The sequence below is a fragment of the Ruditapes philippinarum genome, unplaced genomic scaffold, assembly GCF_026571515.1.
Source record: "Ruditapes philippinarum isolate M1 unplaced genomic scaffold, ASM2657151v2 ctg97_1_1_1_1, whole genome shotgun sequence".
In the NCBI taxonomy this organism is placed as follows: Eukaryota; Metazoa; Mollusca; class Bivalvia; order Venerida; family Veneridae; genus Ruditapes; species Ruditapes philippinarum.
The window spans coordinates 1-59153 of NW_026859231.1; the positions used below are offsets into that span (position 1 = coordinate 1).

Consider the following 59153-nt stretch of genomic DNA (forward strand, 5'->3'; position numbering starts at 1 on the left):
TACGGTGTGATACAGTATTAACACTTGTTACTTACATTTCTCTACGACTGATTTGTTCTGGCCGGAGGATTCAACGAAAGTGCTGCGAAAGAATTCCTGCACTATTTCATCCCGTAGTGTTTCCCTTGCAGCACAAATTGTGGTCAGCAAAATAAAACACACAATTACCGCCCTCGTCATTCTGTTTTATTTTAATCCCGACGTACTTCAGTATTTCATGAGTGATACAACCGTAATGTTTGAAGTCTGCCTGTAATTTAACTATAACTTTACACAACGGATGCTAATCTTTAAAATACTTAACCAATACTAAATAACTAATCACGTGACTATTCGAGCATGAAAAAAATGCTTATCGATATTGAAAAATCCAACCTTTCCACTTAAATATTTAACTTCCTCTCATTCTAGAATATTTATATTTTAATATTGTTTTGCGAAATGAACGCTTCAATAAAAAGTGTGTGTGAGTAATTTATAAAAATAGTCTTATTTGTTTTATCAGAGAATTAACTTCCTTACTTCCGTATTCACTTTTCATATCAAATTAAAGTGTAAAACATTTATTAACATCGTCCTTTTCCCATTCAAATCTGGGCGGTAACTTAGTGATTAAAGCTGCATGCCTCCAGATGATCCAAAATGTTCAGAGAATATCAACCTTGAGAAAAATGTACAAAGAGTTAAAGAAACAAAAATACCAATCATGAAATGATATGCATGTTATGTGCAATTCAAGATCCTGTAACTCATTTTTTATGGTTTTATATCATAAGTATAGTGTTCAAATAAAGATTTATCAATATTGTAAGTTGCAAAAAGCATTATTTGTAGAGATATTCCCGAATTTACATTTTCATGTTAATAAAGGGAGGTTATTAGAAATTTATTTTCTATAAAGTCAGGGTCAAAAATATTCAATAAGGAATGAATGCATATATTTTAATGATTACATAATATCATGTGCACAAATATTTGCAGTACATATTTTACATATTCTTCGATATTTGAAAATTGTTTTAAAAGTATAATTATATACATATATAAAATTTCACTTAAGTGTGGTTACATCCTTAATTACAACATACAGGATTTTGCAGTACATGTTTTATCACCATATTTCGATCGCGTGACTAACGCAGTAAGGGATGTATTTGCATATTCTGACCTTGGTTTTTGGTAATTTTCATAGATTTTAAGTGTCATATGCAATGAGTAAATTACTTTCTTTGTACACATCACAATATTCAACTTTTAAGTAAATCTTAATTTTTTATTTATGAAAGTTAGCTTGAATCTGGAGGCAAGCTGCTTTAAGGTGTCAGCCTCTCATCACGTGGGTTCGACCCTCGACTGGAGATAAAGTAAATGAAAGTAAAACTATCGCCCCAATCTGTGTAATATATAGACATGTTTCACCATTATTTTACATTTCTTTGAGAACTGATGCGTAAAGAAATTATGTTGAATAATTTTGTAGTATGTGCGTACATAACCGAAATCGTCACGCGCTGAACCATGATGAGATTCTCGTTGATGTGCCAGGGCTGTCAAAAAATAGAAAAAATAAAAACAATAATAAAAATAGATAAATAAATATACTATTCCAATTCCAGTGCATTTTTACCAACATGTTAATTTGCAAGTAAGTTCCGTATACTCTACTGCAGTAGGGGAAAACAAAATATTTCTTGATACACAACTTTATAATGTTAAAATTTCAGTTAATAAACATTAGTATAAACGTAGTGTTCAGCTTAATGGAAAAGTGACAATATGTGCCTGTCTATACGATTAAGAAGATTTTGTGTTATTAGAGCGGTTACATTGGTTGAACACTAAATATTTTATGCCGTACTGTACTTATGCCAATTTTGATGTTTCTATCTTTTTTAACATGGATGAAGCCTGGCGGGGGACTCTATACATATAATGACGTCGTAATTTATATTCATCGTAATTTAATAATGATGTTAATATAGAATCATCTTTCTTATATATCATAATTTAAATTGAAAGGATTTTAAAATATTTCTGAAACATAATGAAATTTTGAAGAAAATGTTGATTTGTAGATATAATGCACAATATTGAATACTAGCGCGTCACATTAGTCCAGTTGGTGGCAATTGATACATGTCCATTAAGGGGAGCGGTGACCAAGTGGTTAAGGTGTCTCTCTCTCTCTCTCTCAACGCAGCGATCATTGGTTCGAGAACTAGTCGGGTCACGATCATGTTGTTTCTTCATATGACACCAGTACTGGTTGGTTCCAGGAAGCGGACTCGAAAGTGATTAACATAAGTTGCAAAAACTTGTTCACAATCGAGCTTGAATGAATATGTTCAAACCAATCGAGTAAACTGCCATTTTGATTATCAAAGGGAGATAAGTCAAAGATATTACATTGTTTTTTTGAATATTTGTTCCTTCCCTTCCAGTCAAAAAAATTAAATAAATGTCCATTAAAATAAAATTTGGCCTCGCATCGGTTTTGCGTCCATAATTCAAGAAAATTTTAATTTTAATGTTTTTCACCTGGTACCTGGTATTGTTTTGATTGTATTGATGAATATGGAAGCCTATGTCTTATTTATATTAAACTGCACATTATGCTTAATATAAGCTTGTGTCAATATACAAGGGAAATAAATCTACAGAGCATATCAAGAATTTATATTTGAGTTAAACGACAGATTTGGTACTTTTTCAGTATTTTAATATTGATAAAGACAATAGAAATGTATCATTTGGATATTCTAATGAAATATATATGTAAGACAAAATGTTGATAGAGCTTTAAAGTAATTTTATATTTTAGTATGAACATTTATATGAATAATAATAATATTTTGTTCTAGAACACTATATTATCTGCTCTATATTGATATGTCTAACTCTTGCCAACAACGTCCATATAGAATTCTTTCGTGATTTATTTTCACGTATCATACTTAATATCATCATAATTATTTTTTGCAATACAGATCTTCCATTATAGACCAATTCACTTTAATATCTAAAACCTACATTTTCATTCAGAAATAATATTATTACGTCAGTGTTGTAATTATTAAAATCTATAATCGAAATAATAAACACCTTATATTAGAGGCAATATTTTTATATAGACTAAAGGACTATCTTCATTCTATTTTCTGTCCGAAACCAGGTTGTATTATTAGGCTGATTGAACAATAATCGACTTACATACATTTTAAGTATCATACAGTGAATTAATGATCACCTTTTGGCAGATTATAACCTTTAAGGACATGAATGGTGACATGTTTGGGGTCCGTACTCTCAGTGCTTGAAAGGGCGGATGAAGCCTTATTTAGCCCAAAACACGTATGCACGCACTGACGTACGTACGTACATACATACATCAGTTTTAGACACAAAGAGTGGTCAAGATAATAAAGTCTATTCCAGCAAATACTGGGTTACTAAAATTAAACTCTGATAGTATGAACACTTTTGGACAAATAACTGGTACCTAATTAAGGAACCATTTTAAATAAAAAGTTGCCACATTTAAATACCTCAAATATGCGTTTACTAAAATGAAAACTAATTCTATATACATGCAATTTTTCTTTTATTTGCATTTTTAATTGTCGTGAATTATTCTTACACGACACACAAATATATAAATATCAAGGATCATAGACAAACAAGGTTATAAATAAATCACTGATTTGTAATATCATATCTTGTAATAATAAATTACAAACTATAGCCGTTATTCCATTTATCAAGATGATATAATAGTTACTTATATGTTATGATATGTTATTTATAACAGATCGAATGTTTCATATGCATCGTAGATAGAGAATGTCAAACTGTCTTTGAACAATAATCATAATCTTTTTCTTTTCGCCGACAGTCCTATATAAAATTCAATGTCCATTTCTTAGCGTGACGCAGAATAAATTACTTCCGCGAAATAGACAAAAAATGCGTGTGTTTTGTTTGTTAGAAAAGTAGTTAACGTTCTTTTTTACTGATTTTAACAATTTATCCTGCGAGATAGACATAATACTTATATCCCACTTTCGTCTTCGTTCTACAAATATTTCTAACCGATTACCGCTGAGGTACATACTTGAACCGAATATCTAAATCAGCTCGATTTATATCACACTAATGTTTCTAAATGATACACCGCCGAGTCATCACTGTGCATTGAACTAAGGCCAGTATCCGAGTTAGAATCATTGTCTTCCACTTTCACAGTTAGGTATGGTTTATCCGCAACACCTGTCTTAAAATGAGAATAGTCAGATGTCCTAGAAACATAATCAAAAAGGTCTTTCGAGTCCGAGCAATCTGATTGGTCAATACTGATTCCTTCTGAAAGACTAGACTCCTCCCAACTGTACTTGTCAACTAAGCAATCTGTTTTAAATCTAACTTTAGTTTCACCACTATGTGTTTGTTTATACGGTAAATTAAAACCATTTCTATTATCAGAGGTACTTGTTTTTAAAATTGGTTTTCTTTCAGGAACATGTTCCCTTGTCTGGTTAGTTTCTTTTGATTGTTGATTATTTAAATGAGGTGGGTAGTTTCGATTTTCTAGTTCCGATTTCGGTCGAGTTCTTTCTGGAATTGGAGGCGGAAGTGAGTTATTAGATTGGTTTTGAACACGGTTTGTTCGTTCAGGTAGTGGTAAAGGGTTATTCGAAAGGATACCGTTCGATCCTGCACTATCAGAACTATTAACACTAGCAGCACTATCTAAAGACTCATTTGATTTCAAATGACTATCTTCTAGTTCAGAAAGTTCAGACTGGAGACGTTTATAAATCTCTTCCCTGTCTGTAAGCTTTTCGTCGTAAAACTGAAGTTCTCTTTGTAAATCCTGAAATTTGTATTGTTGCATTATTGCACACGAAACAGCACGGTTTAAATCCACTTGAACTTTTGTAATATCTTCCTGATTATTTTCCGCTGCAGGTTCAGACGTATTGTTTTCGTTTGCACAAGTTTGAATTTGATAAGCTAAGTCCTCGATCTTTGAGTGCTCATTTTTGATTTGATCTTCCATTTCGAGTATCTTATCACAATAACTAACGTAGGTTTCTAACTCGTCTATATTAGCGTTCGAAAAGAATTCGTCCATAGTATCCTCATACTGACCGTCTAAATAAACATCTTTTACATATTCATCACCATTTTGTTTTAATCTTTTTGAATGTAGTCTTGACTCATACCTGTCAATCAGTTTGTCAGTATCGTCCTCATGTTCAATCATATCTTTCAATTTACGTTCTTGTGAAATGACTAGTTTTACAAGCGTCTCCATAGATCTGAGTCTGTCAGACGCATTTTGACAATAATGATGATGATGACGATGTTCACGTGGACGTCGTTCTCTCTCGCGTTCACGGTCTCGGTCACGTTCTCGTTCACGTAATTTATGACGAGATCTCTTTTTACGACGTGTTAAAGAAAATTCACCACTGTATTCTAGTTCGTCCATTCTGCGCATAGATAAATGTACATTACTTTGCTCAGCGCCCCAAGTTCGCCACACTTTCACTATTTTAGTTCGTCCTTGCAATGGACGTTCGACTTCCCGCCATTTTTCAAATATGGCGTACGCCGACGTATTAACATGTTCATGTAGCCCCTCTTGGTACATGAGAGCGTAAATGACGTCATCGCACGTGGTTCGCTTTGTGAGGCCTGTCACCCATTTTTGCGTTCCTTTCACCCAAATGGGAATTTCAATCTCAGCTACTGGATTTTCTGACGCCATCTGAAAATATAAAATTAAATAAAATGAAGACGAAATATATTAAAGTCCATGAAATCAACATGAAACACTTAAGACGCAATGTTCATGTCCAACAATTCATAACTTACTTCTTACTAAGTCCCAACCTTTACTAACTTACTGCTTACTAAGACGCAATTTTCATGTCCAACCTATACCAACTTACTGCTTACTAAAACTGTCTTACTAAACTTGTGTCGTATTTTCAGTTGTGCTAAGTTCCAAAAATTAAAATACGAAACTGTTTAATCAAGTATATGTTAACTATCAAGGAATATATACAAACGCTATCTTTGAAGATTTTAAACCAAGGGCCATTCACCTGACAATTAGGTTAGATAAATCTTGTAGTTGAGTATCTCAAAGTCCTATTTTTCATGTATAATTTGACGTAAATATGATAATAAAAATTGTAATGACTACTTCAAATTATGATAAACTGCAATGCTAACGAAGGTCGCAATATTTCCCTAATACACGAAAATAAAATCCAGTACTGGTAAAATTCCTTCATGTTTCACCTTTTAGCAAAAATCCAAAGTTGAAAGTTAAGAAAGAACGCACTCTCAGAGGCAATATTTTCTCTGTAACATAATTATGATAAAGATAGATAGAGGGCCTAATTCTCTCCGATAGGCAATCATCAATGAAGATAAACAATTCCAATAAAACGCCGATAATAATCGGTGTGTGGTGGGGAGTGGGGAGAGAGAGAGTTTTTTCTTCTTGATAAGCGATTTGCTTTTACGTAAGTGGTGCGTACATCAGAAATATCAATCTCTGTGAGAGATAAAAATTTTTCCTTCAACACGTAAGCATTAAAATGATATTCACTTCAGATATTCAAAGCAATCTATTTATTTTCCTCCTCCGAACACACATACAAAAAACCCCGCCAGATGTTTACTTAAATAACTAAAATCCAACTTTATCGAGGAATCTTCACTATCTAGCTAAAACTTGTTTGATTCCAAGTGATAAAAGCTTCAACTTAAGTTCTATATGAATTTAACTGTTATGTAGCGAAAAGAAAATATTCGCTTTTGGGTGAAAAATAAATATATTCATACTTTTTAGGTAACATACTTTTTAGGTAACATATACTATATCCTTTAAATAAAATCATCAATATGTTTGATGTTAAAATTTTAATTGTATACTGGGTTTAAACTAATGAACTTTATTATAAATTATAATTATAAATGAATGTATTGTTTATATTCTCAGTTATACATGTCGATACATGTAATGACCATTGCGATAGATCGGTTAGTCAGATTTTCCTTACAGGAGGACAATCAAAGACCTATATTAAAGCAAACCATTGTCAATAAACATAAATTCCATTAACCATCTATTGTACGCTACAATTGACATTTTATCACAGACCTCACATGGCCTTTATTGTTAATATAACAACCTTTGGTCGTATTTTTATAAAGCCGCTATCGTATTTCGCCATTCTTTCAATCCGAAGACATGCTGTTTCCGGTTTTATGAATTGTGGGAAGCAAAATGGACTCGTAAATGGGAAAAAGATAATTCATACAAGCACGCTAAAGAATTAGATACGTTCCAGCGTGAAAATATCATAAAATACAGGCACAAAGTGACAAAAACAACCTAACAACAACTTCTACAGATTAGAAACGATTTCATTACTGATTATAATCGTTAAATATCTGAATTTCATACTGGGTTACAGAACACTGAAACATGCTCTTAGTATCTTTTACATCATAGACATTTTGTCATATCTTTAAGACAAGAAATTTTATTGAAAACATGGTACGTACAAAGTGAAAAACTTGTTCAATGATGTTTTGACATTTAGGAGATTAAAACAAAACTTTGAAATTCCAACTGACATAAATCCTTAGACACACTCTAGCATGCAAATATTTTAATCTTTTCAAGTTGACCATTTATTTATTTAGTCATACAGCCCTTCTATGATGTATAAATCAAATGTCAAGCGAAGATTTTACAGTGACCAAAGATCAAAATTTTTTCCCTTTTTATTTTACTTTCTTCTTCCTCGTTTGATGTTCCGTAGGCTTGTATTATTTCCATAACGAACAATGTCCATAAGCAATGAATTTCTTTGCACCTACTTTTAATTTGTTTAATGTATTGTGCCCGTTTTAATTGATTATTAAATGCATGTACCGGAAATAATTGGATACATAAAGACATGAAAATCATTCTGGCAGACGCAAACATTTGAATATTTTATGAAAGCTCAAAGCAAAAGTGTGCATATGCATGAAAAATGTACACTTTGGGACGCCATTATGAATTCCCGTAATGCGCGGTAAGGCAACAATAGGAATAACTAATTGCAACAAATTCTTACGCGAAATAGTTCGCGCGCTTTGGAAATACTGACCTTTAAAGAAGCTTTGAATTAATGCAAAGAGACAATTAAATAAAGCAAAGCATTATATTTGTATGCACAATTTATTCAGGTCTCCACACAAGGAGACAATTTAGAGCTTGTTTTGCTATTGTAACGAATGTTGTATTCTCACGCGATCACCGGTATAATATAGACAGCTCTAATCAGATCATTGATTATCTCCGTTGATAATAATAGATAAATTATCTCATAAATTATCTCATTTGTCTTAATATTAATTAGGGTAATTTAAGATTGAATGATAATTGGTTTATTTAAGAGTTCATTCCACGTTTGTTCTATTTTGACCTCAAATTATTACTACTTTAGGTGTATTTTCGTCACAGTGCATTCAACTACTTGTAGTAATAGCGTTATTTTATATACATGTACATTTTTTTCCAAATTAATCAAACTTTCATATCAAAACAACATGATCATAAAAAATTACACATTAACATCAAAATGTACATCGTCTTACATATCAATTATTGAAGAAATAAAGAATATTGTTCTTATGATGTTAGAAAACGTAAATATATATTCTGAGAGCATTTGAAACGTTATGTATACATTCTTTTCTTTTTAATATAAATGTAAATAGATATGTGTCTAGAAAAAAAAACATGCTATTTTTATGATGTTATTCACATTCATTTTTTCCAGTTTTGAAGTATTTCTGTTGTTGTTGTTGTTACGTCAACACTATCAACATTAGACACACCAGTGATGCAAGCAGCACTAATATAAAGTTCCAGATGATATATTACACAGATGAAGTTTACCTGGTGATTAACTTAAAATGCCTGGAAAGTCATCTTCGCCGTATGTTTTAAACATTTTTTTCATAGAAAAGCGATTTCTCAATTGCCTACCTGTGTATTTTGCTACACTGACATGCGTTTTTTACGAGAGCAGAAGAGCTTATGTTGTACGTAAAATCCATGCTAGAAAGCATGTGCTGTAATGTTATTAAATAGAATCAGTAAAAATACCTTTATATTTCATACCAAGCGAAAAGTATATCCGGGGCAACTTGTTTATATACAATGTTAGAAATGCAGCTGCTATCTCCGACGGTTAACGTGTTATATTCAATTACTTTAATACAAGATTTACGTGCAACACATAATAACTATAGATTGCCAAAGTATGATATTTTCGTCTTTAACCTTTACCCTGTCGGTTGTAATTGAATCTACCCGTGCAGTCAGTGCAGACCAAGCTCAGCTGTCACATCCATGCAGTCTGATCATTGTTGGCACTGTTCGCTATTCAGTGAGTACTTATTTTGTAAGTTTCCCTATTTTTTGGTTAAAAGATATAAAAAGATATAAAACTTCTATCATGGTAAGGGTTCAATAACAGAATTCAATTAACATATAAAGAAATATTTTTAGCGTTCGTAACGGTTTACTCCGTTTGTTTCCTTAATTTTAATTTGTAATATTATACAAGTTACTTTCAATACTCTTCCATTATGTTTGTAAAACCAAATATTTAAATCTGTGTTAATCATTTGTTTTGAATGTTTGGAGTCACTTACCTATGAATAATGTCTTATTTATTTATCTAGAATTTTCCCAAACACGAATAAATCCTTTTCTACATTTTTGAAGTATTTAATTCTATTTGTATCGTGAAATTCACACGCATATGAAATCTGCTTAAGTCTCTCTCGCAGTCAAAGTACATATAAATACTTTTCAAAATGCATTAAAAAAAACTTCACTCCACTTTTGACCTTTTTGAATATCCCTTTAGCATTGAATACATTGCGTAACGAAATTAGATCATTTCTTCCCTAAAGTGTGAGAAACAGTTAAAGTTCAATAAATGCCTATTTTATTTCCACTATAAACACGGCAGAAAGTTTTAAATGAAATAGGCCAGATTTGAACAGCTCTAAAATGGAGTTTATAAAGGCAAAACAAACATTACGCGGCGAAACGATAGATTATAAAACGATCACGAAGAAATACAACTTAGATGTAAATTGGTGTTATAAGCAAACATTATCATCAACGAAAACTTAATTTATTCAAATTCATAATACTGGCTAAAAATAGGCCGGTATTTTAAAGTAATAGAGGTTTTTTCTTACAAGAGCCGTCAATACCGTATTGCAAAATATGGTGGGAATTTCAAAAGTAATTAGTTTTGTACTGTAACCCATAAGTAACTTATTGACAATAATAAAAAAAACTAACTGAGGATACGTTTTGGAAAGATAAATATTATGCAACATCATGCACATGTACACATTTTTTATCAAAGCTTTGTGCAAATAGATAACTTTGATATAATTATCAAGATCTGACAAGCTCTGATTATTACGCAACGAATGAAGAGAACCTAACGCTTAGACAGAAGTGACAAAAGTTAAAATTATGAAAGGTACCGTATATTGTTAACAGGGTGTCGGATGTTAACACTTGCAGTCTAAAAAATAGATGAGATGCGTGCATTGGATTAAGTTACATTACTGAATAAAATAGTTTATGTAAATCAGGGTATTACAGAAATTGTTAACGTTTGAATGCTCTGTGAAATAACGCAGGCCTCCCATTCAGCAGACGACCTGAAACTAGGTGGATTTACATAATACAGTATAATGATGATTAAAGGCACATTATGCCTCATTAACGAATATGTAAACAGGGAAAACATGAATTTTATTTCGTTTCAATTACAGTTTTAGAGCATGCAAGACACTTATTACCCGAAGAAAGTAGCGCTAAATGTGAAACAACTTATTATTAAAATACCAAAATGTAAACAAATTAGTATTTTGACTTCTATACAAAATACTAAATCACTATAACTGTAATAATTGCCAAAAAGAAACACAAGAAAAAGATGGTTCAGGTAATTGGCCGAATGAATAGCTCTTTAGAATCACGTCAAATAAAAAGATTTTGAGAAATGAAAATAGAAACATTTCTGAAGTATAATGGGCCTTTAAAAAGCATGGATAGCCTGTTAGCTGATTATACAAACGTTATATTTAGATTTACTAGTTTTTACATTAAAAAACAAGCAAGCAATAAATAACAGCAGCCACAATCACTGAGTCCCTGCTTTAAACAAATATTGTGTAATTTGTATTTCATATCTACAACGCTCTATAAATAATGGATTTTGTCACGTACCTGGATTTTCTATAAAAAAAATACCTATCAATACCATTCATAAAGACACAATTTATCCAAATGTATTTAGAAAACAATCACCAGCTAAAAGCACTGGCAACCCACTGACTACAAATACTACACTGTTGGAGTAAATAAACACATGTTACAACATTCTGACATCAATATATTGTAATTTGTATTTCTTTTTCATCGACGCGTTCTCAAAGAGCAATTCCGGAAACATTATTACCCCCCCCCCCCTCCCTTTCTCTTTGAGTTGTTTTGATATACTGTATCTCACAGACGCACGCATATATGAACCACGGAAATGCTGTCTTTACGCTTTATGAAGCGAGACCGAAACAATGCAACTCAGTTTTATGTGTGGCATCTATGGAAGTGAAAGTGACATGTTCTTATTAAATATTCATGATCACATTCGAGCGATTTTTCACCCAGGTTATTCACGCCATGGTCATATGTTTCATGTTCTTCATCTGTCACGCGATTGATCCGTTTCTATCATTTAATTAACAAAAATCTGACTCATAAAATTGTAACCAAGTGTGTTAGTTTGTTCTACCACAAGAAGATTTTTATCAGCATGTAAAATATAGAGCAAGCACGAACAATTAAAGTGCCGTCAATTAGCTTCTTCTAAAGCACTCACTTCTTCTCTCACACAACCCATGGTATTAAAGATTAAAGTTTAAGATTAAAACCAAATGTTCTATTTAAGAATATCGAAATTTCCATTTCTAGCCACATTTCAAACTGAGAAAACTACCTGGTAAAAGAATCAAAACATCTTCATTTTTTATTCATTCTTATTTTTTTCATTAACACTTAAAACATCAAAAGTGCGAATCTGTATCAACATTTTCATCAGCATCCTGTTTTCCACATTCTCTATTTTATAACCTTACTGTTTATTGATAAGAAATGATTTCTTTGAAAATTATACTCTGACAGTTTTTTTTTCTTTGAAACAGCTGATGTAAAGATCAACAAACGGACGGGAAAAAAAGATCACTTCGGTGATAAAAACAGCGAACCGGACAAATACTTGCCTCAAATGTGGAGTAATTAACATTTGGAGCGCTTCAGATCTTCAATATCGTAACATAACATTGTTGTTTTAACTTTTTTTATACTAGTACTTTATTTATAGTTTCATTTGTCTTGAATTATCTGCTACATCATGGAATAACTGGCGACATGCAATATCTGCTGTGTCTGGAAACGACATTAGAAATTGACATGATCAATTTCAATATTAATAATAAATTAAACTTGAAGACAGCGTGGTATTCTTCAGGCTAGCATATGAAGATATATGAAATTGACATATTGAAAATTGATTTTTTTAAATTTTTTAATGGATCACATGATATTTTTCTTTGCAAAATTGATAAGCCTTTGCCACCAGTATATGGCCAGGCCAGTCTGCAAACACATGCAGTCTGACCAGGCTCTACTGACTTAATTCATATAAATAACCCCAAAATTGATGACGGACAGTTCCTAAAATGGGAGCTGGATCAGCCCATTTAAGAAATACGACAGTTACAGACTTTAGATTATTTTGTTATATTTAGCATAATGCATGTTAAATCAAATTTTAAAGAAAAAAAACTCACTAAAATTTGAATGTCACCTTGCTCTATATAGTAAAAGATTAAAAACAAAGATTATACGTTAAGTAGCATTTAATCTTCTTAAGATAATCTTAAAAGATTAATCTCCGAAGTAGGTATATATATTTTGATGTGTACACAGATAAGGAGTGATTTTTAAGCCGTTTTATAATCCCCGACATGCACAGAATACATGCCTTTTTGCCTTTAAATATATCGATACATATCATTCAACTAACATGAAAAAAAATCAGACATAATGTAATATATGAGTTAGGGAAATTGTCCGAATTGTCCGAATATCTATATCCATCAATTAGTCGCATGCCTTAATGATGATAAAAAATAATCAATTTCCAAAATTTCTTAAAACTAAAAAATTTTCTTAAATGTTTTTAACGCTGGAGTTAGCAATAAAAATCTTACAATCTGTTCAAAATTTATTCTTTGAACCTTGCTATTGGTATGAAATTCCAACATGTGTTCTAATTTGCTTTTCTAACGTTACTGAATAAATTTGTGTTCCTGATTATTCCAACTGGAGCACTTTTACAATATATCTGCGGCAAAATCCAGGTTTTAAAATCCTAACCCAAACCCATAGCCCTCTAACCATAACCCTAAAAGTAATCTGAGTTATTTTGTAGAGAAACATAAATATTGAAGAAATAATATTGAGTTAAAATCATAATGTTTAAAATAGCTGCGTCTCGTCTTCCAAACTTAGACAACCATGATGCAAACCTATGAAAATACGCTGTCGCAACTTTAAAAGAAATCTTCAATTTGATTGGCCAGTTAGTAATTTTAGGTAGATATTACAATATAGCGACAATATCAAAATTGCACTATTACTTTAACACGCTCGTATTTGTCTAAATAAAAAAAAAATTTACCTTTTTTTTTATCTCGTTCAATTTTTGTATCTTATCATCAGTAAACTATCTCCAGATGTAACAACAATTTTCTTAACACATATTTATATTTATTTTTATACACTATCAACCATCCAAGAAGTTCGTCCTGTGTTCAAAAGCTGATACAAAATTGAACCGATTTTTTAAAGCAAACTTTTGACACCATGTATGTATAAACAACTTAACTAAACTAACTAAAGTTCGTTACACAAAGATCGACCTGTTAAGGGCTTTTCCCAATTTACAATCTTATCAAAATATGATCTTAGTCCAATACAGCCACAATGTTAAAGACCTTAAGATAGCAATCTTACTACTCTAGTAAACCGCTTACCGCGCACAACGTCAATTATCCTTTGTTTTAATCATATCCAAGATTAGTTCTTATTATCAATAATCAGTTATAACTTTTTTTACGGATTAGCCGTGCATGCACGATATGTACGTGCGATAAAATTCCGAATATAATGCATTAGCTGGTTTTAGTTTGAACAAAAAAACTGTTGAACAAAATAATTAGGTATGTCTGACTTAGTTGAGCATTATATATTTATACATTAACTCATTTTATCTGATAAGATCTAAATGTGGCCTAATATTTATTCGCATTAGGTCTATACAATTTGCAATACAATGAGTTCTTACAGTTTTGAAAAATATCATGCATAGAAACTTAAAAAATAAATAAATATCTCAAGAAACTGGAGAATATTTAAGTTATACAAAACATTTAAGTTAATACATTTCTGATATAAAAAAAACGGTTTTCACCTTTTTTGCGGATGGAGTCAAGTTTTTAAAGCGAAACTTTATACAAGTCCTTGTGCAACGTTTTACACGGATAGATATGCAATGTTTTATTATCTAAAATGTACCTCGTACAAACAAAGCATATCAAAGTTAAACGTATAGTTAATACGCTTTTCCTTTCTTTTATCTAGCCGTCTTTATGCAAATGAGATGGTAAGCCGTGTTTAATCAAATGATGAAGATAAGTTCGTTTTCTGGTTTCAATGTTGAATGTAATGAAACCCTGTCGAAAGAAAAAAAACACATACGCTTTGATAGCGCGAATTAACTGAACCTAAATTTGAACCGATTCCAAAATTGATCTAAGATTTGAGTATAAATAATGAAAGAATACACCTGTAGCAAACAACAATGTACGCCCCGAACATTTCAACTCTTTATGTTATATTTGTATAATTGGTAAATAAAGATCCTAACTCGCATACTGAAAAGTTATATTATACCAATTGTTCCCATACCATTAAGTTAATGACAAGATATAAACATTGCATTCATTATTGATGAATTAAACACAGCATGATGTATTATATCTTTATCATATATTCGTAGAATTGGGTTTATTAGACGGATACTAGTACTAGACGAAATATTGAGCATTTGTATCGTTTACTGCACGATATTCACGTGGATAAGATATCGGCTGGCACGGCCAAGAGCTCGTGAGTGTTGATGCTGAGAGTGCCATCTATATCTATAACACGCACAGGAGTACAATTAACAAATGTTAGCTCTAATTACATAAGCATATAATTTGGTCTGTAAATAATACTATGTCAGATTTACCTACATCAGTTTTTTTTCTTTACTTTTTAGATTCAATGTCAATTCATTAAAATTTTACGATCCTGACCTATTTCTTTGGGTGTACTTATCTCCTTTTCTAGATATCGAATTAACAGACTTTGAAATTGAAATAATCTTAAACAAACCTTAAGGTATTTTGAACTACAGGAAATAATTCATTCGGAATAAATTCGTCTAGATCTTGATACAATTCAAATAGATACAAACACGTGCACTTGAGATGCACATCAGTCAATGGTTTTTAAAATGCTCGAAACCAAACGACAATTGTAATGCCGGGTGAAGCAGAAAATCTGCGGGGAACAATTGGTTCAATTTAACAATTACTTTGACAGGGATGTCATATATCATATTACAATATCTGGTTGTATACAATCACATACGGGTCACTGCAGACGGTGTTATTGTACAGATTAACATCTTATAATTGTTACAAAGTTATATCGAATTAAAGTTTACACCTGTCCGACCCGACCTACTGGTGTATGTTAATTTGTCGAAGAAGTTTTTTTTTTAATTTTTTATTTTTTAAATTTACAATGCATACCAACTGCATGGCACAAATATAAAGTCGTGATCACTTGATATTTTAGTAAAAGTTCATTTAAATAAATAATACATTTGTAAAATATTTGAAATCATTACATTTTCGTCCTTGGAAAAAGGAAACAAAAACAGCAACAAAAGAAAACAACAAAAAACAACAACAAAAAAACCCAACAAAACAACAACAAGCAAACACAGGACCCTAATCAAGAAATTCTAAGCTAGCTGAATAACAATATACTCTTTCAAAAAGATATTGTACTCTTAATTTAAAGTGTTCTCAAAGAACATTAAATTAAAGTTTAAAAAAAGCACGACTATTTACTTACAATATAAATTTTTTTCCCAAATCATCTAAAATATCCAAATATTGACTTCTTTAACACTGACGAGGTTAACAGTTGTGAGAGTACATTGTCAGCATGAATGACTTTGCAAATAAGAAAACGTCTCTCACTCGACTAAAGGTAAAATCCACAATAAAAGTAAACTAATTTATTCAAACTGATTGTCCGAAGCTAGTCCGTTTCCACGCTACACACTCCAAACTAAAATTACTCTGTTCAGTTCGATTGACCACTTTAAAGAAGTATTCACATAAATAATTCAGTATCAATTACTCCTAACATTATCCCATCAGCCCACTCTGATTTTAAGATGACTTCAAACGAAGTTGTCATCACGTAAAAATTGACCACAATCTCTTTACACACTTTTAAACAAACGGTGACACAGCGTTTGAAACATTTCAAAAACGTTTCAAAAATACTTGTAGTGAGAGGTTGTCAGATAAGCAAATGGTAAAAAAGGTTGACTGGTTGAAGTACCCCTAGGGAGTTTGATCGACTAAAATAGCTAAAATCATTAGCAATTTGTCATCACCAAATGTATCTTGTCAGTTTATAAAACATTTCAACGCGATAAAGCAGACTCTGAGTGGACAATGACCCACAAAACAATAAAAAAACTTTTATTGATTTATTTCCGTATTGTTGCTGGGGAAATAACAAAGCAACATTTAAGCTCGCAAGGCTGATCTCTAGAAATATGTTAAAAGCGGAAAATGTATGAATGATTTTCAGATTTGTTCACCTGTTTTTAACCATTCAGTAAAGTTGCGTTGCGTTAACGCCAAAAAATCTTTGTGAATACAAAAAAAAATCAACTCTAATTTGAATTCCAATGTCGAGCAGCATGCTGTTTTTTATCAATGAAATGTTCGCTGTCGAGATAGAGAGGGTACTTGCGCTAGCAGATTTAGTCATCAATCAAAATAATGCAACTTTTTTTATACGTACTGATATCTTTACCTCCACTGATTTTTTTCCAAAAAAAAAAATGTGATTATCACTTTGTTTTGAAAAGAAAGATATAAAATATGTCCTAGTTTCATTTCACCAATTGTAAAATTGTCACAGCTATTATATAATTTGATGCAATTAAACCAAATACAATCATCGTTTGCGTTAAATTCGATTAAAATAAGTTGATATGTTGTTTAAGTTTAAAATTACAGCGTTCTAAGGAAAAGATCAATAATCACCGGAAGTGCATCTTTGTCACATGAACGCTTGCCTAGTGAACGAAATAAATGCGCATGTTACAAAGTCCTAATTAACTTGTAATCGACCTGGAATCTTTTTGAAGCACTATTAGGTCTAATTATGGGAAGGCTGTATTGGATAATGTGGGTATATTCTACAGAAGAAAGGAAATAATTAAGGAAATGGTTAGCATAATATCTTGGCAATATGTTTCACTTGCCCAACATTTTACAGGAAAATTAGAACAAATTTAAGCCGCGTCACGTCAAAATCAACTCTTGCATAATTTTATGAGTAATGTCTTCGTAAAATTGACCCAGAATGAAAAGAGGTTAACAACAACCTTTCAAAAATTTAATTACAAATATAAATATTTATTCAAATCACAAAATAATAAAGTTGCATTCATTTATACCAAGTTATTTTTTAAAAAATCATATTTCAAAAGAGTTATTTACATGTACTCTTAATTTCTGTAGCCTTAATACTGCATAAAAGTCCCACCATAATTATTCCGTTTGGTCACCATTTATATCTTCGTCCATTTTAAAATTATAAATTAATTTTATTTTTATTTTCCTGTGAAGAAAACCCTTCCCTTTCCTTCTTGTGAGGTACACTTTTTTGCTGTCATTGAAAACATTTGATCATAATTATATCATTCATTAATATTTCACAGATTTTCGAGTGCTCGAAACTCTTAAAAATGGATATAGTGAAATGATATAGTAATGTTTCATTGAGAATTACGGCACAGATCAATCAAATAGCAATTAGACCTTTTTATCTTGTTAAATTGGCCTGAAATCGGGGGAAAATGTTTAGATATATGAGATAAGAGTTTTAAGCAGCCATTCAACGATAAGAAAATCCTGAATATAAAGGTGAAACTTTGTGTAATATCTGTCAACTTTACAGACATGTTAAAGCCGTAATGAGAAATGAAGGTTATGTTTGTGGCTGGATTATGCACGAGATATCAGTGTTTAAATTGTCCCAGGGCTTATCCCTCTATTCAGGCCCACTTGATAAAGAGGCATGATAAAGTTTCGGTTTTGCTTTAGATCTTTTACAGGCTAAATGATATTTCAATAAAAATTGACTCCCACTTGTTTACTATATAAAGATATTGGAATTTTTCTTTTATCGAACTGTAGCTAATCAGAATAAAACTTAAGAAGGAACAACATAATTTTCATACACGGAAACGATGCCTTGCGTCATAAATCATTTGAAATCACGTTACGTTTTTACGTCAAACGTTAGCTAGAAATGTAATAAAATCTGAAATGTGTACAATAGATAATAAGGATAAAATTGTTGCAAAAAGAAAAGATCATAATCTACATTATATATCTGTTAATCAAACATGGTACAATAAGGTGATACGGTACTGAGGTAATATAAGTTGAAAGCGCGTGCATTGGTGTTAAATTTAGCCCGTTTACGTTTAAAGATCAGGTTGTATTTTCCTTCCGTTTTCTTTTAACTTGAACGGGGAAAAAAGAAAGAGAACCCATTGACACTCATGTCATTGTTTTTTGCTGAAGAAAGAAACAATATTAGGCCATTTTTCCTACTTGATTACATTCACAAAGCAGCGAACGCACGCACACACGCACGCACGCAAACTATGATTTATACACAAAAAATAAACCAAAAAAACCCAGTTTCATAAAGTTATTTGGTCTATTTTAACCGGAAATCCTACCGACATAATACTGTCAAACTAATCCTCGATAGCGTAATTTAATGTCAGTTTTCAAAATAGAAATTTCTTAAATGAGGATTTATTTCAATATTGCGGGATAACGCTCATATATCAAGTAATAGTATACCTATTAAACAAATACGTGAAAAACGTGCACTGTGTACATTTACACTGACAGACAGCCACTTAAGGTTAGATATAAAGAAAAAAAAACTCTTAGTGAATCCTTTTGTAAAGTTGACATGTTTAGATGTGTCGGTAATTAATTTTCTATTGCAGCGTTACCATGGTTAAATACTTGTTAAATTCATTCATTCAAAACTGTGCGGTTTTTATATCCTCATCTTCACAAATCTGCGGTTTTCGGTAGATTTTCTATCCTTAATAGCTAAGCGATGTTAAATCTATTTCTTTGTCAAATATCTGTATATATGTGCTTACGAATAATTTACTTAAATATCACAAAACAAGATCAAGTATAATGAAATTGTAACGCTGATTTTTTGTTCATTTTTTTCTTTGCAACATAGATATACATTAGTCATCTACGTATATCTAACATTCAGAAGTTGATAAAAACTTTATGACAACAATAAACTGTATCATTACATCTATAACGGTCCTTTGTGTCCCAGTAAAAAGTGTTGTTTCATTGCAAGTGAGGCCGGATGAAATTTGTTAACATACGTTGATACTTGTCATTACGACCACCTCTCAAGAAATAACATAGATAGATAGTTAAGTAATAGATAGTTTGTTAAGATGAATTATTGTATCAAGGAGTTTTTTTTAATACATTCTCAATAATGGTTATAATAATTATTCAATTGTGGCTATTCCAGTATCATAATAATTTTCTTATTGAATCTTGTTCAAGAGATGTTCAAAACCAAACAGAAATCATAGACGCCAAAGATCCGATAGCTATTTCACAAAATAGGGGTGACAAATGAAGGAATTTTCTCAGTTCGAAAGCCATATATGACAAACCGGGTGATAGAGACCACCATCTCATTACAGTATATAACACCCTTTCCTGAGAGATTACCTGCAATTAAACGTCTAATTGTCTAGTCCTAAAATCTGGTCGTTAAAGACAGGTGTGATCTAGGGTAAAAACGACATTGCCACAGTGTTATATGGTGTCAAAAAGAACATGAATTGATATAAAATACGGAAAAGCTCATTTCTGGAAAAACTGCTATGTTTTCAACGTTAAAAACATAGACTTCTGATAAGAAATATTATATCTTTTATACACATAATCATAGTTTAATCATCTAGACCTTTTTATTTCAATCTCGGAGCCAACCCTCAAATAAACTAGTCTGATTAGAACATAAACAAAATATAAGTGCAGTATATCGTATCTATTGATAGATTTATATTTTAGAAATAAAACATTGAAAGACAAAGGACAGGTACACGCGTAAATAGAAAACCAGAAAAAAACAAGGCTAACTTCTGTGTCAATAACACTTGGCAATGGAGTCAATAAAATAAATTTCAAACGATTTTATATCATTGAGTCGGTATTCTTTCATCTATCTAAGCGTCGGAATTTTCACAGTAAGTTGTTAATCTTTAGTTAAAGCATACCGGCAGGTCCCTCAAAGACGGCGAGTGTGTATAGAACAATTCAAAACTAGAACAATAAAGTTTGTGTAAACATAAATGAGCCGCGTCACGACAAAACCAACATAATGGGTTTGCGACCAGCATGGATTCAGACCAGCCTGCGCATCCGCGCATTCTGATCAGGATCCATGCTGTTCGCTATCAGTTTCTCTACTTGTAATAGGGTTTGCAAGCGAACAGAATGGATCCTGATCAGACTGCGCGGATGCGCAGGCTGGTCTGGCGCAAACCCATTATGTTGGTTTTGTCGTGACGCGGCTCAAATATGAACTCCTATCTCCTTTATTGTTAGTGATAAACTGAAGTAATAAGGTATGAACGACACGGAGTTGATAAACAATGATTAAGTAATTGATTTATCATGTCACGACAGATGACAGTATCAATATTTTATGACTTTCTAGCACACAAAGACATCTCGACAGGCAATATTTTATATAATAAAACATGCGTTCTTTTGTTAAGTTTTGTAGAAAATGTTTGACAATAGTTAAAACGTTCATTTTATATCAAAATATGATGAAATATAAAAATTATTATTCTTAAATTTCTGTTTTAATCTCTATTGATACTCTCTAATATCATGGCGGTAATTAAAGCCGTGCTTATACATAATTTAGCCCAAAAGTAATAAATATTTAATTGAATGTAAAGTATGTATTATATATTACCTAATTAATCACAAAACCTGTATGAAGAAGAGCATCAGCTATTGATTTCAAGTGGTATTATTTGTTAAGTGTAAATGTTCAAGTGTTAAATGCACAAAATACTCATTACGAATTAATATATAACTGCTAATTAAGTAATTCAACTGATTTGTTAAACCACAGTGGTTACAAAAAAGTAAAGACGAATCTTTATATTACACGGTGATTCATTAATTAAAAACAGCTCTTAGATATAATAAGAAAACTATATTTTATAAAACTAGACCACTTCACTCACCTTTCTGTGAAATAAATAATTATATTCCGGTTATAGAACAGAATAAGGAAGAATAAAATAGGATAAAATTTCCATGTATTATGTCCTCAATGTCCGTTATTTCTACACATACTAACGTTCTCTTATCAACAATTACTAACAAGCTGTTCAGAATGGTTTAATTGTAATAAATAAAGTCATAAATATAGCGCCACATGATTCATGTACGATTCGTTTTACACTCCGCGCTCAAGTTTAAACCTAATTTTCCACAGTCGTGGACATTTATTGAACTATCCGAGATCTATTCAACTATGAATTATTCCGAACTTATATTTGATTGTCCGTCATCGATACTTTAAATGAATAAAAAAAATCTCTATACATTGACTCATGTAGCAAGACCGCAAATATGACCCTGGAGTTGCCTTTATCCAATTTTCAACGCTGATTTTAAACTATTAAAGGGTTTAAAAGTCATGACTAATTTACAAACTATCAAACCGATTAAGAAAACGCCGGCCCTTTCGTCAGGGGCCATTTATTTCAAATATGCATTTGCCTCTTTTGATAAATTTAGTTTTCCGACTCGTGGCACCGCGAGTTTTGTTTAATTTTCAATAATCCATGTAATTACGAAAGTAACAGTTAGACGTGAAAATGTCCTTCGTGTTTGTAGAACTATGGTCTCTTTATTCCCAAACATTTATAACATTCCATTCTTTAGCTAAACGCTTCAAAATTACGATAAAATGAATAATTTAACTGTCTTAAAGTATCTTAAAGTAATTTCCTTATTCAGAAGGACCTGTGTATCTAATATCAATGATAATTGATAATGAATTAAACTTTTTTTTCTGAAATAAATTCCGTATATTTCGGCTTCCTTTATTTTAGATGATTAAAGAATAGATTCCAACACCTGTTTGAATATTACCGCGGCGTTTTTCTACATGTATGACTCTGATAAGATTCTGATATGTTCCGATAATCTTTTATACTTGCTATCTATCCGTAATATATACAATAGAAACGACTGATATAAATTCCCCGGAACCAACATTAACTGCTGACATTATTTTGGCACCTCTGACAGACAAACAGACAGAAAATGTCTGTGAATGTATCACCATAACTTGTACCATGTAGACAATACTGTGATACGGTGATAATACTGTAAACTGTGAATTTTCTGCGGGTTCTTCTTTGGCGAACTGTAAATTTCACACATCATTATTGTTATGTATGTTTGAATGACTGTGTAAAAATGATCTAAAAACATTGTATTGGAATTTTATTTGTATGATGAAGTTTTTTTATCTTTAGTTTCTTTTTTTTTTAGTTTTCTTATTGTGTATAATGATTTAAACCATTTGCAGGACCTTTGAAAGTCAGATTATCTTATGTCCAGTTATAAACTTTGAATGGGTATGCTTGTTGATTTTTTTTGTGAATTCCACACTCACTAAAACTGTCATAAATATGAATTCATTTAATCAATCGGAACTAATGTCATATTAACAAAAAGTATTCTTGATAAAAATTCAAATTTATTGAAAGATTAATTGCAAGATTCCAAATGTTGTGAAAAATGCCGAAAATCAGAAGAAAAAAAAACTACAAGGAAGCAAAATATAACGAATAAGTTGATTTTAGGTTTTCCGTTTTACAGTTGAAGGTGTTATACAGAAAAAAAACATATTTCACGTGTGGGTCTGTGTTTCCAGGAATCAGTGACTAGATATGAAATTCAACAGGTAGCATAATGATTATTAAGAACGTCTGTTTTATGTTCATTTTTCCTCAACAAAAAATGTTTATATGTTTTGCACTCTTAGTTCAATAAAGAGGTAAATACCATAAATCAGTGGTAGATACTCGCACATGCTGGGGGTCTTTCCGTAGTTCAGTCAATCGAGATTTTTTGTACGATATTTTTATTACCTTATCTAAGATTTTGATATCCTCCTCGATGTATATTTAAAGGAACTATACAAGCATACTTTATATTTCTTATCACTGTTTGCAGGTTAAATTTTATTCCTTCAAACCTCAGCATATTTATATTGTGTAGCATTCCATAACATTCCATTGTGTAACATTCCATACAGAAGAAAACAACAACAATTTTATACCTCATTTTAGTCATATATACAAATATGTTGTTTCTTTTTATCCTGTTTATATATTGAACTATTCCATGCTTACAATATCTTAAAATAACAAAATTTACTCTTTTATAACATATTTCATAACTATCCTAAGTATTTTAAGTTCAACTCATATATTTTTGTAACTTTCGTATATTTTAAACACAATTTATGATGCCTTATATCTTTGAACATGGTTTCGGTGAGATATTAAAATATATCAGTGAGATATAAGTCATATTACACTTTTGAAACCATGAATTGTAATTCCTACTCTGTAAAACAAACAAATAAGGTCACGTGCATAAGCATCATTTCGTATTATTTTTGCCATTCTTTGGTAATGTTTGAATGGTTTTAATAAACAACAACAGAATACGTGAGAGTAATGGGATTGCTGTTGCTGTTGTTGTTGTTAACTGGTACAGTCTCACTAATCTCACATATTCGATTGTTTTGCATTATTCCTGTTAACAAAACAACAACAACAGCAGCAGCAGCATCAGCAGCAGCAGCAGCAGCAGCAGCAGCAGCAACAACAACAACAACAATAACAAACAAATGCCCACAAGTAAACTTTACATTTAATAATTTTTTTTATCATATTTCATATCATACTTCATGAAAAATTAAACAACAGTTCATATTTGATATCATGCCAGTTTTAATTCCGCATTTAATATCCAGGTTAATGCTACACCTTTTAAATTTATATCGTCAAAAAAGACACACAACTGTTAATAACGATGTAACAATTAGATAGAAACAAGGATTGAGCCATCAAATTAACGTTACTAAAATAATTATTGACAGTACTTGAATTATTGTTAATTACTTAGTATACTTACAGAATCTTTGACGTACTTTCCAAAACTTATTATGTAATTTTGTTGACTATTAACACATTCCACAACACTTTAAAGTTCACATTAAACAAATTATCGTGCCATATCATAGTACTGATGTAACAATTCTCACGTCCATATGGTCCTAAAATTTGATCTGATATTTGAATAGCTATACAAATCTTAATTGATTTAATCCAAATATTTTCATTGCCCGTATTAGGTCGTAGTTTCTATATTCATAGATGTTTAAATTTTGACTTATCGTCGAACACATTTGAACAGAACTTGAAAAACGTAATTCTATAAATAGCTGAAAGATTTATTGTCGAAAACCAAACATTCAAAAGCAAATATTTAAATTTCAACTTAAGCAGGTAATTAATTGAATTAAATTGAACCTCCTGTTCTCGTTTTTTAAGGACAGCACATAATGTGTTAAGAAATTTAAATGAAAAAATAATGTAAATGACCTAGAGTTTGTTGCCGTTATTATTTTGCTGTTATTTATTTGTTTGTATTACAAAAAAGCGGTAGCGATTTTAAATTATATTGTGAGAATTTAATGTTAAGTTTGGGTTAATGCCATATTATTAAAGTACAAAATAGTTTCTGTTTCATCTATTAAAACTTCATTATGGTTTATGCGTTTATCTCGACATTTCGTTATCTCGATTTTTTATGGTCCCGGCGACTTCGAGATAATGAGTTTCGATTGTTATGACAAAAACAAAATATAACGGCATATAATTTTACTGATACATGTATTGCAAATGTTTATGACACACCGCAACACTATTATCATGATTAGGGTGTCTGTGAAGTATTCATAGGATTGCAAGTTAAACCAGACGACCGAATGATACCGTTACGGATTACTTCCGGTACCAATTAGATTACTAACCCTTAACCTGCTGAATTTGTGAAATGGTTTTGGACTCCTTCTTTGAAAATTCGATTTTAAGGGATTTCAATAACAGTTTAGGAAAAATTGAGCAACCAGCAGTAAAGAGCCTGGACATACTGTATGGACATGTAGGCAAGCCTGGCTCTATACTGGCGACAAAGGCTTATCGTTTCCGGTTTCAGCAGGGCAAAGGCTAATATATAGTAGAAATATATGGAGAAAAGATAAATTCATTAAAAGCCATGATACACTTGACTCTGATATTACTTATTACAGACGGTCAAGAGATTTGAAACTGTTGACCTTGACCTTTTGGCAACGCTAATCTAAAACACACATCAAAGAAAAAGTAATGAACAGTTTAATCAAGATAGTGGCAATATTTCTGCTTTAAAAATAAAACTAGAAAGTTTAACAGAGGTGACACATTACGCCTATTTTATTCATAGCCGACTTGGTGGTGATTGGTAAAGAATCGCTGGGCCAATTACGAGTTTAAAATTGACCATTACGTTACAAAACAACATAAAACTCTCTTTAAATTTCACTTAAGGAACATAAAGCGGGGCTAAACACGGCTATGATCCAAGTAAGAGAATTTTAACAACATGAACACGTTTAATTGTAAATGTCAAAGATAAGATCAGTTACCTTATACAGGCTATTTAACTTGTTTTCTAATACGTAACCTTGTATTCTCCGTTATTATAAGATTTTACGACTTTTAACGTAAATGTGACAGCGTTTGTCATCACTTTGAGATTACATCAGGCTAATTATAAGACACTTATAATACATACAATACAATGTATTTAATAATTAGAGAGCACATGCACATGTATTATAATATTACAATCATGTATGTTTATTTGCAAAATTTTAGAACATTAAGAAACGTGTATTCATTTGTACGAAGTAAACTTTAGAGATTATTCCTAACGGGATATGATGTGTTACCAGAAATATGGAGTTAAATATAAAGATATAAAGGCAAAGATAGTGTACTATTGGGATGATAATCACATTTTACATGTTACCAATGTTTATGTTGTCATTTCGACTATTTGGAGTAAAGGCTCATCCCAAAGTCGGTGTGACACTTTGGCTAAGTTTTTGCGTGCACGTTAGTATCTCCAAAACGACTGAAGGGAATGGATTGAAACTTCCCACACTTGTTTGAGAGCGTAATATGTGATCACTGTTCAAGGCGCATAACTCTGATATGGATTTTGACAGAATTGTGACCCTTTTTGAACTTAACAGATCTACACTATCTAGGCTCTTGTTTTACTATTATCACTGAAAATAGTCGAGCACGCTATCTAACCGACAGCTCTTGCTTTTTTAAGTTTTTCCTTAGGTAGTGACCTGAATCTGCATGGGGTAGATATAGAGTATATGTATCGAGTTACTATAGTTACAATGGAAACAGTATAAGTAAATCGATGTCGACAACTAATATAAACACTCCTCTTTAGTATATCTTGTAATGGTCATTCTTACACCATTAATGTCTCAAATAAAACAAACAAATTGACTTACAAGTCACCGCTAACAGGATTGTTCAAGAACCATTACCGCATTTAAGTAAACAAGTTTATGTGAAAATCTGAAATATCAAACTGTATAAAAATTCCTATAAACTTTATGGTCGTCAAGATCTGTCGTGCCTCACATCTGTGAAAACCATAAAAAATATGGTGTGAGCGCGCTCCACTGCGACCACATTCGCATCTTCTCGGCCCTTTATATGGCTATTTTGAATAATAGCCGAGTTGATCCGATTTGTGCGTCCATTTTTATCACATACGGGTACATATAGAAAATATATAATTGAATTGCTTTATGCCTTCTAAGATGGTGATACATCATATATGAGCTTGCAAAACAAACCGTATTTAGTGAATGATTTGTAAGGTTCGATTGTTGAGAAAATTGCAAAATATCAACTGTCGATGTAAATTTGTTTTGCTACCTTTAAATTTAGCTGACTGGTGACAAATAGAACATAAATTTTTACTAGTCATTATATGTAATGACAGACTGTTATTACGTTTGGCTCGTGCCAACTATTTTTATACATATTTTATGAGGTAGAAATATTTAGTGGTGTGTGGCCATGACATTTTTTCCGTGGCGGTTCAAAACACAATTACGGGCATTACACATTCAATTACTCTCAATATTTTTGTCGAAAAACAAAACAAAATGACTGATGTTATTTTGACGACTAAATTTTATGAATTTCAAGAATGTAAAAAAATCCTTTACAATGGCTGCTACTTTTTTCTTTCATCTATTTTTACACGACGTTAAAATACTTGTTTTTGGCTATTTTAGTTTAAAGTACATTAAGTTAAAATTCTTTAAATGAACGACATATCCCCAATCCTTATTACTTGACAGTTATAATGCTTTACTAGTACATATATATGATTTTTTGGGGTTGGGATTAACGTCGCACAAACACAGTATAGGTCATATGGCGACTTTCTAGCTTTACTGATGGAGGAAAACCTGAGTTGTCCTTCTGTGCATTGATTAGAACCACCGACGTTCTGTAAGGTAGCTGGATAGCTTCCTCACATGGGACGTAAGGGGCAAGTTGTTAGAAGTCAATGAGCTTATTCGTTCAACAACTTAATGAGAACAACAAAGAGCCAGGCCTTCACGTGCCTGTCCGTGACATCGCATAGACTACCATATATAGTGTCCGCTGGTCAGTTAGAATATATTTAACTAATAAAGTATAAACTTTTTTTATTAATATTAATAAAATATTTTTCATGAAAGATCAATACGTTTAAATGCATCTTTTTCATTGATTTAGGCGTGTATTTTATTGATACACATCATGCCACGAATTGCTAACAATAAATTCAAATTTCAGTAATCACGTTTTCCTTTAATAAAGACAGTTTGATATGAAAAAAGAACGGAAAAAAAAAAAAAAAAAAAAAAAAAAAAAAAAAAACACGCAAAAAAAGCTCATTTATAACACTAAAACACGACGGTATAACCTTAAATTAAAACAGATTATTCAAAAGTTAATATACATTAACCGACCAAATGCGTTAACGATTACCTAAAATTTCATTTGTATCGCCCTATTTTTTATATTTAATATTTAGAACCATAGAATTTCCACAAGTGCTCCGTATAACTTTACGGATATGAATTAAGTATAACTTCATTGAGGCCATAGTTCAGATACACCTCTTCAATTATTCAGTTTTATTTATCATACAGTATTTTCTTTCATAATCTTTTTTGGGCTTTTTAGACACCACCCGTACAAAGTCAATATTTGATTCCAGACCATCAATTAACTTTACAATTAGAGCAAGAAAATCAAAGCTGAACTTTTTGCCGATAAAAATGAAATGTGAAAACTATTACACTCAAGTCAAAATATTATCACAACTTATAAAAGGTTTATATTATCCGACAAAAGATAACATATGTTAAATAAATTTGCTTTATCACTGTAAAACACTTCAAAGGAGTTGAAAAGTAGAAATAGTGATAAATGAACCGTGAAACTATTGCTTATTTTGACGTACTCATAACTTGTAACGATTTATAGCCAATATATCAAATTTTATTGTTGTTATTGCAACATGCATTTTGCAACATAAAAAAAAATCTTGTCGCACGTTTGCAGCTCAAAAAACTCATATTCTTTGATCAAAAGCTTCAAAATTTGATATTAAATCTTTTATCATGCGAGAATAAAGACATATTGTCCTTATCTGGGTATTTATGTTTGCTCATTAGTTCCAAACAATACTTTCAAATTGCCCAATAATAAAAACTGAATGAATAAAAAAAGCAGAATCCATTATTTCTTTTACCCCACTATTGTTCTTTCGTTTGCCATGACCATAAAACGTTGAGAAGGATTTGTGACAGACGGACGGACTTACTGAAGGACGCCGAGGGACGGAACAAGGATGCTTGATTTAAATGATATACTGCAATAAGTTGATGATGACTCATACAGAACGAGAAATTACATGAAAATATTAACAAAGAGCAATTTTTAAACCGATATGTAAAGATTTACAAAAAGAGAGCACGTTGACTTTTCTAACAATGGCCCATAATCTTAATTCATAAAATGTACAATAGCACAAAGTCAAAGCAAGCTCAGACTTCAGAAAAACAAGAAACTCATTAAATCAATTTGTCATGTTTTAAAGTCATAACTTAAATAAACCATATAATTGATTATGATTTTTCTGATAATTGACTTCAAAGGGTTTTTGTGTTAGAAGAAAATTAACCAGTATGTAACAATGACATGTATTGAATTACGACCAGGAAAATATTGAGTAAAAACAAAATATTGAAAATAATAGACAGTTTTCTTAAGAAAATTCTTAATAGAGCCAGAAATTAAAGTTTGAAAATGAAAGATACTTTATAAAGTTATTAAAAGAATGGTATATGTAATTAACTTGTCATGATTAAAACAATTTTGACAGTTAAGTATTCGAAAAATTCTTCTAATTTCTTCAAAATTTGAAAATCTATAACATTGATTGAAAATAAGACCACAAAAATGCAACCATATGCATCTATTAACCAACAAGTTGTCATATATTCTGACTTAAAGGTAGAAACTTTTCGTTCATTAATTAAGTATCAATGTCGAACGCATGCGCTCTTGAAACATAGACATTTTTTTTATCATTTTTTTAAAGTTTTTTCTTATAACATATATACATTTGTACTCTTCAAAAACTTTTAAAATGCATCACAAAAATTTATTTTCATGTTCGAAACTAACTAAATGTTAGATGCGACCCTTCTAACTTGCTTAACAAATATGATACGTATGTACTGCTACATTTAATAAAATGTATAAAATAGATTCCGCAGGGTCCTTTGAACAGGTTGATAAAGGAGAAAGAATGCTATTTATAATCAGACACATGCACAAAATTAAATGTCAACACAATGATTCTAGTAATTCTGGTACCAAAATGTGCATCAGCTAGATCTTACACCAAAGATAACAATACATATAAACCGTTTGCTTTGAATCTGGGGTGGGGGAGTAGGGTGGGTTATGGAGATAAGACGTCACAAGAATGATTTGATTTTCTAAATGGATTTTTATTACAATTATCATTGTTCTATGCTTGAAATACAAGAAAATCGTATTTTTGTAAGAGACAAACTTATTGTTCATGCCACTTGAACCTCATTAAGTGTAAAGTAACAAATATATTTTGCATAATAAGGATTAAAACTATAAAGTTATAACCGTTACGACATACATACCTTCCGTCGGTTCCTGGGTTTAATGGGCGGTTTCTCCGGATCCGAGCACGTGCTAAACTGTAACCCTTCCTCGCACAACACCACATAATCCCCCTCTATATCAATTTGTTGCTTACTGGCTCCCATCATCAACTCTTAAACACAATCTTCATAAAACCAAATCTCTCGATGTCAATATATATCCAATTTATACGTTCACTATCCCAAATTTTATTGTGATTTATAGAACAGTTTCCAAGCGCTAGATAAAATCAAAATCCACATCAAAAAGATCAAAAGTTCACAAAGTCATGTCTCCAAATATATTAAATTTTGTGTGAAAATAGAAATGGTCCGTCGGAAACAACGAGCTATGTTTAAAGACATGTTACATACGATGTAAACCATGTTCCGGTCGTCCGATAATGCATTTGACAGGTTTCGCTTTCCTTTAACAAAACAATAGTCATTAATATTTATATGAATAGATTTTTTATTTACAAAACACAAGTAATGTCACAAATTTTATCGAATCAATCAAACAGTCCTGTTCACATGTCAAATGGCGCCCTCGCCTTTCAGTTCTTGATAACTTACTCCTGTGTGAAAAAAGACGTATCACTCGATCGATCAAAAATCGAAGTTCTGATCCCTTAAGGGTTTGGAAACGCGTTTATAGCTAAGAAATATTACACCATAGACGGTGACCTCAGAAGAAGCAAACAAAGTTATTCAAAATGTTTAAAGTGTTTAGTTGTCGGATAGTAACGTTTGTAATACTAATAACAAATAAATTGACTCTCGTAATATTTTCAACCTTGTTCAAATAGTTTTCTTACTCACGGCATAAAATTCAAATAAACTTTTCCGCGGGTCGGTGATTTTTTTTGCAATAACTGACATTTTACGAATATAAAGAGTAAATTATCGTCATCATCGCCCCTGTGTGTGCATTCAATTTAAATACCTTTTTACAACTCGGTTTAATTTGCTAGGTAGATTTTATCGTAAAGGCTATTAGAACATGACTCAGTATCACAAAAACAACATCAGCAGTAGGGAAAACAAAATAATTATTATAATTTTGTGGTGAATTTATCGTACTGATATTCCATATATCATAAACATTAAATATGTATAGTTTGATAAACAACAATGAGTTATATATGGTAGGGGAAAAACATGCATTATCATTACCCAGCAATTTTTATGAGCAAAATAGAAAAAAGAAAAACTAATCCTTTTTCCACTTTAAAATTGCGATAATTTGACAAAAAAATAAGACATTTTTAAGCTAAACAAGTCTGTAACTATTATAAACTCATACACGTGTATATACATATTTTGATGAACAACAATGAGTTGTTATAGGGAAAATATTACACCCTATCATTACTTTGCACATTTTTATGGTATTATCAAAAAAAGGAAACAAAATAGAAATAAAAACAGGCAAAAAATGTCTTTTCTCACTAAAATGCTATGATGAATTTCACAATTAATATATTTTTAAGCTCTCTAAAACTTTGTCACTACTTATATTATAAATTAATAATTTCACACCTTATAAAAAACGTAAAATTTCAATAGAAATCATTATTGGGTTTATTCTGATCAATTGAGCTCATTTTCATTTCCATCACATCCGCATCAAATGCCTAAAAGCATCGTTTTCATTTCCAGAGTCATAACGTCCATATCAAATCCGCATCACATCCTTTATAGCCTCGTTTTCTTTCCCAGAGCCCAAATGTTCATATCAAATCAATATCGCATCCTAGTCTCGTTTTCATTTTTTGAGAGTTCAAAATTATTATCTACGGCGTATTGTCAGCGTAGCGACCTTTTCGAAACTGATTCTATATTATACTATTTCGTTTTAAGATTCAATTACTGTTTTAACTTTCAAACACTATACAAAATTGGAGATGAGAAAGTATCTCCTTACCAGTGCAGCAAACAAAATGTAGCATCCAGTTCTGTCAAAATGTCAAATAATGGTGGTGAAAACTAAAGACATGAAGAGGTCAGAACAATACTGATTATATTGGACTCGTACACAGCTGCAAAACCTTATCAGACTCGGACAGCGCTTCGTCCAATACAGCTTTGACAGCTGTGTACTCATCCAAATGAATTCAGTATTGTACTTGAAATGGTATAACAACCTTATGTTCGAAGCAGATATAAAATAAGAGGAATGTATTTGGAAAAGAATGCCTATAAAGATATGTATGATAATGTATCTTCGACCTGCAGAAATATGTGGCGTGATCTTCTAACACCATCAACTGTTACAGATAATGTGATATCAAACAATATTGTACACGTCAGGTGCAATACGTGATGATATCAACTAAAAGATCATGTCGGTTTTTCCCATGATGTATTCTTGGACATATTACAAGTTTACATACCAGATAGAATGCAAAACATGTTAGTGTATACATTTTAGAAAATTTATTTACATAACAACATTCCACATTCACAATATGCTCGATCAATGACGCAATGGAAATTTATAAACGGTGAAGATCGTTATATATTTTTTGCAGTTAATTAGTGCCGTCTGCAAAATTTGATATTCCTGGGATGTATGGCACGTACAGATGCATTTTACGCATACCATCTAACGTAATAAACCTATGGTAGCTGGTAAGTGCCATAATTATACTGTTTAACATGAACAACCTATGGTAGCTGGTAAGTGCCATGTATCGTTCTTACGTTAAAAAATAGTGGCAACGCCATAGTGGCGTGTCGAATCTTAACGTCTGCCTTAATTATCAACATGGCAGACAAGCAGATATACATGTATCTGTAGAATTGATATAATAATTTTGGTGAAGTACATGTATATCAATTATTTTAGCTTAAAAATTATTATATATAAATATACGAAATTAAAATAAGTTTAAAATGGTTAGAAAAACTATAATAAGCTGTGCTTGTTTTGTTTGCTTGTGTTTTTTTTCGCACGCAGTGAATATACGCAACTTATAAATACGAATAAATTTTCTCAAGTTAGATTTTCTTGAAACATTTGGGCTCATCTGAAGGCATCTTTAAATCGTTGCAAACGTGAAGAAAAAGGTCGACCTAGGCATTCAACTAATGACGTAAAAGCAATATTCTCCAGGGCGTTCAGCACTTAGAATTTCATTCACTTTAATGAACCCTTTGACATCAAATTTAAAATGTCCTTTTAATGTATTTCAAATGGTTTACTTATTCAACGATACAGCAACAATGTCAATCCGCCTTTAACAAACAAATAAAATTGCTTTTCTGACATCACTTTAAAATGTTTAACCTCCTTTATAGAAAAAAGAGAGAAAGAAAACGAGCAAAATCTATTTGTGACCAGAAATGTGATTGATGTGGTCTATATAAAAAAAACCTAAAACCACATTAACTATAACAAGAGCAATAAAATAAAACAAGCTCATAAATAATGTACAACAACATATTTATATATTATAGTGATTATCGACTACATTTTATTCTTTAAATGCACATTTTACTGTAACTGTAACGTCTCCAGCTCTAAAGCTTATTCTGGGGCGTCCGTGACCAAATGGTTAAGGTCGTTGACTTCAAACCACGTTTGTCTCAATACAAACGTTTTTAAAGAAGACCAGACAAGTTTAAACCTTCACCAATACCTTGCTAACTCGGATGCTATTTCTATTATATTATAACTTTAGCTTGTTACATACATGTACATAAATTATGTAATTTAAAGGACGATGAACATAACATGGACTCTCACTGTGCCTGTAATTAGTACATAACATGGACTCTCACTGTGCCTGTAATTAGTACAGAGGAGCACCGGACATCATCTTTTACCAGTATTTCTAGATAATCGCCAGTTCTATAACCATTTTAGGACCGATTTGACTTGAAAATCAGCCTGAAAAGAAAATGTAAACATAATATAATTACATTTTATCTAAAATTTATCACTGGCATAAACTTTATATATTGTAAAATGCGATGAATTAACGAAGTATTTCAAGTACGATGACTCAGTTTCTCTTTGGGCAGTTTGTCCTCGAGAGTGTGTTGACCACTTTACAATGACCACTGACCACGAGATAATTACCACTTCACAGACGTCTTTATTCATGAATTCACGGTTTTAAATTTCACTCCGTTGACGATGTGTGTGAACAAACTACAGGACAGTGGGTGATTTGTCATCGCTTATCATTTGGGATTTTTGAAATGGCTTCCCATTCGAGTGTAAATTAATCAGATATTGGGAGGTTATTTTGCAATCGTAAAGTTAAGGTCCGGGTCTGATTTACTAAGTTAACTCCAATTGGAGAGAGATATGATAACAATAATATTCCTTCTATTTTACCCATTTCCGTTTCCGTATTCAATCTGTCACTGCTGAAATAATATGCCACATATGTAACGGCGAATCTTACGGCGGAGTGGATACATGGGATAGCTTACGGCGGAGCGGGTGTTTATGTCATAAGACATTTACATTGAATTATATAGTAAGGTTGGAAAGGTCACATACCGCTTTCCATAGCCACAAGTATAGAGTCAGGGCAGTCTGCACGTCAAGGCAGTCTGATCATGCCATGTCCTGTTAGTCGCCCTTTGTTATCTGATGAACGGTAACAAATGCCAAACAGGACGAATCCATCGCACAAATTCGATATTAAGTTAAGGTAAACAAGGTTAGCTTTTAAAAAAGCTAGTAGCGACTCGCTTCGTAATTTTTTTCCAGGGGTGTGTTTAAATGTAAAAATGACAGTTCTGTTAGCTGAAGAGACTTGAGCAAACATCAAAATAAAAGTGATGGAAGCCAGTTCTCTCAGTTTAACAAAGAGGAATATGAGTATATATGAAGATGCATGTAAACAGATAAAATGAAGTCCCTATGTCTATGCACATTTACTGTATGGCCTGTTGACCTTGACCAAATAAATGTTAGATAGGTAGAATTCATAAAGATGTCTCTTTATACGAAGTTAAGTTGTAATATGTTATTTAGTATTGGAATGAGTGACAGACACAAGTCCTAAAGTAAACACAAGTTGTCAATCAATTCAGCCAGAAAAGCCGGGATCCTATTAGATATATAGGGATCCCGGAAATTGACCAGTCTAAGATGTTTTTCAGATAAGCCGGGATCCTATTAAAACATATAGGGATCCCGGGAATTGACCAGTTCAAGAATATAGTTTTCAGAAAAGCCGGGATCGTATTAAAATATAAAGAGATCCCAGGAATTGGCCAGTTCAAGAATATAATTTTCAGAAAAGCTGGGATCGCATTAAAACATAAAGGGATCCCGGGATTTGACCAATTCAAGAATGTAGTCTTTGATTTTTCCAATTAATTAGGCATATAATTATAAGTATTGTGATTTCCGCATTTTAAGTTTGTTAATAAATAGCTCTAAATATATTTATATCCTAAGTTTAATTAATTTAACGTTCATTACATACAATAAAAAAACTTAACGTTTAATGGCCTTTCATTACGACAATAATCAACACAAATATAGTTTATTAGTTTTTCCTCTTATACGATCCCGGATCCCGGCCAGTCCGGGCGTCCCGGATCCCGGCCAGTCCGGGCGTCCCGGATCCGCGCCAGTAAATATATACACTAAATACCGGAAAGGATAAAATGACCGGAAAAAAAAGGAAAAAGAAAAAAATGCACAGAACCAGATGTACACTTAAGTTAATTAACCAAACGAAAACTTACTACAGAGGAACAGGTGAGATCGCTAAATCAAAAGTCAGTGTAAATATGATTTATTGAAAAGAATTCATGAAAACAAACATTTTAAATCATCAGTATATCTTTGCGCTGAAAATAATACTTGCTGCTTTTTAAAAATGGCGTGAAAATTGAAGGTTTTTTGACTATGTAAGATTAAATTTGATTGGCTAAATAATTTTTGATCCTAGCCCTGATAGATAAATTTTGTAGAAAGCTGGAAGCCAAGCTTCGATTAAATTTTTGGATGGATTCGGAGTTTTAGGTTGTTTCTCAGTAAAATCCTAACGTAATACCGGCTCGCCGTGGCGAGCCGGCATAAGTTACTTTAAAAACTGGAGTTAGTCAAAGATGCCTATGAAAAAAGTCATTGCATTTCATACGGTTATTATCAAATACAATCAAAAACATTGCACGATACTCGCGAGATTTAGCGCACCAGTCGTTATATAAATCAACATGATTCGTTTGGCGGATGATTCTTAGCTGTGCCAACTAATACATCGCATTTTATTGCTCTTGGCAGCTTTTGGCATCTGGCCTGACGAAAGACCAGTAGACGATATATCCAGGAATACTAAAATGCAATAACAGTGTGTAAGTGAATGGCCTTTACGGAAAACTGCTTTATTATGTTGAAAAATGGTGATTTTTTTTTCCTGATCCGCGCTACTCATAGTCATCAATATTAGCTCTGATGTGATAAGGTAATATTTTTACCATATACATGTATGATATCATATCAAGAAAAAATGCCTTAATTTCAACGTATTTACAAGTATAAAAGTAAAACGCGTTATCAGATATACAGTTATTGCATGGGTATTTGTGGAACAGTCGAAACTGTTGCCCCGAGGTATCAGGGATGACATTTGGAACTGTTACCAGAGGTCAAGGACAACCGTTTCAAATAGAGTATCATCCCTGATGCTGAGGTTGACCGGCCAACAGTTTATTTCATCATTAATTGCGCATGCACAGGATTTCAGCGGTTCAGTTAAACAGTTGTGAATAAGGAATTAGTGTTTATAGAAGGCATAAGGTAATAATAAAAAATGACAAACAGCCTATAAGGAAAGTTTAAGTAGCATGTAAACACCTGTTGATCTTTCTGATGCTGATTCCTTTATTCAAGTGAGGCAGCATGCTTTTCTTTTTAAAAGATTTATTTCTCAATATTCTAATTTTCAAATGAAATTTGACCCATCACCCACCCTAACCCCAGTGGCCCGTTTCTACTGAACCCATTTGCAGACAGGTTCTAATTTAATCGTCATGGTAACCCAAAAAGAAGGTGTTTTAATAGCCATGGTAACTAAAAATAAGGGACTTCTGAAGACAGCAGATTAGAAAAAGACCTTCATGTTTGAATAGTCTGTTAACAAAACATTACCGAGTAAAATAATAATTTTGTAAAAAGCGTAAAAAGTACCAGAATATGAATTTGTTGAAATTGCTGATGTAGTAAAGTCATTTTCACTGGTGTCAAATTTCTGAATACATGTACTATCTTATATTAGCGCTTTTCTGTGGCTTTGAGGGGAAAGCAAATGGTCATGTGAATCATATTTGTTTTTCTTTGATTTCTTCACAAATTGTATATAAGTTTCATTGGAATGTTTCTTATTCTCATGTTGCTATTTTTGAATGTCGTTTTATTTGGAAAACTCTTTTATTAGCCTTGTTTATTGTGATAATTACATCTTTTACGCTAAATAGCTCAGTGTATGAACATGTTTAAACTGTTGTTAATGGTCAGACTGGTTACCAACGACGAGAGTTTGTGCAGTGGGCGTTGAAAGCTTGAACTGTTCAATGTAACGTTTGTAGAACGATTATTTTTGAAATCGTGGTCATTTGTTGACTTTTCACATATTTTCAAAATTTCCCCATTCACATAGTTGGCCAAAGATTGGCCATTGAGATTTTAATTGTGTTTAAATAGTGACTGTTCAAACATTTTGTGGTATGCTGGACAAATAGTTGACTTAAGTTTACTATCTTCAAAACGTCCACGCCCAACTGACCAGCTGGGCATTAACTTTGTATCGATATATTCTAAAGATCTATATTTTATAACCGTTACGATAGAAATGTATCGTTATTTAAAGGCGCATTATGCCCCATAAATACTATAATTTTTATTTTTCAAAATCTTTTTAGTTTTGATATTCTATTATATAGTTTCCAACAAGCAATTCATTGGCCAATTAACAGAACTGTTTTCTTCTCTTTTTTTCTTTCTTTTTTGCAATTATGCATTTATAGTGATTTAGTATTTTTGTATGGAAGTCAAAATACTACTTTGTTGACATTTTTCTACTCTTTATAACATATTATTTTACATGTAGCCGTATTTTCTTCAGATAACAAGGATCTTACGTGCTCTTAAACCATTATTTAAATGTTATACAACGTTATGACCTTCCGAAAGAATTAAATATTTCATTATTTGTGAGGCACAATGTGCCTTTAAGATACGGTAGAAATATATTTTCTTTTCATATTTTCATTTGGCAAAGATTAGAAAAAAGAAATCACATCCTTTTTATGCATGCACCTCCCATCCAACTACCGTGCCATGCTTGCGCGTGTTTGGCATTGGCAAAAAAAACAACAACAAAAAAAACAAACAAAAAGTTATTTCTGTTGGAAACTAGATCTATATCTTTTGATATATATCACATAATTACAGGAATGACTTTAGATGTTGCTAATGTGACCAAAGGGAGATAAAAAAATAAATAAAAAAACGACCATCGCATTTTCAAATATAGTACCTGTTTATACATCTACCGGTTAAAGAAAATTGTGTCAAGTTGGTTTTTTCGAAGGTTTGTGGGTTTCATTGAAATATATCCCAGTTTTAAGGGGAGGAAACTATTACGAGACAAAAGAAAATACTAAAAAGAGTTGTCTTTCTTTGATTACCGAACAACTGTACCGATAAAGACGACTTACTCCAGACGACGTTTTAAACATTTTTAGAGCCGAGTGTCACGTGTTCAAAAATTATTCCATCCTTGGACAAACAATATGTTTCAAGTTTTTCGTGCAAGTTTTAAAGCACCATTACAACGGAAGTCTCATACGAAAGAATTGTTAGCACGAGTAGCACGTGTAGCTGGGGGTCGTACTCGCGACCCCTTAAGTGATTGGTTGGCAAGGAGTGTTACTTCTTCATTTACTTTTTTACCCTTTGACTACCGTCTTACTTTACAATGAGTTTTTAATGGCTCTGTGTAATGAAATAGTCTAATTAACACGACAGTCGGGCAGAACGCTCACTTCACCCACGTGTTCTCTATGAAGCAAAACTAAGGATATTTTAAGGTGCATATACAAAGTATAATAACTAACAGCACGGTCTTTCAAAAATAATTTTGTTTTATTTGAAAGACGCTGCTAACTGCAAATCTTTCTTTAGTATAAACATAACTATGTTACGCACGATGTTTATATCAATTTTATTTTATTTATTACAAACGCTCTAAGTACAGTATGCCATGTTAATATCTATTAACCCGTGTGCAATATCCATTTCTATGAACGGTATGTCATCTTGAACTGAATAGTCATATTCATATCTTTTGACGGAATGATATGTTCAATTACTATGAACGGTAAGCCATGCTGATTTCTATGAGCAGAAAGTTTTATATTTATATCTATAAACGAAAGGTAATGTTCATGAACGGAATACCATGGTTACATCTGTGAATGCCATGTTCATATCTATGAACAAAATATCATGTTCATTTCTATAAATGGTTATGTCATGTTCATATCTATCAACAATATGTCATTTTAATATCTGGGGACGGAATGTCATGTTCATTTTAATGAACTGTAAGCCATGTTCATTTCTCATACCTATGAATGGTATGACATGTTCCTATCATTGAACGGTATGCCATGTTTGAGTGGTATGTCATGCGGAATGTCGCGTCATTTATAAAACGTCCACCCAACTGACCTGCTGGATATGAACTTTATATTGATATATTCTAAAGATCCATTATAATATCTAATAGCGATTGAAATGTATCGATGTTTATCACACACCCGTGCCGATTTGGCGACTCCGTAAATATGGTATTGCACGGCCGTGCATATATTTTGACGTGACGTCATTAGCGTTATACAAACATAACGTAAAGACGCGCTAAATGTTAGCGTTATACTATAGGCGCGTCATTGAAAAATGACTCTTATTTCACTTTAAACGGTCTTTAATTTAGGTATGTGATAAATAGAATATTAAATTCGTGTAAGTTCATTACTGAATTTATTGAACTCGTTGAATAAAATAATATTATGCTCGCCAGAGGCTCGCATAATATAATTTTATTCAACTCGTGCAATAAATTCAGTATTGAACTTACACTCATTTAATATCCTCTATTTAAGATACTGAACAAAATGAACATATAAGGGTATTTCGATTAGGTGTTATTCGTTTATTCGTCTGGCTGTTAGACAGTGTTTGTCTCCGTCTATTGGTGAATTGTGTTTCTTTCGAAAGCTCATTTTCTTTTCATATTTTCATTTGGAAAATCACATCATTTATTTTCTTCTTATTTTCATTTGGCAAAGATTGGGGAAAAAATTTCATCCATTTAATGCATGAAGTTACATCCATTACAACTTCCGTGCCATGCTTGCGTGTGTTTGGCACAAAAACAAGTTATTTCTGTTGGAAACTAGATCAATTTTTGGACTTTTTGAAAAGCTAATAATTTGGATAATATATGTATATATCTATCTATATATACCACATGTGTTTTGCTAATTTTGCCAGCAAAAAAGAGATACAAACAAAGAACGACTAGCGCATACCGGTCTACCAGGTTAAAATATCCTAAATTTTAAGGGGAGGAAACTGTTATGAGACAAAAGAAAATACCAAAGAGAGTTGTCTTTCTTTAATAATCGAAACAGCTGTTCGTGCATGTACCGATAAAGGAGACACAATCTAGACAACTATTAATACAGTTTACAGTTTTAGAGCAAAGTGCCAAGGGTTCATAAATTATTCCATTCCAGGAGAAACAATTACTTAAAAGTTTTTTTGTTTTGTTTTTTTGTTCAAGATGTAAAGCACCATTACAATGGAAGTCAACGAAAGATATATTAGCACGGCGGTTGATGCGAACCGTTGCATGACTGGTTGGCAAAGAGTGATACTTTTTCATTGACTCTTTGCAGGGGATCGAACGTATAGAAATTCGTTTTTAAGCCAGGTGAAATGGTACGATACGAAGTAATGGCGAATTTAGAATGTAAACACACGTCAAAGTGATTTGCTATATAAATTGCACATTTTTTGAGGATCATGTGCGGCTCTGACCTTTACATACTTCCTCGAAATAATAGAAGTTTGGATTCATTAGTGGAAAAATTATTGAAAGTAAATTACTGATTTTGTGTCGGTGAAAAAGTCATAAGATCAAAGCCCATATCATAAATGTTAATTGCTATTTGTACCTATGTAGATACTCATTATTGAGTTGCATAGCAAAGACTTTTGTGCAAAGATATAAATTGGCGTATTGTTGTCCACAAATTTATGTGTACGAAGAGTGTTGGTACGATAAGATAACTGTACGCTACAAAAGGTTCGATAAGTTTGACTGTGTTAATAACTACTTAAAATTATATACCATAAATAATCTTCTTTAATTGTCTTGGGAACTAGCTTTAAATTTGTCAGTGCTTTTACTGTTTCTTTTTTTGTGTGACTTGCTTATACATGTAAATACTCACTAGGTTATGTTACCTTATTTTATTTCAAGATTAATCTCCCCTTTAATCTCAGATTATTGTGATAAGTTTTTGTATTCACTCTGTAGATTTTCGCTCCTTTGGTATTTATAACTGACAAAAATTATAAAAGTACTACAGTACAGTACAGTACAGTACAGTACAGTACAGTACAGTACAGTACAGTACTACCATGCAGTTTATAAAAGTGCCAAACAGAAACTTCATTTAAATTTTTTCTTCACTTGCATTGCTTATGTCTGACTCTTGATATTTTCTTTTGAATGCTATGACCATACCCATTTAACTATGATTAATTGTTCATTCAATGAAACTATTTTCAACATACCTGCAATTAATTGCCAATACAATGAGAACAAAAACTATCGTAAGGAACCAAAATTGTTGCGTACATTTAGTTTATCGAACCAACTATCATGCGTACTGTAATAAATACGGAAATACTGTAGATATATGCGAAATAAATAGTTTAAATTATTCGTGCATATAGTTTTGCTATTAATAGTAAACATGTTGGTGCTAAACTAATCAAATATCTGTTCCAATAAATGTGTTTTTGTTTTCTTTTTATAAGTATGTCAGGTTGCCGGTGGCATTTGAAGTAACAAATAACTTAATAACTTTTTCCTTACAATGAAATACATATTGTTTTTTTACTGTCATATACAATTATATTTTCTGCTCCTCGTGCACTACTGCAGTATATCATTCAAGCAAAAATTACAACATAAAACAAATATTTAAAACTAACAGGCTCTTACCCACGTTATTTGTCACTTTCCCTCGTCCCTCCAGCCATTAAATTGGCCCGTATGCACTATTTTCACATCGCTTTAAAAAAAGGTATCCGAACCTTTACCACGTTCGCCCCATTTTACCCAAAGAAATTTTTTAAAAGATAAAGTGCAATAAAATAGTCCCAATAACCACAGTCGGGGAGAACGCTAACTTCATTCCACAAAGTCATCTCTGTTTCAAAAATAGGCATTATAAGGTGGGATATTTAAAAGTTAAATTTTCACTTTGGGGCACGGTCTTTAAAAAATTAAATTTGGCTCTATTTTAAAATTTTGCTGCCCCGCAAAACTTTCTAAAAATTTTAAAAATATGTTTGTTTGGCTACATTTAAAGTTTTCATGTATGTTTTTTTTCATTTTATAAACACCATATGAAAAGATTGCCATTTTTTTATTTCCTATTTTAACCCCCCAATTTGTCATAATTTTTTTCTTTTAAAAGGAAAGTCATGTTTCCCCCTGTTTTATTTTCTATGAAAAGGTATGTGATTTTTTTTCATTTATTTAACCCGGGAAAGCCATGTTTAATATTATTAACGGAAAAAGGTGTATGTTTATATCTATTAACGGAATGATTTACTTTTTGGGAAAGGGATTTCCAAAAGTTGAAATTTTTTATGAGGGAGAAAAGTTTTGTCCAGTGTGGGATTTTTATGAAAGGTAAACCCAAATTTTTTAATTTTTTATGAAAGAAAGGGGCATGGTTTTATTTAAACTAAAGGAATTTTCAAAAGGTCATTTTGTGAGAAAAAAAGAATTCAAAGTTCAAAGTATTTTAATGAACCGGGAATTGGGCAAAAGTTTTATTTAAAAAAACGCCATGGAAAAAAACCCGGAAAGCCCTGTTTTAAATTTCCATTTAAGAAGAAATTTGTGTTTTAAAATTTTAAAGAAACGGAAGCAAAGTCCCTATCAGGTATTTTCATGCCCCATCAATGAACGAAAAATCATGTTCTTTTTATGAATGGTTTTTCCAAAGTTCATAAAATTTTTAATAATATTTTTCATGTCTATAAAGGGAATATCGTTTTAATCTATTACGTAGCCATGTCCATATTTGTAAAAAAAATCATGTCCATATCTGTGTAATTTAGAGAAAATTGTGACTCTACACGTACATATCAGGCAATGTCTGCTGATCAAAATTTAAGAAGATTTTTTGAAATTTTCACCGAGAAAACAGATTAGAAAGCTTTGACATATTGCGATGGATCAATTATATTCATACACACACGTAGGTTTTGTAACTCTTCCCGACTCTTCTTCACAATGTAACACCAGTTCTTTCCCTTGATGAAAAAAAATATCGTCACAGCTCAGTTCACCGGAAGCTATTAAAATGCTATTATTTAGAGTACTCGTGCGTTATGAATTTTTAGTGAAAACATGCTTGATAGATGTAGCCTTCTTTTAGCTTTTTTCTCTCTTTTTTTTGTGCAAAAAAATAAAGCAAAACAGAAAAACCGCGTAGTCATAAAATGGCGGAACGCGAGCATGAAAATAAATGACTCTAGATCTAGTATAAAACAAGAGCAGTTTACATATCTGTTGCATATTATAATAATAAGACAACAGTCTTCTTTCGCATTCTGTTGAATTTACAGTCAATTTTAAGTCAAATTCAAAATAAGCATTTATTTATTAGACGCAACATTGTACGTAACGCTAAAACGTTTGTAGGGCCAGGTTAGCTTAGAACGCGTCAAGAAATGTTAGAAAATATAAAGCAGGATACATTATCTATAGTACGTCTGTTTATGTAAAATAATTTTGTCTGCTGTAGAAGCTGTTGTCAATGTTTTATAGTTGTACAATGTAAACGGACAGATCCAGAATTAGCAAATTATATCCTGTCTTTTACACTACCATATATAATGTATTCATTTTTTTTAATATATCTTATTTCATTTCATTTACTTATCTATTTATTTATTCCTTTTTTTAATAAAACATATATGTTGAATTATTTATCTCCCATGGTTTGTAATATACTGACTATGCTTTATATAAACAAGTAATTTCTCTTGATCATGTTCATCACCTGAAACTGAAAGAATCACTTATTTTTCTTCATTAATATATAAAACGTTAAAAAATGACACTGTTTCGTACGCATCTGTGTCTACAGTGATTTATTTTTCATAGTGAAATAAATGAATTTTACGTTACCATGTACAACATTATGATTAATATTTCTATTTCAAATGACCTCATTTATGATTTAATATTCTAGACATTTCACATATTCGCGTGCGATATTGGACAGGTGGTATGCTATAATACTTATCTAATTAATTATGCAAGATAGTAAAGTCACGTGACACTGGTAAACCAATAGAAATATAGCAAGCTGTCGAGTTATTGATCATTTCCCTCTAGCGACGGACTGTGCATTATTGGGAATAGACGGCTCTCATTTTGTTTTACTTTTTTCATTATTATTATCTAAAATAAAAGGAATTAATACACAAAAAACACGTAAGTTCATTCAAATTTTATAAGGATAGCACTTGTATATTTATGAAATATATCAAATAATAAATTCGTCATACATTTTTCCTGAAGAGAAAAAATACCTAGCGACCTCAGTATTATTTTTTTCGCGTATCACTTTACTTCAATCAATATTTTGTCAGGTAATTCCTGCAATAAGATGCGGAATTATTGTCCTCACATGTGCTGAACTGAAGTATAAAAATACTAAACTGCTATAACAGAACTACTGTAATCTTTGTAAAAAAAAAACACGATGAAAATTTTCTGTTTCTGTGCCCGCAAATTAAATTTAAGAAATTTGAGAAGTTTAATGCGAATAAAATATTTATATTTTTACTTAAAAAATCACATTAACAGTACAGCCACTAAAAGCTTATTATAATATGTCTGACAAAAAAGCTCTAGTTCAGTCCCAGGCTCACAAACTGGGGTATGTCTTCATAAAGCGTGCGCAAAATAAGATATTTTTCACAAATTTAAGTTTTTTTCTTGCTGTTGCCTTTTTGTTTATGTTTTTATTATGTAAACAATAAGATTTCATTAACGTATGATGATTACATTGATCTAAAGACCGTTTTTCTCTTCGACGCCATTTTATATTTTGTTTCGCAAGGTCAATGACGATATAAACTTATTGCTTAAGTCTATGTATTTGTTCAAATGCGTAACAGTTTAGGTATTTTATACATTTAGTTCATGATACATTGTTCGAATGGTTCTTTTCTTCTTCTTTTTTCATACAACTGTTTTTTGCTCTGTTAATGAAACAGCGTGCCATTGTTGAACTGTAGGGAAGTCATATTTATATCTAAAATACAGTTACAATGCCACGTTGTTCTATTCATAATTATGAACAATGTATAGTTACATCATTGATAAAAAAGAAATGAATACCATATCAATGTTCTAAATGTTGCTCGAAATGCATATATTTATGTATAGGTCAATTTATTTATAGAAGTCGCACGCATGCGTGAAATAATTAATGTTTTTGCAGAAAAAAAATACCAAAATATTTGCAGTGGTCTTTTAAGCTTATGGCAATGGAATTAACTAAAAACTTAAGTCAGTATCAACTGTATTTTTTATAAAACAATCTATCTGGGTCACATATTTAGATGATAGATCCGTATTATAACTAACTGTCAAGTATACATGTAAAGTGACTGAAGAAGGATGTTAAAGGGCATGAAAACGGAAAAAATATATAAAGGGCTTGAAATTGTAACCCGGAAAAGTAAAATATTTTAACGTTTATAGTCATTTTCAAATTTAAAATTTATTCAGATATATTTTATTGTGTGAAATAAAGGCATAAAACAAAAAAAGGGGTTAGGTAAAAAAGCATATTTGTTATTGGCCGTCTTATAAATAAAAAAAACCCGAAAAAAAACCCTAAATCCCAGTTCTTTTCTTTTTGAGGATATATTTTTAAAAATTTTTTTTTTTTCTTTAATCCCGTGACAAATTTTTTTCAAATAATTTAAATTTAAAAAAAAATAATTTATAAAAAACACCCAAATTTCATTTTTCACTTTTGTAAAAAAAAAGTTAAAAATTTATATTACATAAATTTGGGTTTTGGTAAAAATCAATGTTGGACGTTGCCTTTGGTCATATATTAAACATGAATACTTACTCTTCCACATGTACTATTATATAATTTAAAATTGAATACACTTTTATCTACACACCGTTCGTTTTACCATGGTATAACAAAAAAATCATCGATTTCTAAGGAGAAAGAAAAACAAAACACATTCTATTAGTTCACCAGGAATGGTCTTGGATATTGACATATTAAATTAAGTATAAAACTGAATCATACCGTATCTTGACTCTCGCAAACTCCGTGCTATGAACTCATGAAAAAACAATCAAGACATTTGCATTGTGATGAATACGAGATGAAGTCAGTTTGATATGGATTTATTGCATAGTTATGATGGACTAAACAGATTCCCCGCACGTCAGATCCCATCATGATAGACTCATCAAAACCCTATCACATTGTGATTACCGTCCGCCCAGAGAATGTGATGTTAGGCCAAATGAAATAATATTGATTTTTCACTTCTACCATCTTCCCTTTATCTTTCTTAATTAAGTTTAGGCCAAATTTCGTTTTATTTTCTTCGTCTCAATGGGCTATGTATCTTAATAAAATTTGTATGAATGTTGAACTGCCTCAAAAGATATGATACGCTGATGTATTTCGACACAATCATAGTTTTGCATATATTTGACGACTAAGGCCCAATAAATGTGTGGATAAGTTAAAAAATGTTGGTTTGTAATTCCAGAATTTACGACATAAGGTAGGAAAGAGAAAACATGTTTATATGTGAAGACTGACTAAATTGATATCTAGTTGGTAAAAAGCTCTCAATATTCCACTTTATTATCTACTGAATGAAACACAGTCTTTCTAATTATTTGATTTAATATTATTCTTGTTTTTGTTTCCTGATGAAATGATTGTCTAACTTCCGTTGAAGTGAAGGTCTATTACATTTTGAATGAGTATCTTAAAATAGATAATGTCTTTTTGAAAAAAAAACTGTTTGTTTTCTTCTCAACGAAACAAGTAGTCCTAGGAAACGTGAAATTTGAATCTAATATATATTCATTGTCAATGAACTCAATTATCTATCATGAAATAAAGGGGATCTATATCCGAAAAGTCTACAAAAAGCTTTTTAAAAGCCTGCAGTGTGTTTACAAAGAATGTATTATATACTCGAACAAAATGAGCTCATTTTGAAGTTTGTATAGCTAATGTATACGATGATTATAAAGGAACTTTGTGTCTACTTACTTACTCTGTTCATTGTTTCTTTTATTGTTAAGCTAAGTGTACACATGTGTTTTGTGCTGTAGTATAAAACCGGGAGGTTTGATCAAAGAAAATGCGTTTAGATAATACAAACGTTCGTGGGATATTCAGATGATGTTTGAGTGACTCAAGTTAATTAATTTGCATTTGTTGTACATGTAATGTATTGACGTATTTAAGTACACCCATTAATTATACAACCATAGATTTGTCATATGAAAACACATTGCAGTCCCTAACAGGTTGGACTAAAGCCTGGTTTCTAGAATTTCAATATCATCTTGCCGAACGCCAATTGATTGATTAAAAAACTAATTTAACTTGCAGAGCAATAATTTCTCGACCAAGAACAAATTTATCTTGCCGAGCGCAAAGACTCTTGATAAAAAACAAATTAAACTCGCCGAACACCGTGATCTTTGTTTTAAGACTGACTGACACTTGGGCTCGCCTCTCAAACATTTTTACTTCGTGGATAAGGTGATCAAGATCTGTTGTTGTTTTTTTTAAATCAAAATACTAAGGAAAACAAGGCATATTATCATTGGCAATGTCGTGCAAACTATTTTATGTGAAAAAATGAAGAAATTATTTATACGCACGGTCGCATTATTGAATAAAAATATCACATACTTAATTAGCTGAAAATATTTCTTTTTAAAGTAAAATAATTTATAATTTTCTTCAAAGCCTGTATTTATTTGGTTGAACAGTTTTATTATTCCAGCTGCTAATAGGTTCAATAAATATTTGGTAAAATCGCTTGTTAGATCTAGAATTTTACTAATTTACCGTGAACGAAAATTTCGCCCGAAGATTGATCGTGAAATGATAACATAGTACATAAGTTCAACAAATATTTATACAATAAATTTATTTAATGTCGATTTATATTCGTACTTGAATACTGTATAATTATACTTAGGATATATTGCCGTCTGCTTTTTAACTTTGTTCTTTGACGTATTGTGTGTGATAACCTCTGATCCATTTTCAAAATTCCATTCTGCATGTGGGCCAAAGGCCGTTTATCACGGAATGGCACAAACGTGTCCTATTGAAGGTTCTATAATAATTACCGTGTAAACACATTTGCGGATGTTTCCAATCTCAAAATTTTATCGTCACATGTTAAATGATGAATTAAGCTTTAGCCGGTGCTGGGGGTCGTGGACGGTTGCTTGCACTTACAACTTGTGTCAATAAACATGCTCAATCAAACCGAGCCTTTTCAATTTTGTCGTTTTTGGCTTTCTCTTAAGATTCCATTTTTCTCTATTTAATTATATACATTGTGTTCAGTAAAAAGTGAAACATTTAAGCCGTCAATAAGATATTCATGTATACGGACAGTTCGGACTTTTTCGTATCTGTATCACACTTTTGGTATCATGCTGATAAATTTAGCAGAAAAAGCCAATTTATGCTTTATTACATTTTAAAAACTAACGTTTTCGTGTATTTTTTTAATATTGGAATGATGTGATCAAAATGAAAAACAACAGAAACACTTCACATAATCACATAATTATTTTAAATGTAGTTGTCCATCTTTGAACATTGTGAAACTTACTTTTTAAAGTGAGCAATACAAGTATATATAGGAGGGTGGTCCCAAAATGTCGTAGAATACATCAATTTTTCTTGAACCCGACCTCATTACTAAAATACAATTTAACAGATATGTTCATTGGTCATTTGTGAATTAACCTGCTCAGCATTAAAATTATGGAAACAAAGTGATCCCTCGGAAGCATTAATCACAACAAAATTACAAGAGTATTGCAGACTCGGTTTCATTGAGTCTGTACATGAGGGATAATGAATACGTGCAACATCCCTCACGCCCCCTAGCACCGGCTTGAGCGGTACTCAACTCTCAACACTTAAAAGTGCTGGCATCAATGATCCCGAAGGACCAGAAAAATATAAAAGCCAATACTTCTTTTATGAGATTGACTTACGAAATAATCTTTCATTTTATACTCAAAATGACAATTTTTACTTAGGAAATAACCTTTTATAAAGTATATTCTTTTTCAGTTTTATAAACATTTCCCTTCCCTAAATATATTTTCCGCTGTCATATTGTTCATGATTGGTTTTAAGTAATAAAACTCTTGATGTAAATATTGGTATGATAGATAAAACAATTCAACGCTTACTTTCGTATAAAACTTCAACTTAAGTGGTCGCCTATTTGTTGTGAAATTGCTATGTAAATTAAATTGTAAGATAAAATGGAAATGAATGAGATGTACAAACCAATTTAGAACTTGATAGATAACATTGCTGACCATATATAGATCGATATCGGACCAGATGTGAGGTAATTAGATTGTCAACCTAATTATACATTCCATACATGGGGAAAATATCACTCAGTTGTTTCAAGAATTGAACATGTGTAAGATAATAATTGCTCATGCTTAAGATCTGTTTGTTTACAAACGCAGGCGATATTTGTCCACGACCTTTCACTGAGGAGCCAAATATCATTGGACTTTGGCATATGAATTTAGGCAATAACAAAACAATATAAATTTTGAACAAATTTTATAATACCAATTGATACGTTTATACCTGTTCATGCCTTCTTAAATGTTTGGCATTTAGTGTAATCATTTAATTACAAAAACATTTGATATTGCATGTAAATAATTACTTTGCCTACCTCTGGAGGTTAGATAGGAAAAAACTAATAAACATAATGTTAAGAATTTAGTAAATAACTAACAATTTCTTTATAAATATTTTCGCAAAAGATTTAAAACGATTAGGAAAACATAATTATACTAGTATTTAATGGTTTATATAAAGAAGTACTCGTATATTCAAAATGGTACAAAGGTATACAGTAAAACTTGTTTGTCATGGTGTTTGGGCTGCCAGGCAGTGAAGGTCTCCACTTGCAATAATGTCACTCATACATTGATACCTGATGTCACCTGATGTTACTTTTGAACATTTTATTGCTAATCTCATCTGAATGACAGACCACTTTTCTTTAAAGACTTTGACCTTTCGAAAACGTACAAAAAAGAAACAATGGCTATTATAATAGTTTTTTAGTCAAATTGTCTTGTTTCGTACATTTCCTTATTTTGTTTATATTTATGTTTAAAATATGTCAGAGGGCATTAAATATTCTGGAACAAAGAAGGAATAATGAAGCACTGCAAGTTATTAAAAAATATAAATATAAAGTAGTGGACAAAACAATAAATGACGATATTGGGTGGAGGGTTTTACTTTACTTTGACTTTACTGGCAGTTGCTAGGCCTCTCGTACCAAACATTTAGAAACTGCTCTGTGCATTTAATTATTTACTAAATGCTTGCTCCATTATTCATGTGGTATTATTCGAATGAATACATCTGTTGGTATTCTACTACAACTTCATAATTCATATGTCTCTAATGATTATCTTAACATTTATATATCCCGGCGCGCGTTCCATGTTTGTTTTCGTATGAAAATAGCTCTGTATATAATTTATTTCACTGGATATAATTTATTTCACTGGATGCATTAATTAAATATTTACATGTTAACAAAGTATTAATATTAGAAATATTTATACAAAGGAAATGTAAATATAATTCTAATTTACCTGTGGTAGAAAAACAAGAACGCTTAGAAACGCGCGTCAGCTGACGACTAGGTCTAATTACTTTTATTGTCATTCTTCCGAAAAAAAACTTAGTTCCCTGCATAACAGCTGCTACCTATTGTAGAAGCTTAAATAACCCATACTATATTCTCATGCTATCTCTTTGTAAAATATGTTACCAGAGTTTTAATACAATAAAATTCACCACTGGTGAAAGAAATTTGAAAGAATCACATGGTGTTTCTGGCAATCCTCGTTACAACCCTCGATCCCCTAGGTTCGAATATTTCGATCCGAACCGCAACATATGATCATGACATATTATATTAGTATGTTATTTTAAAATGATCCCCTTTGAGCTTTCAGATATGAAGCAACAAGAACATATTGTTCTATAAATAGGCATTATTCATATATAAAAACAACAACAACAAACACCATATAAATACAGCATAGAGAAAAATACAAAGAACTCTTTTTTGGTACAGACTGACAGTAAAACATAATTATGATTGACAACTGTGATTGAGTAACAATAAAGGGGAATGTAATTACCATTTCTCGTGGAGGTCTAAGGGGACGTGATGTGATATCATCATCTAATAATACGCCTGCATTGATTTTCAGGCAGTATAAGGGATTCTGTGGGAAAAGTTACTCTTAGCGGCTACTCTTTCATTACGTTACAATGGTGCCAGTGCTAATTTGTATAAACTAACGAAAAATGATAATTAACATTGGAACATTTTATAGCACATTTCTTGCTCAGTATTTTTCTGGGCAGAATATTAGCTAGGACACATGTTGATGTACCTTTAATCATTTTGCGAAAAACCTTTATTTCAAAATGAATAAACACATCGGCTTCGTTCTTGTCTTCATAAAGCAGAGTCTTAAATCAATTACTTATTCAAGACTTTTCTTTTCTTGTTTTATTTTCTACTTCATACTGCTTCATCAAAACTGTTGAAATGTTTCAAAAATTGTTCCTTTAAACTGAACAAGATATGCCTGTAAATTGAAATGTAGGGCTACAGTTTAATACTTAAGCTACTTCTATACTTTCATCTCGTGATTTAGATACAATTATTTCTTCGTTTTTGACATTAAAGACAGCTAGATATGTAAGTTCAGTCAGCAAGTAATTGTTTCTTAAATACACTGTGAAAGCTTTATGACAATTTGATGAAAGGAGTTTGACAAGGAACAATACTATCTCTAGAATGTCACCTCATGTACATAATGTGACATCCGCGATTACATAGATACATTTAACGTGTTTATAGACATGTACCTTTAAAGAAAGGTTTTATTTCCTTATACCGGTGAGGCATTTAAAGTGGATTGGTCTACAATGGGCACCTTTTCCATTAGTATTTCAAATAAAATATTTTTGGAAACAAAAATGTTGATAAAGTTCACCTGACATTATTTTACCATTTTTTTATGAAAAAAATAACATGAATCTGGAGGCGTGATGCTTAAATGGTTTAATATGAAAGATATATGGTGGTATTAATACTTGACTTGAAAACACTTAATTATCCACTGTATATAGATATATTTTATATTGGATCATGTATCTCACACTTGCAAGAAAAAAAAAACATTTATAAATAACTCTTTCATGATTTGTTTATATTTGATTCTAAAAAGTACTTATTATAGACCTTCTATTACAGATCAATTCACTTTAATTCAGCATGTTCGCACACACTTCATGATCTAATCGGTTCATCAACACAACAGTGAAAGTATCTTTATGTTAAACTTTACTACTACAATCATACAAACACCTCATTACATAATCGCTTTTAGAAATCCCCCCCCCCCACACGCACACACAGTTACACAAACACGTATTGCTCAACCCTTATCGTTCTGTAAATGACGGTTGTGAGCATTTGGCCAAGCGGGTGTGGAAGTCGTATAGCCTGACCAAGCTTTTTGTTAATTAAATCCCTTAATATCAGATCAAATGAACCATTCTAAACTCAAAGCAACTCATTGAGTGCCAATTGATTTATGAAAATATTATTTAAATTATATTAAAAGATTCACGTACAAAGGTATTACATGGTTACAATCTATATCGTATCTTCATATCTTCATTCATACTACTCCGAACAACTAATTTCGAAATCATATTCTTTACACATAATTTTAACAAACCCTTCCTTCATAATACTCGGAAACGGACAGATTTTCTTTGTATTTTCAGTTTAAACAATGGCCAACGTAACGGATATTGAAGAGATAGTTAAGACATGGGCCTGGAATAGTTTTGTCAAAACACGAGGCAAAGATTATCAGAAACTGAAATTTGACGAAGTTAAGATGGAGGTCAACTGGTCAAGGGTGCGCTTCAATCCGTCACCACCGGAATACTCGGACACCAGTATGGTCGATCAGCCGAATTCTAAAATTGTTTTCACGTCGACATTTGAGAACAATACAGACGCCGAACAAGAGCATTCCTTTACAACAGAACGCACAACATCCTGCACTTCAACGACATCCATCTCCAAAGGGTATACGCAAGGTTTTAATCTGGAATTAAAACTGGGTCTTCCAGATGATGTAGCAAGTGCCACAGCTGGATTTGGACGAGAAACAACAGTCGAAAGCACTGAAGAAACAACTAAAGAGCAGACAATAACATGGGCAGTTGACAGTAACATTAAGGTTCCACCAAGACACAAAACAACTGCTAAGATGGTAGTGAAGGAGAAGGAATTTAACGGAAAGTTCAAATTGAAAGTTAACGTACGTGGAATGGTAATAGTAACATTCACAAATTTAAAGGAAAACAACTGTTACATTCATTCGTCTGAAGGAGATATATCACAAATTCTCAACGATGCCAAAGGATATACGGGCTACAAGATTGAGGGTAAAACTGCTATCTTTGACATTGAAGGAAGTTCCAAATTCCGATTCGGAGTTGAACAAAGAGTGAAAATAGACGAAGAACCATTGTAATGTCTCTTCAGATGTGCCATATGAACTTCTACAAATGTAAGGACCATATTAATGTGATATAATAAAAAGGTGATACATAGTGCCTGTAGTGATCTTATTTATCATAATCAAAGTCACTGAAATCGTGAATTTCATGAAAAATATGAAACGTCACCGAAAATATATAAGTGTGTTGCACAAAATTTTACAAATAACCAGATTATTTACTTAGAAGTGCGTTTTTTATAGATTATTTATGAAAATAAGTGAAACATAGGACCTGTAGTGATCGGATTTTAATTCATATATTTACCATAATCAAGGTAACTGAACTCATGAATTTCATGAAAAATATGACACATCATCTCAAATATCAAAGTGTGTTGCAAAAATTTTACAAATAACCAGATTATTTACTTAGAAATGCGTTTTTTTTGTAGATTACTTTTATTTGGTTTTCTTCATTTTAGTTCTCTATTCGTTTACATGTCTGCTTATAAAATTGTTGCTGTGCAATTTGAGGATTTCTTGCAAGAAATAGCTCTTCTCTCTTTGATGACACAAAGATTAAACTTACATTTATCATTTTTATATTATTTTTGTACATGTATTATTTACAGAAATGTTGCACTTTACATTTCTTGACAAACAAAATCAGTGATATTGTTAAACAGTATATACACTTTTATTTTGATTTTGTAAATAAATTTCATATTGCTAAGTATTTATTTCTGAAATCCTGAAAATGGGCTGATCCGTAGACAGCAATGAAATCAAAAACATATATTTAAAAAAAATCGTAGACTTGAGTTTACTGGGTTTGGTTATGAGATAAAACCTGTATAAGATGGAATACATCTCATGCCCCCATTCACCGATTAGAATGGTTTGAACACTAAAAGTATTGAATAGGAACAGAAAAAAAACACATACATGAAGTACGGCTTCCAGTAGCCTTATTGCTCAACGTCTACAGTATTTACAGTGTCGACTTAGTTGCTTTTATTAATTTAGTTTTGTTCTCTCTTGGGAAAACTAGAATCATTGCTCGAACTTTGTCTATATGGCTTTAAGTTTCCAAAAATAGGTTTGCCACTTGACATTTAAGATTATAATATTAGTTAATGTTATTGTTTTTGTAAAATATTTTAAACATCTCTACGTCTAGTGTATAATAAAGGTTTTGTGAACATCTAATGTGAAACATTCTATTAGTATACTATTTTCCTTTGTCCATCATCATCGCTGATGATGCATTTTTTCGGTTCTTCAGACCATTTATTGCTATACAATGTATTTTTATAACTAATGACTAAACATTTAGGACGAGCTTTGTCTCGGTGACATTTACCAACACAGCTTATATGTACATTACATTAGTTTATATAAATTTTGCTGTAATTTTTCAACATTTTTCATTCTGGTAATGGCTTGTAAAGAACAAATCATGCATAGGCCTATAGAAAAGAGAACGTTTAATAAGGTGTTTAAAAACTTTGTATTGAATTCGGTACAAAACATATACTTTTGATCTCAATTCAAAGATTTAAACTAAGACGTATGATTTATGCAATGGTAGAAACATTGTTTTATCTGTTTATTGTAAATAGATTAATATGAAGAGCTAAATGATTAACATTCCATATAGAAAGAAAAGATCGCCCAAATATTTTCGAAAAATCGAGATGATTATCAGACGTATGAGCTGGTTAAGATAGGTAGGGGATCTTCTTCAATAGTTACCAAATATGAGGTTTGGTACGTTTACGTCATCGTCTACAAAAAAAAAACACCAAAAAAAACGCCAAAGAAACATTGGTAGCTCGAAACATAGCCTACATAAACATAATATATTTTACTTCAAAACTTCAAAGATGAAAAATGATCTATTCATTTGGACAATGTGGGTGTAATAATCTATTTGTGTATGTCATTCTAAAGAATTTCATTTTATCCTTTGATAGGTTCGCTAGAATAAAAATGATTGAAATCTGAGTAATAGTTTTATTAAAAATACTTATACATTGCAGTACATTTTAGTGAAAAGAATGAAATCAATAATTTATTTTAAAACTGATATGTTTTGACAAGAAATTCGAAACTAATTTGACATTTTGTTTATCATTATTACCTATGTTTCTGGAAAAGGAACCTTTTCTAACTCATAAATTCAACTTAATTAACATTTCTTTAATCAATATTTCATTTTTAAATGATTAAACGATAAGGTATTAATAGTTAAAACCCTGCATAATAGATAAGAAACTAAAATTAACTCCTCGAGTGACCAATGAAATAGAGGATATTTCATCATATTTGTTTAGTTCAGTGCAAGATCGGAATATATTTCACCGAGTGAGCACCAAAAGGTATATTTCACGAGTGGCGCAGCCACGAGTGAAATATGAACTTTTGGTGTTCACAAGGTGAAATATATTTCGATCTTACACTAAACTAAACAAGTTTTCTTTTTATTATATGCAAAGAAACGTTTTAAAAAGACATTAAACCTAATACTGAATGAAAAGCGCGCCAAATAATAATACAACGGGACGTCATTTACGACGTCACGTCATTAAGTTGGTACCCAGTACTGTGCACGCTGGTATTTCACTGAAACAACGTAAGGGGCTTAAATTCAAAACAGTGAAATTATCAAAGTGGTAATTTCACTGTTTCAAACAGTGAAATTACCAGTTTTATATCACTGATATATTTCTATAAACCACCGAAAAGCATGTAATAAATGTACCAAACTAACTAGTATTAGTTTGGGTTAGATTATTAACATTTAAAACTTAACTCAACATTCCATTCACGGGTTAGAGTACCCATATTTCAAATTCGAACAGTTGTCCGGTTAATATCAGCCTTTTTAAGAACGAGTTCTATTTAGGGGACTCAGCACGGCAGACCCAGGCATTTCTTTATCAGACAATAACATTTTGACAGAAATTATAATTTTAGGAATTTTCATCCTTTGGAACTATAAGTTCGATTCCCTGAGTAGACAACTATAAAATTATATTGGCTGGGTTTTAAATTTTGCACCCTAGATAAGTTATTTAATGTAACAGAAGAGAAGTTGAACTGTTGAGACTTTCAGGTGGACAGCACCTTAATATTTGAAAATGACCAGCTTGAAACAACAGTGCATTACAGTTTAAGTTAAAAAATAAATCTATTGATTTTTTGCAGGAAATGTTTTATTTGTTCATTTTCTAATCAATTTGGCCACGCAGAATAAGTGCAGAAACGAACATAATATATCAAAGTTGGTCAATGTCAATTTTATAAATTGTCTAGTAATTTTCCGTACAAGTATACCTAATGCATGATATGCACTGTTGTATACATGTATTTTTTCAGGCCTAAATATTTGCAAAAAGTAAAAAGAAAGTCTGTGGGAGTTACCGTATCCTGACGTGTGCAGTGTTACTGTGAACATTGTATAGACTGACAGTGTAATATAAGTATGATTGACAAGTGCAATTGGATAATTAGAGGGAAGGGGGCAATTCCTGTTTTCTAGATGAGTCTCGGAAGACATAAACTGATATTATCATGAATATTATCATGAATTATCTTTGAATTATGAGAGCTCATTGATTTTCCGTGTAACAGGGTCTGCGAGGTAATCCTTAGATTATATTAGAAAAGACTGTTCCATTTATGTTGTGCACAGAATGATAATGATATGGATTTTATGACAAGAAAAAATGTTTAATCATCAAAAATAAGTAAATATGCTTAAAACAATAAACGATCTGCATTGCTTATTCATTGAGAACGAATTACATTTCTCGACTTATAAGCTAATTTATGGTTATCAACCGTTTATTAATACACTTGTTACTATATATAGTAACAAAATTGCCTATGATTTC

The 59153-nt window shown here is 31.6% G+C and overlaps 3 protein-coding genes across 15 annotated transcripts; 1 reads left to right on the forward strand and 2 right to left on the reverse strand.

The window, feature by feature from the left end:
- Positions 1 to 44: 44 nt before the first annotated feature.
- LOC132755724 (invertebrate-type lysozyme) lies at positions 45 to 656 on the reverse strand (the record flags this gene model as incomplete). Its single annotated transcript, XM_060746643.1, is given in 1 exon segment — positions 45 to 656. A coding segment is annotated over 1 exon segment (136 nt), but the record flags the coding sequence as incomplete, so codon positions are not given.
- A 3253-nt stretch (positions 657 to 3909) lies between these two features.
- LOC132755716 (ras association domain-containing protein 10-like) lies at positions 3910 to 31577 on the reverse strand. Of its 12 annotated transcripts, none has more exons than XM_060746620.1 (2): positions 31046 to 31577; positions 3910 to 5770 (listed from the first exon to the last, which is right to left on the reverse strand). In XM_060746620.1, exons 1-2 carry the CDS (start codon positions 31172 to 31174, stop codon positions 4145 to 4147), a joined length of 1755 nt encoding a protein of 584 aa, XP_060602603.1. In that variant the 5' UTR covers positions 31175 to 31577; the 3' UTR covers positions 3910 to 4144. The 12 variants fall into 12 exon arrangements, with proteins under 12 accessions (XP_060602603.1, XP_060602608.1, XP_060602615.1 ...); XM_060746625.1 differs by lacking the exon at positions 31046 to 31577 and adding an exon at positions 24853 to 25084; XM_060746632.1 differs by lacking the exon at positions 31046 to 31577 and adding an exon at positions 23799 to 23939.
- Positions 31578 to 41453: 9876 nt separating this feature from the next.
- Positions 41454 to 55987, forward strand: LOC132755717 (uncharacterized). 2 transcript variants are annotated; one of them, XM_060746634.1, is made up of 2 exons: positions 41454 to 41464; positions 54527 to 55987. In XM_060746634.1, the coding sequence occupies exon 2, from the start codon at positions 54535 to 54537 to the stop codon at positions 55285 to 55287; it is 753 nt and encodes a 250-aa protein (XP_060602617.1). In that variant the 5' UTR covers positions 41454 to 41464; positions 54527 to 54534; the 3' UTR covers positions 55288 to 55987. The 2 variants fall into 2 exon arrangements, with proteins under 2 accessions (XP_060602617.1, XP_060602616.1); XM_060746633.1 differs by lacking the exon at positions 41454 to 41464 and adding an exon at positions 45696 to 45837.
- The last annotated feature ends 3166 nt before the right edge of the window (positions 55988 to 59153 follow it).

Bases quoted from the DNA above. Each gene is read 5' to 3' on its own strand.
- LOC132755717 (XM_060746634.1), top strand. From the start codon at position 54,535: ATGGCCAACGTAACGGATATTGAAGAGATAGTTAAGACATGGGCCTGG.
- LOC132755716 (XM_060746620.1), bottom strand. From the start codon at position 31,174: ATGATGGGAGCCAGTAAGCAACAAATTGATATAGAGGGGGATTATGTG. The intron at 5,771-31,045 runs GTATGTATGTCG...TTATATTTTCAG, and splicing joins AACCCAGGAACCGACGGAAG to ATGGCGTCAGAAAATCCAGT.